The sequence below is a fragment of the Aquarana catesbeiana genome, linkage group LG01, assembly GCF_042186555.1.
Source record: "Aquarana catesbeiana isolate 2022-GZ linkage group LG01, ASM4218655v1, whole genome shotgun sequence".
In the NCBI taxonomy this organism is placed as follows: Eukaryota; Metazoa; Chordata; class Amphibia; order Anura; family Ranidae; genus Aquarana; species Aquarana catesbeiana.
In genome coordinates, this window is record NC_133324.1 from 926,778,488 (window position 1) to 926,850,576 (window position 72,089).

The 72,089-nt window shown below is 44.9% G+C and overlaps 1 protein-coding gene across 1 annotated transcript; it reads right to left on the reverse strand.

Annotated features, from left to right (window-relative positions):
* Positions 1-13,621: 13,621 nt before the first annotated feature.
* Positions 13,622-59,118, reverse strand: LOC141128093 (vomeronasal type-2 receptor 26-like). The gene is made up of 5 exons (XM_073615171.1): positions 59,017-59,118; positions 49,577-49,949; positions 49,149-49,366; positions 23,310-23,433; positions 13,622-14,526 (listed from the first exon to the last, which is right to left on the reverse strand). Exons 1-5 carry the CDS (start codon positions 59,116-59,118, stop codon positions 13,622-13,624), a joined length of 1,722 nt encoding a protein of 573 aa, XP_073471272.1.
* Between the last annotated feature and the right edge of the window lie 12,971 nt (positions 59,119-72,089).

The following is a 72,089-nucleotide window of genomic DNA, read 5'->3' on the forward strand; positions in this document are numbered from 1 at the left end:
AAAGAAGAAGAGAAGAAGATGATGAAGAAGATGAAGAGAAGAGCGGGAGCCTCCCCCCATGCCATGGGTGCGGAGCGGCCCGAGGAGAAGAAGATAGAAGATGCCCCGGAGGAGATGCTGGACGAGAACGCCGGAGGAAGAACCAGAAGAGCCAGAAGAACCAGAAGAAGAAGATGAAGGAAGATAGAAGAAAGAAGCATTTAAATAAAGGAATTGTCAAAAACTGTCTCTTGTCATTTTTAACATTTTTGACAGTTTTTTAGTGAAATGGTAGAGGTACTGTCAGGTTCCACACTTACCAGACAGATGAGTCCACGTGGGCAGAGGGTAGGCTCCCTTACGTGTCCGATTCGGGGCCCCTGGTAGAGCAGACAGGAGGCCCGCGAGTGCGGAGTGGTATGGGAGCCTGAAGTAAAGTCCTGGAGCACAGTGGTCTGGCAAGCAACCGGTAGAGCTTGAGACTTGATGGAGCAGATGCTGAGCAGGAGTTAATCAGACTTGGTCATACACAGGCAGAGGTCGGCAACGTGCTGGCGGCAACGGTACAAGGGAGAAGGCAGAAGCGAAGTCAGACAAGCCGGGGTCGGGTTCAGGCAGCAGTCAAGGAAGGTCCAAAGGTAGCCGGGTCACAACGGGAAAACACTACGGAGATACAGGAACACAGGATGATCACGGGACAAGACACAGAGCTGTTTGATCAGGCAGCACCAGTTCAGTGCAGAGGCAGGCTTCAAATAGGCTGATTGGCGGCAAAATGCCGCGCACGTGCGCGCGCCGATTCGCCAAGGCGCGCCGCGGAACCCGCGCGCGCCCGAGCGCGCCCCCGACACCAGCACGCACGCCCACACTACCGGGCACGACAAAGGAAGCGACCACAGGCGGACGCGCGCTAACGCGAATGCGCGCTAGCGCGAACGCGCGTACGCACAAACGCCCGGACGCCACCCCGCACGCCACGGCCGGTCAGCCCAGGCGCGCCGATGCCCACAGGGACACGCGCCCCAGCACGCACAGGAACACGAACGCCAACGAACGCCAACAGTGCCCCCTCCTTAAGGGCAGACTCCGGATGCCCAGTTGGGCCATCTTCGAGGCATGAGAGGTTTTAAAGGACTGCAAGAGTTCTCTGGCGTGTAAATTGCTTTCCGGCTCCCACGAATTATCTTCGGGTCCATAGCCCTTCCATTTTACCAGATATTGTACCTGATTGTGCCTTCTTCTACAATCTAGAGTTGCTTCCACTTCGAATTCCTCTTCGCCATTAACCACAATAGGTTTGGGTGGACCAATACTGCGACCAGAAAAGAAGTTAGGAGTGACTGGCTTCAGAAGAGACACGTGGAACACTGGATGTATCCTTAGAGAATTAGGAAGGTCCAGTTCGTAGGCCACATTGTTGATTTTCCTCTTGATCCGGAAGGGACCCAGATATTTGGGGCCCAGTTTCTTGGATGGGCAGGCCAACTTGAGATTAGTGGTAGACAGCCAGACAGAATTGCCGGGTTTGAGGACAAGTTCCCCCCGTCTCTTCCTGTCAAAGATTTTTTTGTAATCTTCCTGAGCCTTGGTCATGGTCTCCTGCAGCAATTTATTGTTGTTAGAGAAGAAGTCCAAAGTTTGGGATACTGCAGGAACAGGACATTCGGGGAATGATCCGGGCAAGAAGGATGGGTGGAAACCGTAATTGGCAAAAAACGGGGACTGGTTCGTAGCTGAATGTAGAGAATTATTATAGGAGAATTCTGCGATGGGAAGCAGGGAGGCCCAGTCATCCTGAGAAAAAGCAGAAAAACAGCGGATGTATTGTTCCAAAGTCTGGTTCGTCCTCTCGGTTTGCCCATTTGACTGAGGGTGGTAAGCTGAAGAGAAAGACAACTCGATCTCAAGCGCGCCACAAAGGGCCTTCCAGAATCTGGAGGTGAACTGGACGCCCCTGTCCGAGACTATGTTGGTCGGGACTCCATGCAGCCTGACGATCTCCTTAATGAAGATGGAAGCGGTCTCCTTGGCAGAAGGGGTGCCCTTCATGGGGAGGAAGTGGGCCATTTTAGACAGCCTGTCAACCACAACGAAAATGGACGAAAAACCTTCTGATGGTGGAAGCTCAACAATAAAGTCCATTGATATCATGGTCCAAGGTCTCTCAGGGACTGGCAATGGTCTCAAAAGGCCCCATGCTCTTGTTCGGTTAGTCTTGTTTCTGGCACACGTGTTACAGGACTCCACATAGTCCTTGCAATCCTTAGTAAGACACGGCCACCAAAAGGTGCGTTGGACGAGATCGATTGTTTTCCGAGTGCCGAAGTGGCCAGCCAGTTTGTGGTCATGACATAAACTTAACACCTGTACCTTTAACTCCTCAGGGACCACAATCTTATTCTTGAACCAGAATAGTCCATCCTTGGTACAGGACTCAACAGGTGGAGACATCCCCATAGAGGCGCGTCTGATTCGGGAAACTAGATCCTCCTGAAGGACTAAGAAATTTCCAGAGGGAAGGATGGTATCTGGGGACACGATTCTTTCAGAATCGAGAAACATCCGGGAGAGGGCATCAGGTTTAACATTCTTGGATCCGGGTCTGAACGTAATATGAAAAATAAATCGGGAAAAAAAAAGTGCCCATCTGGCCTGCCGGGGTCTCAATCTCTTGGCTGTCCTTAAATATTCCAAGTTCTTATGGTCTGTGTAGATCAAAATGGGGTGTGCTGCGCCTTCCAGAAGGTAACGCCATTCCTCCAGAGCCGTTTTGATGGCTAAAAGCTCCCGATCTCCCACGTCGTAGTTTTTCTCGGAGGGAGAAAGTTTGCGTGAGAAGAATCCCACAGGGTACAGAAGTGCTTTGGCACCCTGTCTCTGTGAAAGTACAGCTCCGACTGCAACCTCAGACACATCTACCTCTAGGACGAAAGGCAAGGCAGGGTTGGGGTGCTTGAGGATAGTGGCTGAGGTGAACAGCGCCTTAAGTTTTTCAAAGGCCTCCTGAGCCGCAGGGGTCCAATGGAAACGACATCCTTGTTTAGTAAGCTCTGTGAGGGGAGTTATAATTGAAGAAAATCCTTTAATAAATTTTCTATAGAAATTGGCAAAGCCAATAAAGCGTTGTACTCCTTTTTTGTCAGTCGGTGCAGGCCAATCCAGAATAGCGGATACTTTCTGTGGATCCATTTTGATGCCATCGGGGGAAATAATCAAGCCCAGGAACTGGATAGATTGGAGCTCGAATTCACATTTTTCCAGTTTAGCGTACAGTCCGTGTTGTCTGAGCCGGGAGAGTACATTTTGTACATGCTTACGATGTTCCATCAGGGAGGCCGAGAAAACCAAGATGTCGTCTAAGTAAACGATGACATATAAATCCAGTAAGTCATGGAAGACATCGTTGATGAAATGCTGGAACGTTGCCGGTGCATTGCACAGACCAAAAGGCATGACAAGATATTCGTAATGTCCAAATCGAGTACGAAAGGCCGTCTTCCACTCGTCTCCTTCTCTTATGCGGATCAAGTTATAGGCTCCACGGAGGTCTAACTTGGTAAAGACGGTAGCCGATCCCAATCTCTGAAATAGCTCGGGAACCAGGGGTAGCGGGTATCTGTTTTTAATAGTAATTTTATTGAGCTCCCGATAGTCAATACAAGGACGTAAGGAGTGATCCTTTTTTTCCACGAAGAAGATACCTGCCCCAGCTGGAGACGTGGAAGGACGGATGAACCCTTTCTTTAGGTTCTCGTCTATATAAGTTTTCAGGGTGCCCAACTCCTACTCAGTTAGAGGGAAGATCCTTCCAAAGGGGACTTCGGTGCCTGGTAAGAGTTCTATTGGGCAATCATAGGGTCTATGTACTGGAAGGGTTTCTGCTCCTTTTTTGCTAAACACATCCAGGAAATCCCGGTAAGGTTAGGGAAGATCTTGGCAGGGCTTGGCTTCAGAGTCTATGCGCAGGCATTGGGAGGAAGTTAATGGGGTCCCCCGTAAGCAGTGTTGTCTGCAATATTCTGAGGAAAACTGAATCTTGCCTGTGGACCAGTTGATACTGGGATTGTGGGCCTGTAGCCAAGGTATTCCTAGGATGACTGGGAAGAGAGGAGAGGAAATGACATCTAGGCGTAAAAGTTCCTGGTGTTCCGGGCCAATGGTGGCCAACAGAGGAACCGTTTCTTGAGTGACGGGTCCGGAGCGGAGGGTGGAGCCATCCGCTAGAAAAACTGCCAGTCCTTGAGCTTTAGTCTGAGTGGGAATATGATGGGTTTCGATGAAGGTCCGGTCAATGAAACCACTACAAGCTCCGGAGTCAATGATGACCGGTACTGGGATGCTCCTTCCAGGTAACTGTAATACAATGGAGAAAGTTAAATGGTTACCAGCACTAGGTAGGACAGGTGCACACAATGAAGAAGACGGCAGACACTTACGTCTTTTGTTTGGGCATGCTCTTGCAAAATGACCAGACTCCCCGCAGTACAGGCACAGATTGAGTGTGCGCCTACGTGTCTTCTCCTCAGGAGTCAGAGAGGGACGGAGCAATCCCAACTGCATGGGCTCCGGGGCCTCCGGGCCAGGGGTAGAAGAGACCAGTGGAGCTTGGTTTGAGGCACTAGGGGCCCTGGGCAACATCCAGGTAAGGCGTGGGTGACTGACAGACTTCTCAGAGCGTCTCTCCCTGAGACGGCGGTCAATCTGGATGGACAGATTAATTAACTCTTCCAGTGTCTGAGGTATTCCCACTCGTGCCAATTCGTCCTTTAGAGGATCTGACAACCCCAGCCGATATTGGTGACGCAAGGCTGCGTCATTCCAATCCGTATCCGAGCTCCAACGCCTAAACTCCACGGCGTAGTCTTCAGCAGCTCTGCGACCTTGTTGAAGGGCATGTAAAGCAGCCTCTGCCGTGGCTGTTAGCTGGGGGTCCTCATACAACTGAGCCATAGCTAGGAAGAAGGCATCTAGGGAATCAAGAGATTGAGCCTTTTGCTCCAATAAGTGGTGGGCCCAGGTTTGAGGTTCTCCGGTCAACAGGGATATGACGAACCCCACTTTAGTAACTTCCAGGGAGAATGTTCGGGGCTGCAAAGCGAAGTAGAGCTCGCATGCGTTGGGAAACGCTCGGAACTTACTGCGTTCTCCGGAGAATTTTTCGGGTGTAGGCACCCTGGGCTCTGGAGGGAGCATCACTACAGCGGGTGCTGAAGCAGGGTTGGCAGGAACTGCCCCAGGAGGAGAGGCTGAGAGGGCCTGAACCTGTCCTTCCAATCTGGTGTAGCCTTCCTGTAGGCTTTTAACGGCTTGAGTAAGGCCCGCTAGATGCCTGCATAGTTCATCCATGGGGGAGGCCCCCTGCCCGGACTCAGTCATGGCTGCCTGATACTGTCAGGTTCCACACTTACCAGACAGATGAGTCCACGTGGGCAGAGGGTAGGCTCCCTTACGTGTCCGATTCGGGGCCCCTGGTAGAGCAGACAGGAGGCCCGCGAGTGCGGAGTGGTATGGGAGCCTGAAGTAAAGTCCTGGAGCACAGTGGTCTGGCAAGCAACCGGTAGAGCTTGAGACTTGATGGAGCAGATGCTGAGCAGGAGTTAATCAGACTTGGTCATACACAGGCAGAGGTCGGCAACGTGCTGGCGGCAACGGTACAAGGGAGAAGGCAGAAGCGAAGTCAGACAAGCCGGGGTCGGGTTCAGGCAGCAGTCAAGGAAGGTCCAAAGGTAGCCAGGTCACAACGGGAAAACACTACGGAGATACAGGAACACAGGATGATCACGGGACAAGACACAGAGCTGTTTGATCAGGCAGCACCAGTTCAGTGCAGAGGCAGGCTTCAAATAGGCTGATTGGCGCCAAAACGCCGCGCACGTGCGCGCGCCGATTCGCCAAGGCGCGCCGCGCACCCGCGCGCGCCCGAGCGCGCCCCCGACACCAGCACGCACGCCCACACTACCGGGCACGACAAAGGAAGCGACCACAGGCGTACGCGCCCTAACGCGAACGCGCGCTAGCGCGAACGCGCGTACGCACAAACGCCCGGACGCCACCCCGCACGCCACGGCCGGTCAGCCCAGGCGCGCCGATGCCCACAGGGACACGCGCCCCAGCACGCACAGGAACACGAACGCCAACGCGCCCCGGCGCGCACCGGCGCCCAACCAGGTAACCTCTCTGACAGGTACTTTTGTACCCCCTTACCATTTCACACAGGGGGGGGCCGGGATCTGGGGGTCCCCTTGTTAAAGAGGGCTTCCAGATTCCGATAAGCCCCCCGCCCGCAGACCCCCACAACCACCGGCCAGGGTTGTGGGGATGAGGCCCTTGTCCTCATCAACATGGGGACAAGGTGTTTTGGGGGGCTACCCCAAAGCACCCTCCCAATGTTGAGGGCATGTGGCCTGGTACGGTTCAGGAGGGGCGGGGGGCCGCACTCTCGCCCCCGCCTGCCAGGTTGCGTGCTCGGATAAGGGTCTGGTATGGATTTTTGGGGGGACCTCACGCCGTTTTTTTTTTTTTGGGCGCGGGGTTCCCCTTCAGGTCTGGTATGTAATTTAGGGGGACCCCCACGTCATTTTTTTTTAAATGTTGGCCGGGGTACCCCTTAATATCCATACCAGACCTGAAGGGCCTGGTATGGAGTTTAGGGGGACCCCCACGGCATTTTTTTTTTAAATTTTGGTTCGGGGTTCCCCTGTGGGGAATTCCCATGCCGTTTTTATCAATGAACTTCTATGTGTATTGTCGGCAATGCAATAGCCGCGAGTAGTTTTAAATGGGTTTTTTCCTTCGAAATGTCATTTTGCTGTCAGACTGTTCTAAACACAGGAAACATGCGCCCCTTTACAGGCATACTATAGACACCCCCCCGCTATGAAATTTAAAGAGATATTACACTTTTATTGTTTGACTTTAAGCATTATTAAAATCACTGCTCCTGAAAAAACGTCCGTTTTTAAAACTTTTTTTTGCATTGATCCATGTCCCCTGGGGCAGGACCCAGGTCCCCAAACACTTTTTATGACAATAACTTGCATATAAGCCTTTAAAATTAGCACTTTTGATTTCTCTCATAGACTTTTAAAGGGTGTTCCGCGGCATTCGAATTTGCCGCGAACACCCCAAATTGTTCGCTGTTCGGCGAACTTGCGAACAGCCAATGTTCGAGTCGAACATGAGTTCGACTCGAACTCGAAGCTCATCCCTATTCAGGAGTAAAGACAGAGCGGGTCTGTTCAGATTTGTCCCCTGCTCTCCCCACACTGCTGTTACTTCTGCTGTCAGAGTGGGTAGTGGAGAAATCCCTCACTCCTGCTCTGCCCACTCCCTCCTGGCAGAGGTGATTGGGTCCAATCCGCAGCAGGGGGAGGATGCATAAAGGACACTGGGACTTGTAGTTTCTAAAGGGGCACATTACAGGAGCATACTTTTCCCAGGCAAAATTGAAAGACTGGGGGTCTTTTGGGAAGGGACGCCCTCAGGTGGTACTCTTCAACACTCGCAGTGCAGTTGGAGAGAAAGTTAAGAGGAACACAGTTACTCTTTGGTTTCCTGGGTCATTGGGAAAGCATCTGATTGGATGCTGCCACCCCATATGACTAGAGCTCTGGCTCCCAGGTTTGGCACACATTCACAAGCTGCAGGTACACCGCCTGGTAGGGACAGTACTTACGGCAGGGAAAGGTTCCTGACGGGGAGGGATGGCATAGGTATTGCAACTTTTATGAACACCTGCCAGGCCGCATTCTTCCCCATTCTACAGATGCTGGCAGCTCAGCTGAATTCTGCTCTCTACACACTGTTGGAACTGTGAGTGTTCCCAGTTGGGCTGCCTTCTTACTGGGTTAGCTGACTGTTAGTTGACTGACGAGTTAGTGAACTGTTTCTGCATTATTTCAATACAAGTTTTTTAATTGCACTGAGACTGAGTGTGTTATTCCGCTGCACCCCACCGCAAGCTGATCAGAGAGGACCTGTTGTGGGACGTGCCACAGCTGTGAGAATATCAAATGGAGGGGACTTGCTGTTTGAGCCAGTCTTCCTACATCAGAGGGAGGGCCAACTGAGCTTAGGTCAGGTAAAACATGACTTAACATTGCCACAGTTCCATTACTTCATCCTCTTATAGGCCAGCATTCATTTACCATGTTCTGCAACTTTAAAGTGTTATATTGTTTTATGCTAATTAGGGATGGTCCTGATGTTCATTTGTTCACAAACGAACCAAACATATGCGGCGTTCGCGGCAAATTAGAGCGCAGCGCAGTGCCTCATAATGCACTGAGAGATCGCGGTACATTGACGGCTGCTAATTGGCCAAAACATGCACCTGACCTGCATGCTTTGGGCAATCACAGCGCGATCTGCTGTGAGAGCCTTGATTGGCCAAAGGCAGGGTGCCTTTGGCCAATCATGGCTCAGGGTGCTAAGTCCACGCCCCACACTATGTAAGGCTGCTTACATAGCGGCCGTACATAGTGTAATGAATGAGAGCAGCAAAATTACATTTCAAAAGGAAAAAATGTAAATTAAAACTGCTCGCAGCTGTAATGTGCTGTCGGATCCCGGCAATATATATAAAAATAATTTTTTAAAAATGGCGTGAGTCCCTCCCCAGTCCATTACCATGTCCTTCAGGTCTGGTATGGATATTAAGGGGAACTTTGGACCAATTTTTTTTGAAGAAATGGTGTAGGGGTCCCCTCCAAAATCCATACCAGGCTCTTCAGGTCTGGTATAGATTTTAAGGGAAACCCCACGCCAAAATAAAAAAAATGACGTGAGGGTCCCCCCCAAAATCCATACCAGACCCTTATCCGAGCACGCAACCTGGCAGGCCCAGGAAAAGGCCGCCCCCCCCTCCTGAACCATACCAGGCCACATGCCCTCAACATGGGGAGGGTGATTTGGGGTCCCCCCCAAACCACCTTGTCCCTATGTTGATGGGGACAAGGGCCTCTTCCCCACAACTCTTGCCCAGTGGTTGTGGGGGTCTGTGGGCGGGGGGCTTATCGGAATCTGGAAGTCCCCTTTAACAAGAGGGCCTCCAGATCCCAGCCCCCCCTATTGTGAATGGGTATCGGGTACATTGTACCCCTACACATTCACCAAAAAAAGTGTCAAAAAGGTAAAATTGACAGGAGACAGTTTTGGACAATTCTGAACCAAACCAGGGGGTGTTTGGCTCATCCTTACTCCTTGAATGCAGCATTTCAGAGCAGATCTCAGCAGACTGCATGGGTGATTAAGGTGTGCCCAGGCACACCCGGAACAATCCATGCGCACACCTATGCTTTGGACGACATTTGAGGATCCTTGGTGTGCTGGCAAATATGTGCATTTATCTGAGACATAACAAGATCTTGCTGGAGAGGAGTTACTAATAGTACATTGTAGCAAAGTGTCATTTCTTCAGTGTTGTCACATGAAAAGATATAATAAAAAATATTTACAAAAATGTGAGGGGTGTACTCACTTTTGTGAGATACTGTATGTTTTTTATTTGTTCATGTTCTGAGCGCCACATTCTTGTTTTCTATGTTTTTTGCACTATATGTCTAGTGGAGGGTTGGCAGTTTAATAGTCTCTAAGCGCAGTTTTTTATTCCTTGTACCGCCTGCATTTCTGTACCTTGCATGTAGCCTGATTTCTGTACCTTCCATGCAGCCTGCATTTCTATACCTTCCATGTAACATGCATTTCTGTACCCTCCATGCAGCCTGATTTCTGTACCTTACATGTAACATGCATTTTATGTACTTTCATGTAGCTTGATATCTGTACCATCCATGTAGAGTGCATTTCTATAATGTCCATGTAGCCTGAGTTCTGCACCATTCATTTAACCTGCGTTCCTGTACCTTCCATGTATTCTGCATTTCTGTACCTTCCATGTAACATGCATTTCAGTACCTTCCAGGTAGTCTGTATTTCTGTACCTTCCATCTAACAAGCATTTATGATCCATTTCCTTTTGCCTGATTTCTGTATCTTCTATGTAGCCGGATTTCTGTACAATCCATGTGGAGTTTATTTCTGTACCTTCCATGTAATATACATTTTTCTACCTTCCGTGTAGCCTGATTTCTATACCTTCCATGTAGACTCATTTCTGTACCTTCCATATAACATGCATTTCTGTACCTTCCATGTAGCCTGATTTCTGTGCCTTCTATGTAGACTAAATTTTGTACTTTGCATGTAACATGCATTTCTTTTTGATTTTTGATTTTGAATTTAAATTTTTTTTTGGAGTTTCGGGGAGCACTAGAAAATATGTATGTAAAAAACAAAAAAAGATGCTGGTTTCAAGCATTGATCATCTGCAATTGAATTCCATGCTTTTCGTACTGTAAAGCTGCGTACACACGAGCGGAATGTCCGACAGAAAAAGTCAGACGGAAGCTTTTCATCGTCTATTCCGATCGCATGTATGCCTCATCAGACTTTTTTTTTTCAAAAATTCTGACGGACCTAGAAATGGAACATGTTCTAAATATTTCCGACGGAACCAATTCCTATCGGGAAAACCGCTCGTCTGTATGCTGTTCCGACGGACCAAAAACGACGCATAATCTGAAGCAAGTACGAGACGGAAGCTATTGGCTACTGGCTATTGAACTTCCTTTTTCTAGTCCCATTGTGCGTGTTGTCGGACTTTGGTGTGACCGTGTGTATGCAAGACCTCTTGAGCGGAGTTCCGTCGGAGTCCCGTCAGAGAAACCTTCGGAGTTTATTCCGGTCGTGTGTATGCGGCATTAGTAATCAAAGGGTTACCTGGAGGTCTAGAACCAGACTCACATTACTCAGAAACACTACTGTCTTTTGTACTTTTTAAACTGAAAGAGAGATTCTTTTTAGGCTGTTTTCAGTGAATTGAAATTCCTTGTTCAAGGAATTTTAAATCTGTTACTTCTGCTTGAAATGGCAAAAAAAGGTATGCACAAAACCAACATTCTGTAGATTTAAAGGAAGGGCTTACCATTTTCTAGTGAATAAGGCAATTACAGTTTTGACAGTGCTTCACTTTTTCCACATTTTGTTATGTTACAGCCTTATTGCAAAATAGAATGAATTATTTCTTCAAATTCTACAAACAATACCCCATAATGACAATGTGAAAGAAGTTTGTTTGAAATCTTTGCAAATGTTTTAAAAATAAAAAACGAAAAATTCACATGTACATAAGTATTCACAGCCTTTGCCATGACACTCAAAATTTAGCTCATAGAACAAAAAGTATCCCCCAGTACTATTGGGACTTTTGAGGCAAACAATGAACAGAGGATTTATAAAAAATATCAATTTTTATTATAAAAAAACAGATAAAAAACGGTGTGCAACATCACCAATAGAAGTGAAAAGAACATGTAAGTATGACTGTGGTAGATTCCGTGCAGTGGTCCAAAAAGCCCAATGCATTTCGGGACAGAGTATGTCCCTTCATCAGGGAAACTGTTACATATGGATAAGAGTATTCTAGAAAAAAAGGGCATATTGGTCATAGCATGTGGCAAGGAATATATACAGAACAAAAGATCATTATTGACAAAATAGGAATGGCAGGTATAGTGGAAATCACCTACCAAGAATCACAGTAAGCAAAAAGATCCAGCCATGCAGTGAGAGAGCACCCTATGCCATAAACTGGACAAACTAGTAGTAGTGGGCCCCCACTGTTCCACACAAGTATCCTGGCAGTGGCAACCGCGGATGGAAGTGTACTAATGGTGGTAGCCAAGTAGGTGCACCACACTGAAGGCACTGTAGAAAGGGATAAAAGGGAGACCCAAATAAACCCATTGTAACAGTTATAGAAGGGATGTGATAACAGCCCCCCATTTGCCACCAAGTGGCAGTAATGTCAAAAATGGGAAACATCTGGAAACAAACCAAGCCATAAATGTCTAAGGAATTGTCTGTAGACCTCTGAGACAGGATTGTATGGAGGCACAGATCTGGGGAAGGGTACAGAAAATTTCTGCAGCATTGAAGGTCCCAATGAGCACAGTGGCTTCCATCATGCGTAAATGGAAGAAGTTTGGAAACACCAGGACTCCTTCTAGAGCAGGTCAAACTAATTGATCGGGGGAGAAGTGCCTTAGTCAGGGAGGTGACCGAGGTCCCGATGGTCACACTGACAGAGCTGTGGAGAGAGGAGAACCTTCCAGAAGAACAACCATCTCTGCAGCACTCCATCAATCAGGACTGTATGGTAGGCTGGCCAGATGGAAGCCAATCCTCTGTAAAAGACATTTGACATCCTTGCTGGAGTTTGCCAAAAGGCACCTGAAGGACTCTCTGACCATGAAAAACAAAATTCTCTGGTCAAATGAAACAAAGATTGAACTCTTTGGCCTGAATGGCAAGTGTCATGTCTGGAGGAAACTAGGCACCGCTCATCACCTGGCCAATAGCATCCCTACAGTGAAGCATGGTGGTGGTAGCATGATGCTGTGGGGATGTTTTTCAGTGGCAGGAACTGGGAGACTAGTCAGGATCAAGGGAAAGATGAATGCAGCAATGTATAGAGACATCCTTGCTGAAAACCTGCTCCTGATCGCTCTGGACCTCAGACTGGGGCAAAGGTTCATCTTTCAACAGGACAACGACCCTAAGCACACAGCCAAGATAACACAGGAGTGGTTGCGGGACAACTCTGTGAATGTCCTTGAGTGGCCCATCCAGAGTCCAGACTTGAACCTAATTGAACATCTCTGGAGAGATCTGAAAATGGCTGTGCACCGATGCTCCCCATCCAACCTGATGGTATTTGAGAGGTCCTGCAAAGAAGAATGGGAGAAAGTACCCAAAAATAGGTGTGCCAACTTGTAGCATCATACTCAAAAAGATTAGAGGCTGTAATTGGTGCCAAAGGTGCTTCAACAAAGTATTGAGCAAAGGCTGCGAATACTTAAGTACATGTGTTTTTTTTACTTTATTTTTTTAAATAAATTTACAAAGAATTCAAACAAACTTCTTTCACGTTGTCATTATGGAGTATTATTTGTAGAATTTTGAGGGAAATAATGACTTTAATACATTTTGGAATAAGACTGTAACATAACAAAATGTGGAAAAAGTGAAGCGCTGTGAATACCTTCTGGATGCACTGTATTTAGTATATATATATATATATATATATATATATATATATATATATATATATATATAAATATAAATATATATATATATATATAATAAAAGACTCTTAATTTACAGCAAGAGTGAGATATTTCGAGACAAGTACAAACTGTCTCAGCAATGGATGCCATTCTGTAATTGTTTAAAAGATGTATAAAGTGTATATGATGTCATCGAGAAAATGTTACCATTTTAACTGGATTCAATTACAATTTTCTCCAATAAATATATATTGCTTTTTATATCTTATTGGTTTGTTTAATGTAACTTTCAGTATTGCATATTTATTGTCTGTTAAATAAAGAAAGCAAAGTAACGGTTTTAGTAATTTTATTGCATAAAAAAATAATAAACTTTTGTGACAACTATTTTTTGTAGAACCATTTCTGCCTACTCTATCCTGAAAACTCTGCTCGCATATTCTATGCATAATAGGAATGATTTCCATTTAAATTAAATGTAATTGCAAACAAAAATTCAATAAGAATATTTATTGTCAGGTTTTGGTTAGTTTTACTAGTTGACCTTTTGAATTTAAATCTGGTCTCACCAGAATAATATAGCATTTGGGAATAAATATGCAACCCAAAATTCCCAAGCTGGAAGCTATTATAGCAAATATCTCTACAAGAACAGTGTTCTTCCCTGTAACACTCATATAAGCTGGGATAAAAGCGATCCAGACACTGCAGAATACCAGCATGCTGAAGGTGATGTATTTGGCCTCATTGTAACTGTGTGGTAAATTTCTGGCCAGAAAAGCCACAAAAAAACTCACAGCTGCTAGAAGTCCCATGTAACCAAGGAGTATTGAAAATGCCAGCATAGATCCTTCATTACATTGAATAATGATTTTATCAGCATATAGGTCAGTGTTAGTTTCTGGAAATGGGCAGGCAGTCAATAACCAAATGATGCTAATTAAAACCTGGATAAAGGAACAAAGAAAAACCAAACAGTTGGGTATTTTTACTCCAATATGTTTTCTCCAGAAACTTCCAGGCTTGGTGGCCTTGAAGGCCATGTAGACCATAATAGTTTTGGCTAGGATGGAAGATACAGCCACTGAAAAGATGATTCCAAAGGATGTCTGACGAAACATGCAGCTGATAGGTCCAGGCCGACCCAAAAACAAAAACACACAGAGGAAGCTCAACATGATGGAAACCAGGAGAATGAAGCTCAAGTTTTTATTATTAGCTTTGACCACTGGAGTCTCTCGAAATACAATAAAGACACAAAAAATAGCAGATGTTTTAACAAACAGTAAAACAGAAATAACTGAGACTGCGAGAGGAGCTGGGTCATTCCCGTAAGACAGAAATTCAACAGGTTTTGGTACACACTGATTGTTATCATTTGGCCACTCATCTTCTGAACACTTTTGACATGAACCTTTATCTAAAAGAAAATGTCTACAGTGTGAAAAACTATTGCAATATCTTTATTTAAACAATATGTTTACTAACATTTGGAAGATAAGACCATACTCTTTTCCAAAGCCTATATTTGGACCATTCCCAAGGGTCAGGTGCCAGATGGAAAGGGAATCATCCTTGCTTCTAATAGATCACAGAAAAATTACACAGTTGTGACATCCTGAGTAATCACCCATCTAAGGTCTTCTTACTGACGCATTTCACCCATATGGGCTTAATTGTAGCCATGCATCCTTAGTCTGGGACTGTCGGTTTGGTTTGGTGAAATAAAGTTGTGAATACTCATGATGTTATCAGACGAGAAAAAAAAAAGAGAAAAGAAAGAAAAGCTGGGTGTTAGGTCACCTGAGTCCAGGTGACAGATGCACACTGTTGGAGTCAGGAGTGCACCGCTAAGATAGTGGACCCTACGGCTGACTGCTGCGGATGGAACTCTGGGTGGTTCAGGAAGGCAGGTCCACTGGAGCACCAACAAGGATCCCACTGGGAGCTAGAGCTTAAGATTCCCCAGGGCGCGGAGTCTAAGAGCCAGCAGGTGTTCACCAGAGCCTCTAGTGGTGAGGATGGACTGCGCTGCAACTGTTTCCAGGTCCCGGCCCCCAGGGTCTCCCAGGTCATGCTCACAGTAGGCTACAGGAGGATAGAGAGGAAGCAGCCCAGGACAACAAGGGATAGTAAGGAGATAAGCTAAAGGTCGGGCAGACTAGCAGACAAGGATAGACAGAGAACACGCCAAAAGTCAGGGTCACAAGCAAGCAGGGATAGTCAAGAACAAGCCAAGATCGGTAGCAGAGACAGACATAGAGCACACGGTAAGTAGGAAACAGGATACCAAACACACAATATTGCTCGGCAAGGCAGGCTTGGTTTGGAGAACATGGTGTTAAATAGTGGCTCCTGTTGAGGCTAGGGTGGAGCCACACTGAGGGAAGATTACTTAACCATGCAGGTGTGAGAGTGCAACCCCTAAGGCTGATACCAGGTAAGAGACAGACAGGGCATGAAAGTATTACTGCAGAGTCATGACACTGGGAACCTAAAGGATAAATGGGTGGTGCAGCACAAAATGCGGGCAGGGTGTGTAACACTGCAAATGGCCATAGAAACGAAAAAACAAAAAATTGTATACACCCAAAGGGCTACCTCCTCAAGTTTACTAATCATATGCAAAAATAGTAAATATAAAACAGCACAGACGACATGACAAACATTTCCCACTCCTATCCCTCCGCACCACCCCCCTAAAAAAATACAAACCCCACCAATTCCCCCACTGCCTAGACCTATAAACTACCTCGCTGGGATCTCCCAGAGGGACTGAAACTGTGTGGCTATGCCGCTGACCTCTCATAGAGATGAAACAAACCCATGGTGACTACACCTGCAAAAGTAATTATTTGAGGAATGGGGGCATCCACCCAAGCAACTGGAAGGAGAGCACTGCATCTTAAAGCCACTATGGGCAAATGCAGTGCAATCTAACAAACAGCTACACCTGGGGGATGAATTTAAAGTGGATGTAAACCCGAAATTTTTTATTTTTTTTTTTTATCATACTGTAGAGTATAAGATTTCCTAACATTTGAGCCCAGTCTTGCCACACGGAGTTAATCCATCTCTGAGCAATCCTCTTTTATTGCTCAGTGAGAAAAATCTTGACAAACTGAGAAAAACTTTGGCAAATTCTCCCGCTTGCTGTGAGTGACAGGTGATTTACATCTCATGCACTAGCCTAAGACACAGGCATTATTTTTTAATTCCCTCCCCCACTCCTTTCTTCAGCAGCTCTGCAAGGATTGGCTGTTCCACACCACAGCATGATTTGGCATGCTGAAGTCATGTGGTTACTTTCCTGTCTTTTCACTGGATGTTAGAGATCATAGCAGAAGTTCAGTGTTAGAAATACAAGGAGTGTAGAGGTGGGCGGGGATTGTACTGACATCATGACTCCACCCACCGAGCTCCAGACAACAGACCCGCCCACAGAATCTGCAGTTTTTCGGGTCTCATAACAGACAGAGGGGAGACATTTGACAGGTAAAGATACATGCAGGAGGCATATAAATCCTTATAGATAACCCCTATGGCAGTAGTTTAGAACGGATGACATTGGGTTTACATCCACTTTAAAGTCTGATGAATAAAATGATGATGAAGTTCCAGGGGCAGAACGAAACATGTAGATCCATTTGGAGCAGCACCCCTCACACCCCCTGATGTACTGCATCCTGCATTGCCTTTTTGCATGGTACCACTTACCTGATGGACATTATCAGAGGTTTCTGGTGTGATGTTATATGGGATCATCCCATTTCATCACAGCCTGCTGCCCTGCACCTGTCTTGTGCTCTATGGGAAGTCAGTGGCTTGAATTTTTTACAGGGGATACTGAACACCCGCACTATCCACACAGGACACCTGTAAGGACTTCCACTGCATTTTCTTGTTGAATGAAGGAGCTGTGAGGCTTCTTGGCTATCTCCACTAAGGACCATGGATCATATGAACAACATATAATAGCTGCTGGAAAATCAGGGAACAGTGAGTAATCTATACACAGACTGACCGATCATATCAGCAGTATTCATGAAGTACCTAGAGGCTCTGGGACACAGTGGTTTAGTACTGGCCGGATCGGATGTCTACTGTGCTGCCAGATATGTTTTGGGCTTACGTCCTTTGAAGCTATGTCGTAGTGGTGACTATTTCTTATAGATGGAATTGCCCTATTCACATTTGAAACCAAGCAGAGCAAGCAGTGGATATTACTCTCATCCTCTATGTGGTGTTCAATAACGATGTATACCGTAGCAAACTGTTGGACATCATCAAAGCACCTGTTGCCTCTGTGTTTAGGACCCACAGGCGCTTACCATTATCTGAGGCTCGGGATTGGATGAGGATTTATTGTGGTTTTCTGTTTTGTACACAGGACTAGCTCAATTTTATTCATCAGACTTTACATTCATCCCCCAGGTGTAGCTAGAGTTGCCACCTCATCCCTTTAAACCCAAACACATATGAATTACACAGGTTCTGTGGCTGATTAAGGTGGTAATTAAACTTGGTGCCTTACCTGCATTAAATTAGCCTTTAGAACCTGTGTAATTCATATATGTTTATGTTTAAAGGGATAGGGTGGCAACCCTAGGTGTAGCTGTTTGTTAGATTGAATTGCATTCGCCCATAGTGACTTTAAGGTGCAGTGCTCTCCTTCCAGTTGCTTGGGTGGATGCCTGAGCCCCCATTGTTCAAATAATTAATTTTGCAGGTGTAGTTACCAGGGGTTTGTTTGTTGCTTAGCCGCACAGTTTCAGCTCCTTGTGGAGGTCCCGGCGAGGTAGTTCATAGGTCTAAGGGGTGGAGGAATTGGTGGGATTTGTAGTTTTTTAGGGGAGAGGTGGGTTGGGATAGGACTGGGAAGTGTTCCTCATGTGGTATGTGCTGTTTTATATTTACTATTTTTGCATATGATTAATACATTTGAGAAGGTAGCCCTTTGGGTGTATACAAGTTTTTGTTTTTTCGTTTCTATGATGTAATCAGAATGCTACAACATCTTTTTTCCTACAAAATAGTTTTTCACTAAGTTAATAATTCTAATAAGACCTGCGGTTTATCTAGTTATATGCATTTTGAAAAAAAATATGATACTCAAGCAGAAGTTCATGTTTTTTTTACTGGGAATCATTTGAAATAATCTCTAATGCCGCGTACACACGGACTTTCCGACAACAAATGTTGGATGTGAGCTTTTTGTCGGAATGTCCGACCGCGTGTATGCTCCATCAGAAATTTGCTGTCAGAATTTCCGACAACAAATGTTTGAGAGCAGGTTCTCAAATTTTCCGACAAAAAACGTTGTTGACGGAAATTCTGAGCGTGTGTACACAAGTCCGACACACAAAAGTCCATGCATGCTCTGAATCAAGCAGAAGAGCCGCACTGGCTCTTCTGCCTGATTCAGAAAAAAATGTCTGCTCAAAAAAGGTTGTTGTCGGAAATTCTGAGCGTGTGTACACAAGTCCGACGCACAAAAGTCCACACATGCTCGGAATCAAGCAGAAGAGCCGCACGGGCTATTGAATTTCATTTTTCTCGGCTCATTGTACGTGTTGTACATCACTGTGTTCTTGACGTTTGGAATTTCCGACAACATTTGTGTGACCGTGTGTATCCAAGACAAGTTTGAGCCAACATCCTTTGGTAAAAAATCCACGGTTTTGTTGTCGGAATGTCTGATCGTGTGTACGGGGCATAACAGTTAAAGAGACAGCAGAATTTTTTTTATGTTATCAGGTTCTATTAATGTACTTGTCTCCAGGATTTTTTTATCCTGGATAGAATAGAGAATTTTAGAACCACTGTTGGTGGAAATTGCTATTTGTGACCTTTTTGACAAGAATTTCACATTTTTCTTTTTCCAGTCATAATTGACTCTGGGATAGGAAGCTTAGAGAAATTTCCCCAGCAGGGGCACTGCAATATAAACTTGACAGCAGTCCTATTCTATCAATTGTTTTTCTAGGTTGGATAGATCTCTCCTGAACCCCTGTCCTGGGTGATATCTGCTAACAGAGCAGGAAGTAAGAGAAAATCATTTCAACAATGACAAAAATAGCACCTGCTGCTTCCTTAAGCACTTCAGCCCTGGAAGGATTTATCCCCTTCCTTACCAGGCCATTTTTTGCGATACGGCATTGCATCGCTTTATCTGACAATTGCGTGGTCGTGCAACGTTGTACCCAAACAAAATTTATGTCCTTTTTCCCCCACATGTAGTGCTTTCTTTTGGTGGTATTTGATCACCTCTGCGGTTTTTATTTTTTGCGCTATAAACAAAAAGACAGCGTCAATTTTGAAAAAAACACAATATTTTGTACTTTTCGCTATATTAAATATCCAAAAAAACAAATTTCTTCATCAGTTTAGACCGATATATATTCTTCTCCATATTTTTGGTAAGAAAATCGCAATAAGCCTATATATTGATTCGTTTGTGCAAAAGTTATAGCGTCTACAAAATAGGGGATATATTTATGTCATTTTTATTATTATTTTTTTTTTTACTAGTAATGGCGACGATCAGCGATTTTTTTTATCAGGACTGCGACATTGCGGTGGACAGATCAGACATTTTTGACACTATTTTGGGACCAGTGACATTTATACAGCGATCAGAGCTAAAAAATAGTCGCTGATTACTGTATAAATGTCACTGGCAGGAAAGGGGTTAACACTAGGGGGCGATCAAGGGGTTAACTGTGTTCCCTAGGTGTGTTCTAAATGTAGGGGGGGTGGGACTGCCTGGGGGAGGAGACTGATCGGTGTTCCTTAGTAGGAACATGCAATCTGTCTCCTCTCCCCTGAGAGAACCGGGATTTGTGTGTTTACACACACACACACATCCCTGTTCTCGTTCTGTCACGAACAATCGCAGGTGCCCGGCGGTCATCACACGCCTGCTATGAAATCTTAAAGGAGCGACGTATAGCTACAGCGATTTGCGCAGCCATGCCAACCTGCCTCAGTATAACAGGCTGGTCGGTTAGCGGTTAGGAACCAGTGACAGCAGGAAGCTGTCATATATAGAAGTGGTGGAAATACGTCTTCCATGTATGATGTTTGAGTTCTGCTGAACAGGGCCAGATGGCAAAAGTTCAGGCTTTCATTCAAATGCCCAGATAGCCAGAGTTCAGTCCGAACCTAGGTTCAGACCAAACAGATGACTTATTACTGGCTCTGACATGAGAGGGCAAAACCGTGGCTCTACCAAGATGGCTACAGACACTGAGACACAATAAGACATTGTGGGGTTTATTTACTAAAGACAAATAGGTTGTTCACTTTGCAAGTGAAGCTGCACTTGATATAGACATTTTCCCCAGAGTTTAGTGAATGAGATGAAGTTTCCCATTGCAAGGAATCCTGAATTATGTGGAAAGAAAATGTAAAAAAAAAGCATTAATGAATGATGAAAGTCAGCAAAACTTCCCATTTGGCTCTATTTGCCTTTAGTAGATCGCCTCCTATAAGTCAGCAATGGGTAAATATTATTTTTTTATTCCAGAGTTAAATTTCTTTTTAATTTACTTGGCCTATTACACAACAGGGCAAGCACTTCCCATCCTTCTTTAAGGACAAAATAGAGTCTGAAAGCTTTGTATTTTTTTTATAGAACACAAAGCTTCCTGTGAATGGCTGAGAAGCACTCAGACTCTATTTTGTTCTTGAAGTACGATGGAAAGTGCTCATCCCACTGCAAAAACACAGTGCTGTATGCTGTATGTAGCTGAGGCTCCATATAGTTTATACAACACTCAAAGCCACTGCAACTGTAAGTAAAATAAATTGTTATCCAAGGTTTGAAAAATTAGAAAATTTTGAAGATAGTAGTTACTGGAAACAGAAAAAAATAAAAACTATTGGCCAGTTGTATAATAACAATGTAATAGTGACATATGAGAATATGTGTAAACAATATAACCTCCAGAGTAAACAATTTTATAGATACCTACAGCTAAAAATAAATAAAGAACTGCGCTAGGTAAATAAACAATGTGAAAATACAAAAAACATTAGTGAAAAATGTGATGTGAGTCCTGCTGCTAGACACTATAACCCCGGTATAAGGCAACAAATGTGTAGATAAATCAGTGTAGCGCTGGACATAAGTCTAAGTGAATAAACATCAAAATCAATCTATAAATCAATAGTGAAATAAACTTTCATCAGATAAAACTAATAAATTATTATGTGCTCAAAAAATCAAGGCACTGAACATAAATCAAAGTGAATGAACAATAATAATTAGCATCTAAAAATTATTGTAAGCAATCGATGTGTCACCAGTGAATAGACTATCATCAGAAAAAGATTATTCAAAATTAATAAGTGCTCTAAAAGTCCAAGCCATAATGGCCAAAATTAATCCAGAAAGATGTAGTGCAGAGGAATGTCCCATAGACCACTCAATAGTACTGCCCACCACCGGAGAGAATGAAGGCTTACCAGAAAGCCTGTGACCGCCCTTACTCAGGGGGGTCTAAACAGGCATAGCAGGTCAATGTAGGGATCCCAGAGCCGCAATTGATGTCCCTCTTGTCCCCTACGAGCTCAGCCTCTCAACGATAGCAGAAGACACTCCTGGGCAAATCCTCAGATGAAAAGGAGCTCCAATGGCCAGTGCATCAGCATGAAGGAACCAAAAAGAAAAGGAGAGGGGGACTCCAGTAGTGTAGAGGACCAAAAACCGTTTTATTTAAAAAAGCTGATGCTTCCTAATGTGTTCACAAACACTGCATAGGTTGCATATAGATGAAGAAAGCAAATAACAATAAAAATCCGTCTGTAGACGGCGAAATTGACACTGCCGCCGTTTGTTTTAAAATCGCGCATGCGCAGTGCGAAGTCCTCGTTGTGATACCTACAGCTAAGACACTTATTACGAGAGCAGTTTGAAAGGAAGGAACTAAAAATCTCTAGATATTCCCTCATAGGAATATTAATATCTCAAGGACCAAAGGGTCTGACATCTAAGTTGTACTCACACTTGCTACAGAGTAAAATAAATGGGGAGCCGGTGGGAGTGAGGGAAAAATGGCAGGAAGTTATCCCGGGAATGAGTGTGCAGGACTGGGATGAAATCTGCTCCTTGCACTTGAGAGTATCGCCGGCAATAAACAATAGAATAATTCAGTTAAATATAATACATCAGACATATTTGGCACCAAATAGATTATATAAGATGGGGAGGATGCAGGCGTCAGACTGTACAAGATGTGGAGAGGGAGGAGCGGATTTCATCCACGTCATGTGGCAGTGTGGATGCATAGGAAGGTATTGGCAACAAGTAGTTAAAAAACGAGGAAAAGTCATAAATAAATCTATGACGGCTACGGTGGAGTTGTGTGTGCTGGGGGTGGTAAAAGATAGGGTGTGCGGTTACACTAAGATATTTTTGCAAAAAGTATTATTCCTGGCCCGAAAACAAATAGTTGAAAAATGGATTCAGCCAAGCCCACCTACAATAAATCAGTGGGTAAGGGTGGTAAACCAGGTGGTCCCATGTGAGAAAATAATGTATGAACAAAGAGGAAACATACAGAAATATGATAAGATTTGGGAAAAATGGAATAAATCAAATTTGACAACAGATATAGGAAGACCAGAAATTACAGTATAAAATGAGTAAAAAGAGAAAGAATTAGTGACCATAAGAGGAATGAGAGGGAAGGGTGTGTGTAAGAGTGAGAATGATATTTATGTAAAATGTATAGAAGAATAAAATATAGAAATGACAAATGTAAGTTGTGTTAAATAACTTGTAAAGTAAAATTTAGCAATAAAGAGTTTTGAAAAAAAAAAGTAAAATAAATTGTTTATTTAGACCAGCTTGGTCCAAACAAACTATTTTAAAGTTATATGAAATCTCAAGATCATCTTTAAGGAAATGAAGAAGATAATATTATAGATGTAGCACCCTCCTAGACAGGTGCTAGGTTAAGTAAATTTAGCTCTTTAATCCATCTGTTCTCAGTGGAGCTGCTTGTGATTACTCTGGTCTACTCTGAGTTTTACTGGTTGTGGGTTTGACTCGTTCCCTCTGCCTTCTGGATTGTTCTGGAAAGTAGTGGGCTGGGAGAGTCAACTCTATAGTCTGAATATGTATGTGACCCCAGCCAATTGGGACCAAATCAGCAGGCCCTTCACTACATAACTATGAAAAATGGCATTTTTTTTCACCTGTCTCATTGGATATCTCCCCCTCTGGACACTGAATACACTCAAAGCAACAGCGATAAATCCCCCTCTTCATCACTGTTCTCGAACCCAATGGACAGTCTTCAGAGCACATAGACACTGGAATCTAGAAGAAAATTATTTTAAGAAAAAACAAAAGAAAACATTGTAATTAATGTTAGGCAGTTCGAGCTGAGCAAAAGTTCGGCCCGAACCATTGGCTGTTCGCCCGTTTGGCGAAAACCCAAATTGGCTGGGCGGTCAACGGTTTGTTCAGCCTGCCAAATGCTCCACAATGCACTGCATGCTGCACTGCGTTGCTGCACAGTACATTATAAGCCCTGATTGGCTGAAGCAATGAAGGCTTTGCACAATCAGGGCACAGCGCACTGTCAGAGCCATGATTGTAGAAAGTCATGATGACTTTGCCCAATCATTGCTCATAGACCCACCCCACACTATAAAATGTTCCTTCCCAGAGCAGCCATTTGCAGTGTGATTTTGGAGTGGAGATAGATAGAACAGGGCTCTGTTCATTGCTACTAGCGAGTTAGTGTGCTATTGTGATTCCATTGTGGGTGTAGTGTCAGTGTAGCGTGAATATAGTAATAGTGCAGCATCAGTGTAGTGGGTCCATGCAGTTTTATTGCAGGGTCAGTGTAGTGTGTCAGGGTAGTTTTGCTGCAGTATATTGTATACAGTGCATCAGTGCAGTTTTACTGCAGTATATTGTAGTTTGTCAGTGCAGTTTTACTGCAGTATATTGTAGTGCCTCATCATACAGAGTGTGGCCTCATTATACAGGCTGGCTCCCAAAGCCGTTGTTTACAAATTAAAGAAAGCTTGTAGGGAAAATATAATTTTTTTTTTATAAATGTAATTTTTGCTGCAGCAGGTTCTATAAATGATAGAGATGCACCACTTTACAGGCAGACTAAGGGGACCCCAGGCACTATATTTAAAGGAATTGTATTAATTTTTATTGTTTCACTTTAAGCTAATTTATAAATGATTTAAAAAAAAAAACATTTTGTTGCATTGATCATGCCCCCCAGGACAGTTCCTGGACCCCTATACCCTTTGTATGCCCAATAACTTAAGCCTTCAAAATGGGCACATTTGACTTTTCAAGTTTGGGTCCCATAGACTTAAATGGGGTTCGTTGTTTGGCTCTGAACTTTTGTGATGTTCGAAAGTTCTGGCGCAAACCGAGCCGGGGAGTGTTCAGGCCAGGGGTAGCATTGGCTAAATATGCTCAAATACCATTACAGATCTGCACCGCTCCAAGCCTGCAGTATCAGTCTCCCAGGTTTATCTGCATTCAGATACTAGCAGAGACATAGCACCTCTTGCTTTAACAGTTGTGCAATATAGCATACAAGTACCACCGCACACTGTATGTAACTCCGTTGTCAAGTAAATTAAAAATGGGCTTCAGCTCCAATCCCAGATCACCGGTCCTCTACGATTAGGCCCAGTGTGGGTGAAACATGTAATGGTGGGCGTGACTGATGGTAGGGATTTGAGCTGAAGACTCTTTTATTTACTGGAGTTTAATACAGTGTGCAAGAACACTTGTATGCTATACTGGCTGGATAAGGTTATATAGGCTCATTTGTAAAATTCAAGGAAGATATTTATAAAGCAGTGAATAGAAACAGAGGAGTGCTGGCAGAAAAATATTACAGTTGTGCACATACGTTTACATACCCTGGCAGAAATTATGATCAGGCCAAAAACACCAGGGTATGTAAACTTTTGATGAGGATCATTTCTGTTGTCATTATGATTTAAAAAGAGTAAAACACAGTTGATTAATAATAAATGGTTTCAGCCAAACACTAACCATGAGTGAAAGAAAAGTTTTTGTCTTATCATTCATATCCTCTGAAAATGGCCAAAAAATCATAAATTCTGCCAGGGTATGTATACTTATGAGCACAACTGTGTATATATAAACTGTGTATATATATATATATATATATATACTTTTTTGTCTAAGTATAGATCACATGTGTCAGATACAAGACCTGTGGGCTAAATCTGTCCCATCAGGTCATATCATGTGACCTCTACACTTCTCCTGCAGCTACGGAACCCCTCTCGTTTCCACCTCTATCTTGTCTCAGCAGTCATCAGCAGAGAAAAGGACATAACTCCTCCACCAGATAATGCACTTCTCTGTGCAGCTGCGGAGTGGCATGTCTCTGCCAAACCTCCATCTCAGCAATCAGAACCAGAGACTCCTCCTACAGATTATGTGCCTCTCTATGCAGCCACAGCACATGCTCCATCTGTGCCTCCCCTGGTCTCAGCATTCAGCAGACTCCAGCAGCTGACTCCAGCCCTCCTCTGGTCCTCCTCTAGACACTGTATTTTCTGTTTCCTAGCTCCACCTCCAACTTCTTCCCAGCAGCAGCACAAAGTAAGTGGGGTGTACTGTGAAATAAGGGTGGGGTGGGGGAATCATGACTTCTAATGGTGGGAGGGCTCTTTACATGTGATATAACATGAGGTAGGGGTGTTCTGGACATCTAGTCTTACAGATACATCCTGCCCTTTGAGAGCAATCATAACGCTGATGCAGACTGTGAAAAAAATTGAGTTTGAGACCCCTGTTATAGATCTATGTTGGTCCCAAGCATGTATGGATCTACTTACTGTTGACTGACTCACAACGTCTGTTGGAAGTCTATTCCAAGCATCAACTACTCTTTCAGTAAAATAATACTTTTTATGATTAGTTTTGAACTTTCCTCCTGCTAGTTTGAGGTCATGTTCCTTTGTTCTTGATCTTAGCTTCATATTGAAAATACTTCCCTCTTGAACCACACCATGGATCTGTGGTGTGGTGGCACAAGTTATAAGTTGATACACATGATATTTGATACTCAGATGCTTGTGGAAAGTTTTAATATAATAAATACTACACTATGAGCTTTTAACTTTATTCACGGTGTATGAGCACATGAGTGGGTGACAGCCCTGTATGGAGGACTAAGTAGGGTGTTCCCAGACCGGTGGAGACCAGTGTGAGCAGTAGCAATCAGTGTGAGCAGTGGAGGCCTGTGTGAACAGTGGTGGATACCCTATTGGAATGATCTAAGCTTTTGTGCTGCTTATAATCTGGCAGCCTATCTGGTGAGTGCAACCTTTGCTCGCTTTGTGGAGGATATTCACAGTATTCCTGGGGGTTAAAATGGCTATAGTGGTGAAATGCAAGATGGACTACTTTTCCAGTGAACACCTATATATTTTTGGACACTAAAGTCATTATAAGCCCTTTTGGAACTTTACCACTATGGCACTTTTTTGGTTCATATGTAGCGCTGCAATGTTTGTATACATTTTTTTACTATATTACAGCTTACCAATCCTTAGATATAGTGGCTACATTAATTTTCTATTTCTAGGCTTCCTTTAACAGACCAAGCTGTCCAGAAAGGACATTTTTTTTATTGTAACGCCTAGTTTGTTAGTCAATTGTATTTATTCTTCTAGTGAATCTAACACTACACTCTTCTCAGGTTGGCTATACTGCTGTCTGAAGCTGTCTCTGTTGTTCATCCGTCCAGGGTGGAGACAGGAAGTGTGTTACTGACCAGATCACCAGATAAAAATAAAGGAATGAAAGCCTAAAGAAAGAAAATTAATGCAGCCACCACATCTATATGATTTAATACATTTTTGCTTTTGGGTTTAGTACTGCTTTAATCCAATCACTGTTTATTGCCAGGGCAGACGTTAATTGTCCATCCTGTTTTTGGACAGTCAACAATGATGGATGGACTAAGGTATCCGTGCCACCTGTGTGGATGTACAGTAAATGTTGGGATATTTTTCTAAAACTCATTAGAACTTTAGAAGTGGCTTGGAGAAGCTACAATCTTCATCATTACAGAACAAATTCTATTTGAATGTGACCAACTACAACAAGCTGTTTAATCATGTACAATAAGCAATCCTATTTTTTTTCCCTAACACATGATTAGGTATTTAACTACCCACACGGCCAATAGTAAAAAGATGGTCGGGCAGGAGCACTGCGATTCTGGGTGGACAACATATGATATCCTCTTAGTCACGCACCTTGCAAATGCCCTAGGGGCCACATAGCAGTGTGATTTGTTATCTGCTGTGTCCACCAGCCATAGCAGATGAGAGTACATTGTACGGGCCAGTCTTGGTACCATGGGATTGCTGTTATTGGTCACGTGTCAAATGTACACAATGAATGACTTTTATTGATAGCCATTCATTGTGTACTATTGTGATCTCTATGATTGGTCACAGTGATCACATGGTACAGACATGTCCAATCCCAGTGCACCTGTACCATGTGTCCAATCACAGCTATCACAATTATACAAAATGCAACATAAATGGATGCCATTCACAAAAATGATTGCTTACAACAGTGATCATCACTGTTATAAGCAATCATTGTGTTAGAAAAAAATCCTCATACACATTTCCAGAGTAGTAAATTGTCACCATAGTACCACTGCACTCCACTGCACTGCACTGCATTTAATTTTTTTTTAATTAAAACAATGTTTTTTTTGTTTTTTGTTTTGTTTTACATACTGTTACCAGTCAGTATCCCTGATCACCACTACATCAGTCATATGGTGATGCTGTGCTGCTCTGGTGACAGTATATAAACACATTGTGAAAAAAAATGTATTTAATTTCTTCTTTTTCAAAACAATTTGACAAAAGATTACAACTTTAATAAACTCAGCATGCCTCTTACTAAATATCTTGGGGTGTCTACTTTCCAAAAAGGGGGCCTTTGGGGGGTATATAAGGCCTCAATAAATGAGATAGACCATCAGTACATCAGGATTGATGAATTTTCAAATAGTGTATATCCAATGGGGGGTTGAATTACAAAAAATTGGAGAGTGCAAAATCTGGTGCATCTCTGCATAGAAACCAATCCGTTTCTAAGATTTTTTTCTGTCAAAGCTTATCCACTTGCTTACTGGCCACTTGAACCCCCTTCCTGCCCAGACCAATTTTCAGCACTATCACTCTTTGAATGACAATTGTGCAGTCGTGCTATAATGTACCCAAATGAAATTTGTATCATTTTTTTCACACAAATAAAGCTGTCTTTTGGTGGTATTTATTCACCACTGGGGTTTTTATTTTTTGCTAAACAAACAAAAAAGGCTGAAAATTTAGAAAAACAAAAAAACAGTTTCCATAGTTTGTTATAAAATTTTGCAAACAGGTATTTTTTCTCCTTCATTGATGCACCCTGATGAGGCTGCACTGATAGGCTGCACTGATGGGAACTGATAGGTGGCACTGATTGTCACTGACAGTGGCACTGAAGGGCACTAATAGGTGGCAATGATGGGCACTAATAGGCACTGGTAGGTGAAACTGATAGGTAGCACTGATAGGTGGCACTGATGATGAGGCACTGATTGGTAGCACTGATGGGCACTGATAGGTGGCACTAGTGGGCATTAATAGCTGGCACTGGTGGGCACTGCTTAGCAGCACTGCTTAGCAGGAACTGATAGGTGGCATTGATTGACACTGACAGTGGCCCTGAAGGGCACTAATAGGTGGCACTGATGGGCACTAATAGGCACTGGTAGGTGAAACTGATAGGCAGCACTGATAGGTGGAACTGATGATGAAGCACTGATTGGCACTGATAGGTGGCACTAGTGGGCATTAATAGCTGGCACTGGTGGGCACTGCTTAGCAGCACTGCTTAGCAGGAACTGATAGGTGGCATTGATCGGCACTGACAGTGGCCCTGAAGGGCACTAATAGGTGGCACTGATGGGCACTAATAGGCACTGGTAGGTGAAACTGATAGGTAGCACTGATAGGTGGAACTGATGATGAAGCACTGATTGGCACTGATAGGTGGCACTAGTGGGCATTAATAGCTGGCACTGGTGGGCACTGCTTAGCAGCACTGCTTAGCAGGAACTGATAGGTGGCATTGATCGGCACTGACAGTGGCCCTGAAGGGCACTAATAGGTGGCACTGATGGGCACTAATAGGCACTGGTAGGTGAAACTGATAGGTAGCACTGATAGGTGGCACTGATGATGAAGCACTGATTGGCAGCACTGATGGGCACTGATAGGTGGCACTGGTGGGCATTAATAGGTTGCACTGGTGGGCACTGCTTAGCAGCAGTGGGTGTGGAGTGTGCAGGATCGATGTCCCATTTACACAAGCCGGTAATCGGCTTATTTTTTTTCTCCTCACGCTATCAGTGAAAAAAAAAAAGATCGGCGGCTTCTGTTTAAACATTGGCTAACAGCTGATCACGTGGTAAGGAGCAGGGATTGGCCCCTTACTCCGATCTGTGATCAACGAGTCTCATAGACTCGCTGATCACAGAGTGTGCCGCCCACACCCCACAGGGGGCGCACAGGCAGCTCATGCATGGGAGGATGTACATGGACGCCCTCCCGGCAATTTAGGCCTACGCTGCAGCCGTCTTTCGGCTATAGCATGGGTGGGAAGAGGTTAAATGGCAACTTCACTTTCGTGGGGGAAATAAATAGCAAATAAAGTAAAAGTAATATAATTTTATATGTAATATGTAAGTGAATGTTATTAAAAAATACCTTTCCTTTTCAATCTGCAGCCGCTGTAATTTTCAGAAAATGCAATGCAATATGGCTACCTGGAGATGTTCTGTACACAGAATGTGTACAGATCGCCCCCCAAGAAACATAATTTCCTGCTTGTGTGATTGGCTCACCAATTTTCCCAGAAGTCTGCCCTAAGATACAAATTGGATTTAAGGCAACCCCTGCAACAAAAATATCCTTTTTGGTGAGATACTCCCAATAGGAACATGTCTAAAGGGATGCAGGCCCAGCAGCTTTCCTCATTAGTTCTCTGCAGCTGATTGATAATTATGAAACCATTCCCATTATACTCACTCAGAACAGGGGCTCAGAGGAACAAACAGTGATTTCTTCAGAACAACAATCTGCAACAAAGTTTGTTAAAACCCCTGCAATGTATATAGATCACCCAGAGGGAATTTTTTTTTCTCAACAAAAGTGAAGTTACGCTTTAAAGTGACTGTAAAGGCTCAGTTTTTTCCTATTAAAATAACAAACATGTAATAGTTACCTAGTCTGTGCAGAGCAGACTGGATCCTCCTCTTCTCAGGTCCCTGGCTGGATCTCCTGACCCCTCCCTCCTGTTGAGTGGCCCCACAGCAAGCAGCTTGCTGTGGAGGCACCCGAGCCGAGCTGCAGCTCAGTGTATGCATTCAGACACGGGGGCTGTGGTTTGGCCCCGCCCCCTCTCTCTGATTGTCTTACTGATTTTGATTGACAGCAGTTGGAGCCAATGGCGCTGTCTCAGCCAAAGAGGAGGGGCGTCCCAGGCAACCGAGACAATCCTATAACATTGCTGGATATAAATGGGGCTCAGGTAAGTTTTAGGGGGTGCTGGGGGGGGTGGGGGGCTGCTGCACACAGAAGGCTTTTTATCTTAATGCATAGAATGCATTAGGATAAAAATCCCTCTGCCTTTACAACCACTTTAAAGTGGTTGTAAACTCTCCCCCCATGACTTTATCCCATGTAAATCAGCATAAAAAACCCTAATGAACACTGCTTGTAGATATCTCCTTACTTGCTTAGTATTGTTGTAATCCGTTTTGTTCTTTAGAATGATGTCACTGGAGCATGCCCATATCTCCCCTGATTTACGGCACGCTCTGTGTGCTTGTCTGTCTATTATCAGGACTCCCTGCGCCACAACACTCAAATTCCACGAGACTGCAGAATCATTCAGAGCTTCCGCCTACACGCCATGTGACCATGTGATATCACATGGAGTGTAAACCTGGGCATTGGACTGAATTACTGCAGTCTTATCAGCTGAAGCTGATAAGACTGACATAGGCAAACACTAGATAAATGGCACAAGTAAATACTATGAAATAAAACGGCTTTGAGCAGGGAAGCAGGGTTGCCATAGAAAGGTTGGATTGAGAAGGCGACTTGAATAACAGTACAGGAAGGGCTCCATGTAAGGGCGGAAGTACACTCTACTGTGGACTCAGAAAACAATACTTAAGATGGCATTGCCTTACCCCTGGAAACAAGTTTTTTTAAAGTTTCTTTAACCACTTGCTGACTGTCACACGCCGATATACGCCAGCACAATGGCAGCGGTGGGCAAATAGGCATACCTGTACGTCCCCTTTAATTGGCGGGGCTAGCGAGCCCGCGCCTGCCGTGTACAGCGTGACCTTGCCAGCGGTGTCCCAGCGATCATTTCACGGAGCCGCAGAATGGGGAAGTGCCTATGTAAACAAGGCATTTCCGCATTCTGCCTAGTGACATGACAGAGATCACTGCTCCCTGTCATCGGGAGCAGTGATCGCTGTCATATGAGTGGAAGCCCATCCCCCCGACAGTTATAATCATTCCCTAGGACACACTTAACCCCTTGATCGCCCGCTAGTGTTTAACCCCTTCGCTGCCCATGTCATTTACACAGTAATCAGTACATTTTTCTAGCACTGATCGCTGTATAAATGACAATGGTCCCAAAATAGTGTCAAAAGTGACCGATGTGTCTGCCATAATGTCGCAGTCAGGATAAAAATCGAAGATCGCCGCCATTACTAATAAAAAGACATTAATAATAAAAATGCCATAAGACTATCCCCTATTTTGTAGACGCTATAACTTTTGCGCAAACCAATCAATATACGCTTATTGCGTTTTTTTTACCAAAAAATATGTAGAAGAATACATATTGGCCTAAACTGAGAAAGAAATTAGTTTTCTTATATATGGGGGATATTTATTATAGCAAAAAGTAAAAAATATTGCTTTTTTTCCAAAATTGTCGCTTTTTTTGTTTATAGCGCAAGAGGCGATCAAATACCACCAAAAGAAAGCTCTACATGTGGGAAAAAAAGGACGTCAATTTTGTTTGGGTGCAACGTCGCACAACTGCGCAATTGTCAGTTAAATCGTCGCAGTGCCGAATCGCAAAAAAAGTGCTCTGGTCAGGAAGGGGTTAATCCTTCTGGGGCTGAAGCAGTTAATGGTGATTGCAATGTGATGAAGGTGAGTTGGAGAGTTTACAACCACTTTAAATATCCTGCAGTTGGGTGCAGGTGACATGCAAACTCCAATACTCTCTCAAAGCATTAAAGCTTGCCCCATCTCTTCCTACCTCCTGCACGTTCCTTTTTTCCCCAATAATGCAGCCCATATTGGCGATAGGTCAATAGGAATGTTGAAGGGAATTGGCACTGCTTAACACATGCAGGAATTAGTAGTCAAGTGAAAACACAAACCTCACCATGTTTCCATATTGGTGGTAATTCATCAAACACAAGTTCCTCTCCATCAGGAGATGATGTATTGTAACTTCCAATAAGTACAACAACAAATGCAGAATCTAAATGTAATCCAAAACTGTTAATATGATACAATGTGCACATATCTCCTCTCTCATTAAAATATACTTCTTCTCCAGTGGGATCCTGGAAATGGACTCTTCTTAAAAACTACAAAAAAAAAAAAAGAAATTGAACAAGACTATACCAAGTCTCTACCACCATTCAATCTTTTAACTTAAATGACATACATATTTATTATTATTTCCTTCTCCAATACATGCAACAATCAGCCTGCTTTGGGGTTAGAGTGGATACGTTTAGGGCTTAAATTAGCTTGAAAACACCACATACAAAGCAGTTGAAAAAATAGCAGATTATGTGATATATACGATTGTAATATATGGATCCAGTACACACACACGTAACACTTGTATACCAAAATATAGTTCTATAGTAAACACACAGATATATATACAGTATCTCCAGAGGCATATCTAGTGAAAATGGCGCCTATGGCAAGCCCTGAAACTGCGCCCCTGTCAAAACAATTTTTATATCACTGTTTCCCTTTACATCAGTGACCCCCTGCAGATTATTTTCAGCAGATAGCAGTGCAGGGCAGTCTGTCTGTGGCATGAAGCATGCACTGACCTAAGGTTTCTGGTGTAATCCAGGGCTGGGCAGGAATGGATATTCTCCTCCCCCTCCTTGCAGTATGTTTAAAATTTGTGGAAAAGGCACCTTTATGTCTCCATCGCCGAACGTTGTGCATGAGGTCAGCCGACTGCCCTGCCCCACCCCAAAACCCGAGCCAAACCATGCCAAGCTGTCAGCGGACCGCCCCACCCTCTGCCTGAGCCATGCCGAGCCTAGCTGAGTAATTAGCGGACTGCCCCGCCCTCCACCCGAGCCAATCGGTCAGAGGACTGCACCACCCTCTACCCGAGCCGATCTGTCAGCGGACCGCCCCACCCTCCACCTGAGTCGAACTGTCAGCCCCCCCCCCAAGCCATGCCGAGCCATCCCCTCCATCCGAGCTGATCTGTCAGCGGACCTCCCCGCCCCCCTCCCGAGCTGAGATTTAGGCAATTTAAGCGGCCTGGAGAGAGGAGGGGGGAGCGGGGACTCAGCAGCATGACAGAAGATCAACACAGGAGCTCGCCTCCCGTCCATTGACAATTCGGACGGGAACGAGAGCAAAGCTCCATTTTTTTTGATGCACAAACATAACTTTGCACTCATGAGCGCCCCCTTTATATGGCGCCCATGGCACTTACCATATGTGCCATAACCTGGATATGCCACTGAGTATCTCACAAAAGTGAGTACACCCCTTACATTTTTGTAAATATTTTATTCTATCTTTTCATGTGACAACACTGAAGAAATGACACTTTGCTACAATGTAAAGTAGTGAGTGTACAGCTTGTATAACAGTGTAAATTTGCTGTCCCCTCAAAATAACTCAACACACAGCCATTAATGTCTAAACCACTGGCAACAAAAGTAAATACACCCCTAAGTGAAAATGTCCAAATTGGACCCAATTAGCCATTTTCCATCCCTGGTGTCATTTGACTCATTAGTGTTACAACGTCTCAGGTGTGAATGGGGAGCAGGTGTGTTAAATTTGGTGTTATCGCTTTCACTCTCTCATACTGGTCACTGGAAGTTCAACATGGCACCTAATGGCAAAGAACTCTCTGAGGATCTGAAAAAAAGAATTGTTGCTCTACACAAAGATGGCCTAGGCTATAAGAAGATTGCCAAGACCCTAAAACTGAGCTGCTGCACGATGGCCAAGACCATACAATTGTTTAACAGGACAGGTTCCACTCAGAACAGGCCTCATCATGGTCACCCAAAGAAGTTGAGTGCTCGTGCTAAGAGTCATATCCAGAGGTTGTCTTTGGGAAATAGACGTATGAGTGCTGCCAGCATTGCTGCAGAGGTTGATGGGGTGGTGGGTCAGCCTGTCAGTGCTCAGACCATACACCGCGCACTGCATCAAATTGGTGTGCATGGCTGTCATCCCAGAAGAACAGTTTTCTGAAGACAAGCAGACTAAGGACATGGATTACTGGAACCATGTCCTGTGGTTTGATGAGACTAAGATAAACGTATTTGGTTCAGATAGTGTCAAGCGTGTGTGGCGGCAACCAGGTGAGAAGTACAAAGACAAGTGTGTCTTGCCTACAGTCAAGCATGGTGGTGTGAGTGTCATGGTCTGGGGCTTCATGAGTGAACCATGAATGCCAACATGTACTGTCACATACTGAAGCAGAGCATGATCCCCTTACTTCGGAAAATGGACTGCAGGGCAGTATTCCAACATGATAACGACCCCAAACACACCTCCAAGACGACCACTGCCTTGCTAAAGTAGCTGAGGGTAAAGGTGATGGACTGGCCAAGCATGTCTCCAGACCTAAACCCTATTGAGCATCTGTGGGGCATCCTCAAACAAAAAGTGGAGGAGCACATCTCTAACATTCACCAGCTCTGTGATGTCATCATGGAGGAGTGGAAGAGGACTCTAGTGACAACCTGTGAATCTCTGGTGAACTCCATGCCCAAGAGGGTTAAGGCAGTCCTGGAAAATAATGGTGGCTACACAAAATATTGACACTTTGGTCCCAATTTGGACATTTTCACTTAGGGGTGTACTCACTTTTGTTGCCAGTGGTTTAGACATTAATGGCTGTGTGTTGAGTTATTTTGAGGGGACAGCAAATTTACACTGTTATACAAGCTGTACACTCACTACTTTACATTGTCTAACGGCTCTTTAACTATTCCCCTGTCGCTCGCTCTAATTGTTGGGTGCACACAAACATAATAGCAGCACAGGGAAAGCACTGAAAACTCGAGAGGACGAATGATTTACCTCATATTGCACATTGAAATACTTGGATATAAGAGTAGCGTCTCCTCCTTATCTTAAAGGATCCATTATCTTACACTACACACTCTAATATTCAGATACAGGAGTAGCCTCAACACGAGCGCCACACACTATACCTAATACGATCTCAATATTTATATTTAATCGTTCATATATACTTAATAGAATATAGACAAATACATATATATATATAAGCACATGTTATTTAAAAAAATATAATATACATACAGTAGCTCGCAAAAGTGAGTACACCCCTCACATTTTTGTAAATATTTTATTATATCTTTTCATGTGACAACACTGAAGAAATGACACTTTGCTACAATGTAAAGTAGTGAGTGTACAGCTTGTATAACAGTGTAAATTTGCCGTCCCCTCAAAATATCTCAACACACAGCCATTAATGTCTAAACCGCTGGCAACAAAAGTGAGTACACCCCTATGTGAAAATGTCCAAATTGGGCCAAATTAGCCATTTTCCCTCCCCGGTTTTTTGTATTGTCATGTGACTCGTTAATGTTACAGGGTCTCAGGTGTGAATGGGTAGCAGGTGTGTTAAATTTGGTGTTATCGCTCTCATTCTCTCATACTGGTCACTGGAAGTTCAACATGGCACCTCATGGCAAAGAGCTGTCTGAGGATCTGAAAAAAAGAATTGTTGCTCTACACAAAGATGGCCTAGGCTATAAGAAGTGTGCCAAGACCCTGAAACTGAGTGGCAGCACGGTGGCCAAGACCATACAGTGGCTTAACAGGACAGGTTCTACTCAGAACAGGCCTCGCCATTCTCGACCAAAGAAGTTGAGTGCACGTGCTCAGCGTCATATCCAGAGGTTGTCTTTAGGAAATAAACGTATGAGTGCTGCCAGCATTTATGCAGAGGTTAAAGATGTGGGGGGGTCAGCCTATTAGTGCTCAGGCCATACGCCGTACACTGCATCAAATTGGTCTGTATGGCTGTCGTTCCAGAAGGAAGCCTCTTCTAAAGATGATGCACAAGAAAGCCCGCAAACAGTTTGCTGAAGACAATCAGACTAAGGACATGGATTACTGGAACTATGTTCTGTGGTCTGATGAGACCAAGATAAACTTATTTGGTTCAGATGGTGTCAAGCGTGTGTGGGGGCAACTAGTTGAGGAGTACAAAGAGAAGTGTGTCTTGCCTACAGTCAAGCATGGTGGTGGGAGTATCATTGCCTGGTGCTGCATGAGTGCTGCTGGCACTGGGGAGCTACAGTTCATTGAGGGAACCATGAATGCCAACATGTACTGTGACATACTGAAGCAGAGCATGATCCCCTACCTTCAGAGACTGGGCCGCAGGGCAGTATTCCAACAGGATAATGACCACAAACACACCTCAAATACAACCACTGCCTTGCTAAAGAAGCTGAGGGTAAAGGGGATGGACTGGCCAAGCATGTCTCCAGACCTAAACCCTATTGAGCGTCTGTGGGGTATCCTCAAACAGTAGGTGGAGGAGTGCAAGATCTCTAACATCCACCAGCTCTGTGATGTCGTCATGGAGGAGTGGAAGAGGACTCCAGTGGCAACCTGTGAAGCTCTGGTGAATTTCATGTCAAAGAGGGTTAAGGCAGTGCTGGAAAATAATGGTGGCCACACAAAATATTGACACTTTGGGCCCAATTTGGACATTTTCACGGAGGGGTGTACTCACTTTTGTTGCCAGCGGTTTAGACATTAATGGCTGTGTGTTGAGTTATTTTGAGGGGACAGCAAATTTACACTGTTATACAAGCTGTACACTCACAAACAGGCATCGGCTGATGACCTGGACTACTGGACCGAAGTGGGTTTGACCAGAGACCCTACGGGTCTATGGACAAACAAGGAGGGAATCATAGGCATACCTAGAGCAGGAGCACCCCTATTATTGTCTTACCTCCATGGTCCAGGACACATAGGACCCAAACCACTCTTAAAGAAGTACCAAGACTGTTTCAGTACACGCAAGGCACGCGACTTAGTACAACAGCTTGTCTCCTCTTGTCTGACTTGTGCTCAGAACAATGTTCAGGGCCCTCAACATGGGAAACATGGACATTTGCCACCATCATTAAGCCCGTTACAAGACTTACAGATAGACTTCACACACATGCCCAGACAGAGAGGTAATCTCAAATATTTGTGTGTAATGGTGGACAAATTTTCAACTTGGCCAGAGGCCATACCCGTTATAGGGGAAACCGCAGGCATTGCAGCCCGGTGTCTGATCAATCATTGGATCAGTCGATACGGACTTCCTGCTACCATATACTCTGACCAAGGCCCAGCATTTACTTCAAGAATTGAAGAGGGTATTAGGGATACAGTGGAAGCTACACATCCCATATCACCCACAGAGTTCAGGCTCCTTATCTAAAGTATACAGTGAACCAAAGTGCAGCCATTTTCCTTACAGTTTCTAAGATTTTATCCCAATTTATAGGTTTGTAGTTTAGGGAAGTTGGTTATTTTGAAATTCAGTGTCTTTGTATTTCCCTTATGTTTCCTATTTGTGTGATTTATACTGAAGCCAATTGATTTGTGATCGCTGTTTCCTAAATTGCCCTGTATTTACACATCCGTGATCAGGTCTGTGTTATTGGTAATCAGTAGATCTAGTAACGCTTTATTTCTAGTTGTTGGGTCTACCATCTGACCCATGAAATTGTCCTGCAAGACATTTAGGAACTGGCGAGCCTTATGCCGCGTACACACGGTCGGACTTTCCGGCATACTTAGTCCGGCGGACCAGAGTGTGCCGGACAATCCGCCCGTGTGTAGGCGCCGGCGGACTTTTCCGGCGGACTTTTTCCCAAAAGCCCGCCGGACCTAGATTTGAAGAAAGTTTTAAATCTTTCCGCCGGACTCAGTTTCGGGCGGAAAGTCCGCTCGTGTGTGTGCTGGTCCGACGGAAAGCCCGCTCGTGTGTATGCTGGTCCGACGGACCAGATACGACACGAGGGCAGGGTATTGCATCTCGCGCTCGCTGCAATAGGAAAAACACATTTTCCTATTGCGGCGAGCGCGGGGCATACCAGGCCCTTAGGTCTGGTATGGATTATAAAGGGAACCCCCTACGCCGAAAAAACGGCGTGGGGTCCCCCCTAAAATCCATACCAGACCCCGATCCGAGCACGCAGCCTGGCCGGTCAGGAAAGGGGGTGGGGACGAGCGAGCGCCCCCCCTCCTGAACCGTACCAGGCCGCATGCCCTCAACATGGGGGGTGGGTGCTTTGGGGGAGGGGGGCGCCCTGCGGGGCCCCCCACCCCAAAGCACCTTGTCCCCATGTTGATGAGAAGAAGGGCCTCTTCCCGACAACCCTGGCCGTTGGTTGTCGGGGTCTGCGGGCGGGGGCTTATCGGAATCTGGGAGCCCCTTTAATAAGGGGGCCCCCAGATCCCGGCCCCCCACCCTATGTGAATGAGTATGGGGTACATGGTACCCCTACCCATTCACCTAGGGAAAAAGTGTAAGTAATAAAACACACTACACAGGTTTTTAAAATAGTTTATTAAACAGCTCCGGGGGGGGATCTTCCTCCGGCTTCGGGGGTCCCTCCGCTTCATCTTCTCCCGGCGTCCGGTTGGTTCTTCTCCCGGTGTTCCAGTTCTTCGGCCGGCTCCTCTGCTGTCTTCAGGTAGCTCTCTTGCCAGCAGAGGTCCGGACTCCTGGGCTTCTGGGCTTCTGGGCTTCTTCTCTTCTCTTCTCCAGATGTTGACACGACGCTCTCTCCGGCTGGACTGCTCTCCGAGGGCTGCGTTGTGACTTATATAGGCGGAGACCCCACCCCTTTTGATGTCACAGTCCCTGGGCATGCTGGGACTGTGACGTTTTAGGGGGCGTGGTCACTGGGTTATGGGTTACGGCCAGGGTTGTCGGGAAGAGGCCCTTGTCCTCATCAACAAGGTGCTTTGGGGTGGGGGGCCCCGCAGGGCGCCCCCCTCCCCCAAAGCACCCACCCCCCATGTTGAGGGCATGCGGCCTGGTACGGTTCAGGAGGGGGGGGGGCGCTCGCTCGTCCCCACCCCCTTTCCTGACCGGCCAGGCTGCGTGCTCGGATCGGGGTCTGGTATGGATTTTAGGGGGGACCCCACGCTGTTTTTTCGGCGTAGGGGGTTCCCTTTATAATCCATACCAGACCTAAGGGCCTGGTATGCCCCGCGACGGGGCTCGCAAGGTGTCAATCTCGCCGATAAAAGCGGCAAGATTGACTTCCTTTTCTAGTCCCGTCACACCTGAGTCACGTTCAAAATGAACGGACTTGTCCGTGTGTGGGCAAGTCCGTTCATTCTGAAAGTCCGCCGTAACTCCGGCGAAAGTCCGTCGGAAAGACGGGCGGACTTAGCCCGCCGGAAAGTCCGGTCGTGTGTGGGCAAGTCCGTCCGTTTTAAAGTCCGGCGCACCTGGCGGACAAAGTCCGTCGGAAAGTGTGCCGGACCAAGTAGGATAGAAAGTCCGACCGTGTGTACGCGGCATTAGACGATTGCGTCTAACGCCATATAGTTCTGTGCATTACTGCAAGACTAATGCTGTATATTTCATTGCGTTACTGTAAGTTTAATGCCATATATTTATTTCATTGCATTACTGCAAGTTTAACGCCATATATTTCATTGCGTTACTGCAAGTTTAATGCCATATATTTCATTGTGTTACTGCAAGTTTAACGCCATATATTTAACTGTGTTACTGCTAATTTAATGCCATATAGTTCTGTGCGTTACTGCAGGTTTAACGCCATATATTTCATTGCATTACTGCAAGTTTAATGCCATATATTTATTTCATTGCATTACTGCAAGTTTAATGCCATATATTTCATTGCGTTACTGCAAGTTTAACGCCATATATTTCATTGTGTTACTGCAAGTTTAATGCCATATAGTTATGTGCTTTACTGCAAGTTTAACACTGTATATTTCATTGCGTTAGTGCGAGTTTAACACATATAGTTTTGTGCGTTACTTCGAGTTTAACGCTGTATATTTCTGTGTGTTACTGCAATACTATAGTGTATCTGTGGAGTGTGTCTGTGTTGTGAATACTTAAATTAAAGTGCACCAAACACCACTTTCCATTGATTAAAGTGCATCCACGTACACATTTACAAATCTTTATTACATTTTGTTAATAAGCACCCCCACTCCCCCCATCATGTCTGGGAGGACAGCAAGGAAAGGCAGATGTTCCCATAGCACTGTAAGTGGGCCAGCAGCGTATGTGTCCACAGGCAAAGGTCGACGTGGCCAGTACTCAGGCAGAGCATCATTCCCTCTGTTTAGTGATGTTGCCCGTCCTATCCTGCCACAACATGCAGAGGAGGTGGTGGACTGGCTTACTAAACGGTCCTCATCCTCCTCATCCTCCATTACCTAGGCAGAGACTAGTGCACAGTCCCCTGCAGCTGCCAGAGTAGCAAAACCTGCATCCTTGTCCACAGCTATTCCTGCCATAGCATCAGGCATGGAGGAGTCAGCGGAGTTAATTGAACACGGTGTCAGCCACTTTCTCCTTGACGATGCACAGCCATTATTCGATTCAGATGTTGGTTCTGAATCTGAGGTTGAGGAAGGCAGAAACATGAGCCTACAGAGAGGGGAGATCACTGGTACACAAATTGGCACTCATGTTCCCCGTGCCGCAGCATATTGCCAAGTTGTCTCCAGTGGTAATGAGGATGGAGGAGATGATGATGATTATGAGGTCACTGACTCGATTTGGGTGCCAGATAGAGCAGAGGAGGAAAGTGAGGGTGAGGTACAGCCCCAATGAGGCAGCCATCATGGAAAGGTAGAGAGCAGCCATCCTAATCCATCACATTGTGGAGCTTTTATCTCCTGGCCCACTTCCCACAGCTCATCTGTCTGTGCCTTTTTTAGTACATGTGCAGCCGATCGCACTGTTGCTATTTGCAAACTTTGTCTCAAGCGCATCAAGCGTGGCAAAAACACCAACCATTTGGGTATCACATGTTTGACACCACCTCCCACCACTCAACCCATTGGCAAGAGCGCCTAAAAGCCACACAAAAGGGGCACAAATCTGTCCCTCCTCCTTACTTATCTCAGTCTGTCCCTGCTATGCCTCATGACCTCTCAGCAGCCTCCACAGACAGGGATAATGGTATAGCACAGGGTGTCCCAGGTTCTTACAGCACATCAGCCAGCAGCACACCACCAGCTGTAGACTATAGCAGGCACATTTCTCTGCACCATTTGCTGTAGCGGAAAAAAAAAATACAGTCCCTGCCACCCACATGCCTAGCATCTAAATTCAAGCTTGCCAAAGCTTGTTGTGCCCCCTTGTTTCCATACAGCTGGTGATGATGCCAGATTCGTCAGCTCTACCCCCTCTTCCTCCTCTATGCCCTCCTCTGCTGAATTGTCCTATGAACCTCAAATACCCTCTAAACATTCAAAGGGCTATTCAATGAGTCAGGCTAAAAGGTGCCATGCAGTGCTTCAGCTGGTGTGTCTAGGGGACAGGAACCACACCTGAGCAGAGATTTTAGCAGCTCTGCAGGGACAGGCCCAGAGGTGGTTCACTTCACGCCAGCTGAAGCCAGGAATGGTGGTGTGTGATAATGGCACAAACTTCCTGTCCGCCCTTAGACAGGGAAAGTCAGTCAGTTAGCTGACATTTAGCGGGAATTCCACCTGCCCATAAACCGCCTGATTTATGACATGCCCACCAGTAGGGATGGGCTTCGAGTTCAAGTCAAACTCATGTTCGACTCAAACATCGGCTGTTCGCCAGTTCGCTGAACAGTGAACAATTTGGGGTGTTCGCGGCAAATTCGTAAGCCGCAGAACACCCTTTAAAAGTCTATGGGAGAAATCAAAAGTGCTAATTTTAAAGGCTTATATGCATGGTATTGTCATTAAAAGTGTTTAGGAACCTGGGTCCTGCCCCAGGGGACATGGATCAATGCAAAAAAAAGTTTTAAAAACGGCCGTTTTTTCTGGAGCACTGATTTTAATAATGCTTAAAGTGAAACAATAAAAGTGTAATATTCCTTTAAATTTCCTACCTGGGGGGTGTCTATAGTATGCCTGTAAAGGGGCGCATGTTTTCCGTGTTTAGAACAATCTGACAGCAAAATGACATTTCAAAGGAAAAAAAGTCATTTAAAACTACTCGCGGCTATTAATGAATTGCTGGTCCGACAATACACATACAAGTTCATTGATAAAAACGGCATGGGAATTCCCCACAGGGGAACCCCGAACCAAAATTAAAAAAAAAAATGATGTGGCGGGTCCCCCTAAATTCCATACCAGGCCCTTCAGGTCTTGTATGGATATTAAGGGGAACCCCGGCCAAAATTTTAAAAAAAAATGGCGTAGGGTCCCCCTCAAAATCTATACCAGACCCTTCAGGTCTGGTATGGATTTTAAGGGGAACCCCATACCAAAATGAAAAAAAAAAAATTGGCGTGGGGTTCCCCCAAAAATCCATACCAGACGCTTATCCGAGCACACAACCTGGCAGGCCGCAGGAAAAGGGGGGGGCGAGAGAGCGGTGTTCTCGTCCGGCATCTCCTCCGCGGCATCTTCTTCTCTTCATCTTCTTCTCCGGGCTGCTCCGCATCCATGATGGCATGGAGGGAGGCTCCCACTGTGTAACGCTTCTCCTCTTCTGACGGTTCTTAAATAATGGAGGGCAGGGCCACCCGGTGACCCCGCCCCCCTCTGACGCACGGGGAATGCCACAGGGAAGTCCCCGTCAAGTCCCCTTTTCCTGCAGCCTGCCAGGTTGCGTGCTCGGATAAGGGTCTGGTATGGATTTTTGGGGGGACCCCACGCCAATTTTTTTTTTAATTTTGGCGCGGGGTTCCCCTTAAAATCCATACCAGACCTGAAGGGTCTGGTATAGATTTTGAGGGGGACCCCACGCCATTTTTTAAAAAAAAATTTGGCCGGGGTTCCCCTTAATATCCATACCAGACCTGAAGGGCCTGGTATGGAATTTAGGGGGACCCCCCACATCATTTTTTTAAAAATTTTGGTTCAGGGTTCCCCTGTGGGGAATTCCCATGCCGTTTTTTATCAATGAACTTTTATGTGTATTGTCGGTTCGGCAATTCATTAATAGCCGCAAGTAGTTTTAAATGACTTTTTTTCCTTTGAAATGTCATTTTGCTGTCAGACTGTTCAAAACACGGGAAACATGCGCCCCTTTACAGGCATACTATAGACACCCCCCAGGTACGAAATTTAAAGGAATATTGCACTTTTATTATTTCACTTTAAGCATTATTAAAATCACTGCTCCCGAAAAAACGGACGTTTTTAAAACTTTTTTTTGCATTGATCCATGTCCCCTGGGGCAGGACCCAGGTCCCCAAACACTTTTTATGACAATAACTTGCATATAAGCCTTTAAAATGAGCACTTTTGATTATTTATGTTCGTGTCCTATAGACTTTAACGGTGTTTGCGTGTTCAAGCAAATTTTTTGCCTGTTCGCAAGTTCTGGTACGAACTGAAAAGGGGGGTGTTTGGCTCATCCCTACCCACCAGGTGGAACTCGACTTTGGCAATGCTGCAGCAGCTGCACATGCAGTAGAGGGCCGCCAATGAGTACCCGTGTGAGTATGGCACAGTGACAGGCTCTGACCAGCTCGTTTTTTTTCTCCACGCCAATGGCTGCTCATAAAGGATGCATGCACAGTACTGTCACCATTTGAGGAGGCCACAAAGATGGTGAGCTGTGACAATGCATGCATCAGTGACACAATCCCTGTTGTGCTCCTGCTGGAGCAGACTCCACATGGCATTATGGACAGGGCACTCGGGGCAGAGCAGCGGGAGAAAGAGGAGGACTTAATTTCCTCTCAAGGCCCACTTTATGCAGACACCATTGATCCTATGCCACAGAACACACAAGAAGAGAGAGGAGGAGGAGGATTCTGGCAGTTTCATAGCATTAAAGCAGAGGAAGACATACAAACAGTAAGAGATGGCTTTCCATCCACAGAACCCTTGGGAGTAGTACGTGGCTGGGAGGAGGCAGTTCCAGATACTCTAATCCTCAGTGACCCCAAGGAGTCTGCTTCTTAGGCCTCGCGAATTTGCAGTGCGTGAGCTCCTTCATGCTTCAAAGCCTGTAAAAGGACCCAAGAATACGTGCCGTAAAGGAGAAAGATCACTATTGATTGGCAACCCTCCTTGACCACCGTTATGAGGGGAAAGTCTCAGAACTCATCCCATCCCCACAGAGAGTGCAGAAGACAAAATCTCTTGAGGACACCTTAAAGAGAAGTTTATGGAATGCTTTTCCCATCTCTGGTAAGTTACAGTGTCATGGAAAACATAGTTTTGAGGCTTCTATTGGTCAAGAGAGGAGCGGTGTTAAAGGCGGCCGCCTAAGTGATGCATTTCTAAATTGTTTTAGTCCTCGCCACTCAGGGCTGTCAGCATCACATGGTGGACGATTATCTAGCAGTGAAAACAGAGATCCACTGGGTTACTGGGTCATGAGAATAGACCGCTAGCCACAACTTGCCCAGTATGCTATTGAGCTGCTGGGCTGCCCTGCATCCAGCGTGCTTTCCGAACGGGCATTCAATGCTGCTGGAGGTTTTGTTACTGATCATAGAACGCGTCTGTCCACAGACTCAGTTGACCGTCTGACTTTTATCAAAATAAATCAGTCCTGGATTACCAGCAGCTCTGAAGCCCCTGATGCCAATGTCGCACATTAAGTGTTTTTTGTGGAATCTCTGCAGGACTTCTAGGCAGCCTAGTGTTGTGGGTGTTGATTTCATCTGGAAGAATGTTTTTGGTGTAGGTTTCACAATTAACACCCAAAGACCAATTTTTCCACACCTATTTGAGGTGCATATCATTGCAATTTTTGACAGCAAGGCCTATTCTTGCTTTCATCAAGAGTACCTCTATAGGGTTACGGTGTGAAGGCGCCACCGACACCCAAAGAACAAATTTTCTGCACCCGTTACAGAAGTAGAAATCCAAAGTTTGTGGTAGAGACACCAGAATTTATAAAAAAAAAATCTCTAATCTTGTTCCCCGTGCACTACATTGTGGCCTCATTATACAGACTGGCTCCCCAAGCCATCGCTTCCAAAATATAGAAAGCTTGCAGGGAAAATGTAATTTTTTGGGCTTTATAAATGCAATTATTGCTGCATCAGCTTTTATACATGGTACAGATGTGCCACTTTACAGGTGGACTAAGGGAACCCCCCAGGCACTATAAAACGCATCAAGGCTTGATCGCGTCATCGCGACACACTTCCGCCCGAATCTACTTCGAATCGAGCAGAACTGCGGCCAGCGGTGTACCATCATGTGGGCCGATTTCTCCTAAAAATCACCTGCTATTCACACCGGGTGCCAGGGTTTCGGCACCCCTTCATGTGAGTGTAAATATGTTGTTTTAATGTTTTATAATACATTTTCTGCGCAATGAGGTCCTTTTCTTCATATCTACTTGCATGGGGCTTATCCACTTCAGGAATCGTCAGCACTAGGATATCTCCAGGGGTCTCCCCACACGCCTATTTGACCATACTAGCGGTAGTTGGTCCATAATGGGGGGGGGGGGGTTACATCCATGTGGGGGTACCTTGTCTGAGCACCAAGCAGCACAGATATAGTATTCCCCAACACGCTCACCGTTTATTACTTATTGGGATATTCACTAATGTGATTGAAGAACTATTATGCAATCTGTTTGAATTGATTTTTATTATTTTTGATTTTGTTAACATACTACTTAGCATGGTGTATTTATTTTTCACAAGTATATTTGCACAGCAAGTTTTTCACTGCAGCTGGTAACTGGATTATTGTCACTAATTATCTTTGGCAGTTTGGTCATTTACTAATGTTCTTTAATGTCACTTTCCACACTTTTCCTTGCTATGTTGTAATACTGTCAATCAGATAATTTTATTTTTCTTTGTTTGCTTGATCATTTTTCAAAAAAAAAGATTGGAAGTAAAGTTCATGTGCGTGAAAAGGCAGGTGTACCAATACTTTTGGCAATATAGTGTATATGCATTACTAGAGCCTGTAGGCACAACTTTTAATGCTGAAGGAACCCCTCTCCTCTAGTATATAACACACATACACAGATGGGGTGCCTACCCTTATAAGGGGCCTGTGTGCTTTTTGTATAGGTGATATACAGACAATGTTGCTGTAGCTGAAGCATACAGGTCTTGAAAGGAGTAAAGTGCTCAGCTAAGCAATTTATTTTGCTTCTGAAATATTGATGGGGTGCAGCCCACCTTTATCAATGCATTTTGTTGGACATCCCATTTGAAAACCATGGACATTAATATAGAATTCCCCACCCCGTTTCAACAATGACAACCTCCTCTCATCTGGGTAAGCTTTCCATAAAACTTTACAAAGAGTCTGTGGGAATTTGTACCCATCCATCCAAAAGAGTTCAGATCCTGATGTTGGATGAGAAGACCTGGTTCACAATCAGTGTCTTGACTTATCTCAAAGGCATTCATTAGGTCTGAAGTCAGGGCTCTGTGCAGGACGCTTGTGGTCCTTCACACCAAACTCATCAAACCATGTCTTTATGGCATTTTTTGGAGCCTGCTTTACCACAATTAAGCTGAAACAAAAAAATATATATAAATAACAGTTTCCATAAGGTTGGAAGCATATATGTACAATTGTTTAAAATGTCTTTGAATGGTAATGTTTTCCACTGGAGATTGCATGGTTATGTGCCTGATTTTATGGCCTTGGTTTTGGAATGAGATGTCCAACACGTTCATATCAATGTGATGATTAGATGTCCAGAGACGTTTGCTCAGATATACAGTATATTAGGGGTGGGATGGATTCAGTGAACATCAGAGCTAAGAAAGAAATCTGCTATTATTGTTTGGGATCAATTATTTCTTCAGCAGCCACTAGATCTAAGGAAAAGCAAGTTGCAATATATATTTTATATTTTATGATTGTATATTGCATTTTTAGGGGTTTTCTATTTTTGGATTTAGATATCCTTTAAGTAAATTAACCAAATTTTGTGGTAAAAATTAGAAAAAAAGAAAAGATACATAGCAGTAGTTGTGTGTACAACACAATAAAGAGAAAGTGAGTGTGAGAAAAAAAAATCTGTTATTGTTTGGGATCAAGCACTTTTTCTGCAGCCACCAGATCTAGGGAATGGCAAGATGCAATATACTGTGTGTATATATACAGTTGTGCTCATAAGTTTACATACCCCAGCAGAATTTATGATTTCTTGGCCATTTTTCAGCGAATATGAATGATAATACAAAAACTTTTCTTTCACTCACGGTTAGTGTTTGGCTGAAGCCATTTATTTACAATCAGCTGTGTTTACTCTTTTTAAATCATTTGGCAACAGAAACTACTCAAATGACCCTGATCAAAAGTTTACATACCCTGGTGATTTTGGCCTGATAACATGCACACAAGTTGACACAAAGGGGTTTGAATGGCTGTTAGGGCTTCTTTCACACTGGGGCGTCTCCGAGGTTGGCGGTAAAGTGCCGCTATTTTTAGCGGCACTTTACTGTCGTTTTTTCTGAGGTTTTCTGCCCTTTTAACCCCCGCAAGCGGCCGAAAAAGGGTTAAGACAACCTGCAAAGCGCAACTGATTCATTTCAATGGGCACGGGCGGTTTAGGAGCGGTGTGTACACCGCTCTTTCACTGCTCCAAAGATGCTGCTTGCAGAAGTTTTTTTTTAACATCCTGCCAGCGCATCGCATCAGTGTGAAAGCCCTTGGGCTTTCACACTGAGCCTGCAGGGGAGACATTTTTCAGGCGCTTTACAGGCTTTATTTTTAGCCCAAAAATACAATGCAATACATCCCGGGCACTTCTCGATAGTGGGCACTATCCGACAGAACACTGGCACTGGGGAGCTACACTTCATTGAGGGAACCTTGCCAACATGTACTGTTACATACTGAAGCAGAGCATGATCCCCTCCCTTCAGAGACTGGGCTGCAGGGCAGTATTCCAACGTGATAACGACCCCAAACACACCTCCAAGATGACCACTGCCTTGCTAAAGAAGCTGAGGGTAAAGGTGATAGACTGGCCAAGCATGTCTCTAGACCTAAACCCTATTGAGCATCCGTGGGGCTTCCTCAAACGGAAGTTGGAGGAGCGCAAGGTCTCTAACATCCACCAGCTCCATGATGTCGTCATGGAGGAGTGGAAGAGGACTCCAGTGGCAACCTGTGAAGCTCTGGTGAACTCCATGTCCAAGAGGGTTAAGGCAGTGCTGGAAAATAATGACAATATTGACAATTTGGGCCCAATTTGGACATTTTCACTTAGGGGGGTACTCACTTATGTTGCCAGCGGTTTAGACATTAATGACTGTGTGTTGAGTTATTTTAAGGGGACAGCAAATTTACACTGTTTTTCAAGCTGTACACTCACTACTTTACATTGTGGCAAAGTGTCATTTCTTCAGTGTTGTCACATGGAAAGATAGAATAAAATATTTACAAAAATGTGAGGGGTGTACTCACTTTTGTGAGATACTGTACATAGCAGTAGTTGTGTGTACAAGACTGTAATAAACAAATTACCTCTTTCATAAGCTTCTGTTTTTTCATGAAGGTGCCTCTGGCATTTCTGGACAAATAGAAATCTATATTGTGCAAAGAATGTGCCAAGGCATAGACCGCTTTATACACATGATATGTAGTTCCAAAATTTAAAATGTATTTCCCAAGGTCAGGAGTAGCATTGCATTTATGAAGTTTAACGTTAAAGTTTTCTTCATATTGTCTATTGAAATCTGAATCTGATGTTAAACAATGGTAGTAGTCTGTTAAAATACGTTCTAGTAAAAAGTCTTTAGTACAATCCGCAGTGGTAACATTTTCCATGTGTTCCTTTAAACGTGGTATACTTTTTTTAGGTGGTGTAAAAAATAGGCTTCCGTGGTATGGTATTTTATGTGATTGAAAATACCTGTGAAAAGTCCATGTTACTGGCATAATAAATGTCTTACTCTGAGCTTTGCATTCCACTTCTATAAAGTACATAATGAAATATGAAGATTTCCCACAAAGTACAACAACCTGCGAGGATGAATTGTTTAAAATCTTTGCTTTCTCATAAAAATTTCTGTCATCTAGATTAGTTGGTATTTTAATAATAAACTCAATGCAGATATCATGGCTGGCAGCACTCAACATCAACTCCTGAGTCTGACTATCTCCATAATCATCATCGGACGCGATGACACCGATCCATGTCCAGCCAAAGTGTTTGAGTAGCTTAACAACTGCCAGAAACTGAATGTGATCACTGGGCAGGGTATGGAAGAAGGATGGATAAAGCTGTCTGCTGGTCAGTGCAGCATATGGTGCTCCATAGCTGATCTAAATAGGGAATAGGAGAATTTTGTTATAATAACATTTCAGCATTAACTATACAGGACATTTAAAAAACGAAAGCAGAAGCTCTCTTTGCCCGACTGAGATGATACGTTCTGAATTGGCAAAGCTTTAACACTATCTGGCAGTGAAGTAGCTTTCCCTGCCCCATTTCAACTCCTACAATACAACCCAATGAGGCAACCTATACAATAATGATCAACTAATAGGAATGTGTGGTAGGCATAAAAGAGTGGGAAAGCTCTGACACTAAACAAAAGTGTTGAATAGGGATAGAGTGTGAGATCATCACTACAATGTAATCATGTGGGCTTGAGATTGAAAATCCTGGTGAAGTTTTAAGTGGTTTCACCGAGGAGAATTTTTAAAATCCATAATACGCTGCATAGTCTTTGAACTCTTCATAGAGATTCTACACCCCCCCCCCCCTCTTTCTTTCATTTGTTTCTTTTGTCCTTACATTATTTTCTTGTCATTTGTAGGGACAACCTAAATTGAAAACTTTATTTTTCATAGCTTCTTGGTAATCTCGTTTTATGTGCCTTTGAAGGGATATGTGGCACTTATGGCTTATCGTATAGTTCCAATGTGACCGAGTACTGCTTTTTTCAGATTAACTATACTGATACTAAATGCAATCTACCCCACTGGAACACATGTTTAGCCTCTTGCTTACTGGCCACTTTTACCCCCTTCCTGACCAAACCAATTTTCAGCTTTCATCGCTGTCGCATTTTGAATGACAGTTGCGCGGTCATGCAACACTATACCCAAACAAAATTTGTATTATTTTTTTTCTACACAAATAGAGCTTTATTTTGGTGGTATTTAATCACCACTAGGATTTTCATTTTTTTTGCTAAAGAAACAAAAATTAAGACTACATTTTGAAAAAACAAATCATAGTTTGTTATAAAATTTGGCAAACACAAAATTTTTCTCCTTCACTGATGTGCGCTTATGAGGCTGCACTGATAGGTAACACTGATGATGAGGCACTGATGGGCACTGATTGGCAGCACTGATGGACACTGATAAGTGGCACTGGTGGGTACTGATTAGCAGCACTGGTGGGCACTGATAGGTGGCACCGGTTGGTACTGATTAGGAGCACACATCAGGACCGATGTTCCTGTAACAGAAGCCGGTTGCTGGCTTTCTTCTTTTCTCCTCTTGCTGATTGTGAGGCGAAAAAAAGCCCATAACCAGATTCTGTTTACTTCTGTGATCAGATGTCATTGACTGACGGCTGATCAAGTGGTAAAGTGCCACTGAGATTGGCCCTTTACCCTGTTCTGTGATCAGCCGAGTCAGAAAGACTCTATAATCACAGAGCGCGTCACCTGCGTGAGCAGCGTGATCACAGGAGGACATCTATGGACACCCTCCCAGCATTTTAAGCCCACGCTGTAGCCGTATTTCAGCTATAGTGAAGGCGGGGAGGGGTTAAAGTGAAATTAAACCCCCAGTGCTTTGGTGTCAGCACTCTTATGCCGCGTACACACGAGCGGACTTTACGGCAGACTTTGCCCAGGGGACTTTTCAACGGACTTTATGACAGACTTTCTGAATGAACAGACTTGCCTACACACAGTCCACCAAAGTCCGTCGAATTCGTACGTGATGACGTACGACCGGACTAAAACAAGGAAGTTCATAGCCAGTAGCCAATAGCTGCCCTAGAGTGGCTTTTTGTCCGTCGAACTAGCATAGAGACGAGCTGACTTTTTGACCGGACTCGAGTTCGACGGATAGATTTAAAACATGTTTCAAATCTAAGTCCATCCAACTTTTGAGAAAACAAAGTCCGCTGGAGCCCACACACGATTGAATTGTCCGACGAAATCCCGTCCACCGGACAAAGTCTGCTGTAAAGTCCGCTCGTGTGTACGCGGCATTAGTTGTCATGAGCATTTCCATCATCTCTTTTACTTGGATTAAAAGTATATTTAGGGAATGATTAGGCCATCACCCCAAATTGAGATAAAAGATAAAAAGGAAAATAGACCAGATAAGTTGATTCTTCCCTGGGTGACCAGCTGCCTTGGGAGAATGGTATGTCTGGCGCAAAGTAGTGCAGAGATTCTCGGGGACAAAGCAAGAAGAATTCTCTCACCCAAAGGTGAAGTGAGATTAGTGCGAATCATGGCTAGAATGCGATCGGGAGGTATCACAGGAGTAGGAACCGACTCCATCTTGGAGGAGGAGGAACACTGTTGTGACAATGCATCAGCCCTTACATTCTCAGTACCGGGTAAGAGTGAGACTATCTAATTGAAGCTTGACAGAAAAAGACCCCAACGAGCCCTTCTGGGAGATAAGCGTTTTGCCTCAGACAAGAATGTGAGATTCTTATGGTCCATCAAAATGAGAACCAGTAAAGTGGTACCCTCAAAGAGATGCCTCCATTCTTTAGGAGCCAAAATGATAGCTAACAGTTCTCTGTCTTCAATCTTGTAATTGCATTCCGCAGGAGACACTTTCTTGGAAAAGTAGCCACAAGGATGCATAGTGCTCTCAGAGGTAGGACGTTGAGACAGGAGAGCGCCTACTCCAGTTTCAGATGCATCAACCTCAAGAATAAAGGGTAACGTAGGATCTGGATGTGCCAGTACAGGAGATGAAACAAAGGCAGCCTGTCAGGGCTGGGTCCAGGCCTACCTTCTCTGAGCTGGATGCTCAGCTGTTGGCTAATTGCCAGTTCCTATCTCTCCACAGTGACTCACCTGTTGATGATCCTGCTCGTCGGTCCTGCCTACTTAAGCCAGATGATCTCTGCCTTCGCCTTGGTCACATCTCTAGAGACGCTCTCCTGTGTTCCTGTTAAAAACTTGCTTGGCTGACATTCCTTCTGGCTCCAGATCCTGCTTGCTGTTCTACTACGCTGTTCTCTTGCTCCCTGATGTTTTGGCTTGTCTGACTATCTGTTCCAGTTCCTGAACTCTGGCTATGTTTTGACTATGTTTAGTAATAATAGAAAAAGGTAAACGGAGTAATCAAGTGTGATTTAACCGCACTTCTTTCTCAGTCTGATTCCTGGTTTCTCACAGTAGGCGAAGGCCATGAATTCAGAAGATGCAGTCAATCCACTTGTTGGTAATATTTTTTCCAGATTGGATGAGCAGAATCTCCGCATGGATCAGTTTTCCATGGCATTACAAATGCTCCTGAGTTGCGCAGCTCACCTGGAATCTCCCACTGTGGCTGCTCCGGTACAACCCGTGTTGGAGGCCATCGCTGCTGCTGCTCCAGTCTCTGTGCAAGCACCCGCCTCAAGTATTACTTCTATAAGAGGTATGTCTGGTTCCGCTCCGCTTCCCCAGCGATTTGGGGGCAATCCAGTCCAATGCAGAGGGTTTCTCAACCAGGTTGAGATATACTTTGAGATGCTGCCCCAGGCGTTTCCCACGGACAGAAGCAAAGTAGGTTTCATGATATCTTTGCTTTCTGAGAGAGCCTTGGCCTGGGCAAACCCTCTATGTGAGATGCAAAAACCTGTTTTCTTGAGTTACCCTGAGTTTGTGGCTTCTTAAACGGGTATTTGATGTTCCCGCACGCTCCGCTTCTGCTGCCAAGTGCCTCATGTCCATCAAACAGAATATGAAAACTGTTGCCGATTACGCCATTGAATTCCATACTCTGGCAGCAGAGGTTGCTTGGAACAATGAGGCCCTCATGGCTGCTTTTTCTCATGGTCTCCATCAAGGTTGAGATAGCAGCCCGAGATATACCCACTGAGCTGGAGAAGTTGATCACGTTTGCCATCCTCATTGTCTCCAGACTCAGAGAAAGACTCTTTTAAGGAAGCTCTTGTGGAAGCCTCCTGTACATTTGTCTCCAAGCTTTGCAGTCCCACCCTTGCCTCCCTCTCCTTCCATGCCTCCTGGTACCGAGTCGGTCAGTGAAGGTAAACCCATGCACTTGGGTTTCACGCGTCTCTCTGCGGAAGAGAGAACCTTTAGAAGGAGGGAGAGATTGTGCCTTTATTGTGGCCAGGCAGATCACTTTTTGAATTTTTGTCCTACCCATCTAGAGAATGCCCGAACCTTGAGGTCCTGTCACGTACAAACCTTAGGTGGCGTTGTTTCGTCCCCAGTTATCCAGAGGATAAGCCCCTGGTTTCGGTTACACTTTCTTGGGCTGAGTCGTCCATCGAGATACAGGCTCTAATTGACTCTGGGGCTGCAGGCCTCTTCATTGATGCTGCCTTTATATTGAAGCACTCGATTCCGCCGCAGCTGCGTGACCCTCCACTTGATGGGAGACCTCTACAGCCTGCCCATGTGACTCATGAGACTGTTCTATTGGCGTATGATTGCGCAATTGACCTTCAACCTGGTGCCATACCCCCTCGTGGCCGGGTTTACCCTTTGTCAGTCTTGGAGGATAAGGCCATGGAGGAGTATGTTGCAGATGCACTTTCTCAAGGTTTCATCTGCAAATCCTCGTCTCCTGCTGGTGCTGGTTTCTTCTTTGTGAAGAAGAAGAGTGGTGAACTGAGACCTTGTATTGATTATAGGGGTCTCAATCGATTCACGATTAAGAATGCCTATCCAATTTCGTTGACTACAGTTATTTGACCGCCTCAAGGGAGCAACGGTTTTCATGAGGCTTGATTTGAGAGGGGCATACAATCTTGTGAGGATTAAGAAGGGTGATGAGTGGAAAACTGCGTTTAATACCAAAACAGGCCATTATGAGTACCTCGTAATGCCTTTTGGCCTTTGTAACGTCCCGGCAGTTTTCCAGGAATTTATTAATGATGTCCTCCGAAATTTGTTGCAGTTATGTGTGGTGGTTTAACTCGTCTATATCCTCCAAGTCCCTGGAGAGGCACCACACAGATGTCTGTCGTGTGCTTCAGAAACTAAGAGAGAACAATCTCTATTGTAAATTGGAGAAGTGCGAATTCCATTGTGAACAGGTTAAATTCCTGGTTTACAATATTTCCACTGCTGGTTTTTCGATGGACCCAGAGAAACTTTCAGTCCTACAGTGGCCCCGACCCATGGGTTTACATCCATTGCAGCGTTTTCTTGGCTTTGCCAACTATTATCGGAAGTTTATTCGTAACTTCTCGTCTCTGGTCAAGCCCCTGACTGAAATGACCAGAAAGGATGGTAACCCACAGAGTTGGTCTCCGGAGTCCATTAAGGCCTTTGAGAGTCTCAAGGCTGCCTTTGTTTCTGCTCCGGTGTTGACACATCCTGATCCTACGTTATCTTTTATCCTTGAGGTCGATGCTTCTGAGACTGGTGTTGGAGCCCTTCTGTCTCAACGTCCTACCTCTGAGAGCACTATGCATCCTTGTGGCTACTTTTCCTAGAAATTGTCACCCGAGGAGTGCAATTACGAGATTGGTGACAGATAGCTGTTGGCAATCATTTTAGCCCTGAAAGAATTGAGACATCTCCTTGAAGTTACCACTGTGCCGGTTCTCATTCTTACTCATCATAAGAAACTCACATTCTTGTCTGAGGCTAAACGCCTCTCCCAGAAGGGCGCGATGGGCTCTTTTCTTGTCAGGTTTCAATTACATTATCTCATTCTTACCCGGTACTAAGAATGTAAGGGCTGATGCCTTGTCACGACAATTTTCCTCCATTTCCAAGATGGAGTCAGTTCTGTGATTCCTCCTGATCATATTCTGGCTACGGTTTGCACCAGTCTCACTTCTCCTTTGGGTGACAAAATTCTTGCTGCTCAGGTCCATGCTCCTCCTGAGAAACCTTGCGACCACTGCTTTGTCCCAGAGAGTCTCCGTACTGCCATGCTCTAGACTTACCATTCTCCCAAGGCTTCTGGGCACCCTGGGAAGAATCAACTCTTTTGGACCATTTCCCAACAATTCTGGTGGCCTAGTCTATGTGCTGATGTAACCGCCTTTGTAGCTGTCTGTTCTGTGTGTGCTCAGAGTAAGAATCCACGACACTTTCCATTGGGCTTCCTACAACCCATACCCAATGGAGAGAGGCCCTGGACCCACTTGTCTATGGATTTCATTGTGGAGTTACCCAACTCCCAGGGCAACACAGTTATCCTTATGGTGGTTGACCGATTCTCAAAAATGTCTCATTTTATTCCACTTAACAAGTTGCCCACTTCTAAGGAACTGGCTTCCATTTTTGCTCAGGAGATCTTTCGCTTACATGGGCTACCCAAGGTAATTGTCTCGCACAGGGGTAGTCAGTTTGTGCCCCAGTTCTGGCTAGCCTTTTGTGCACAGTTGGGAATTTAGCTTTCTTTCTCCTCTGCGTATCACCCGCAGTCTAATGGGGTCGCAGAACGAGCTAACCAGTCCTTGGAGCAATTCCTACGTTGCTATATTTCTGACCATTGTAACAATTGGTCAGACCCCTTACCGTGGGCAGAGTTTGCTCACAATAGTGCCTTGAATTCTGCTTCCCAGTTGTCCCCATTTATGGCGAACTATGGTTTCCAACCTTCCATGTTGCCTGACTCTTTTGTTCCACAGAGTATTCCTGCATTAGAGGAGCATCCCAGTTGTCTTCCTTCCACTTTAGCACAGGTCCAGGAGGCTTTGCAACATGCTAATGATAGGTACAGACTCCATGCTGACCGCAGACACCTTCCTGTGCCTTCCTACCAGGTTGGGGACAGGGTCTGGCTGTCATCTCACAACCTCCGACTTCGTGTTCCCTCTCTGAAGTTCGCACCTCAGTTTATTGGGCCTTTCCGTATTCTTTGCAGGATTAACCCAGTGGCTTACGCATTAGACCTTCTTTCTAACATTCATATCTCAAATGTATTTCATGTCTCCTTATTAATACTTTCGCTCTGCAACAGCTTTACCACCTCGGTGCCACGCCGTCACCGTGTTCAGGTTGAGAACCATGAGGAGTATGAAGTACAATCCATTGTTGACTCCCGTGGGTTTCTTGGGCGCATGTAGTATCTGGTGCATTGGAAAGGGTACGGTCCGGAGGAACGCTCTTGGGTCCCATCCTCGGACGTACATGCCCCTGTCCTCCTCCGTGTTTCCATAGACATTTTACCCTCAAGCCTGGTGGTCCTCCGAGGGGGAGGGGTCGTTGAGGAGGGGGTACTGTCAGGCTGGGCCCAGCCCTTCCTTCTCTGAGCTGGCCACTCAACTGTCGGCCAATTGCCAGCTCCTATCTCTCCACAGTGTCTCACCTGTTGATGATCCTGCTTGTCGGTCCTGCCTACTTAAGCCGTCCAGTCCAGATGGTCTCTGCCTTCGCCTTGGTCACATCTCTAGAGATGCTCTCCTGTGTACCTGTTAAAGACTTGCTTGGCTGACATTCCTTCTTGCTCCAGATCCTGCTTGCTGTTCTACTATGCTGTTCTCTGGCTCCCTGACGTTTTGGCTTGTCTGACTATCCGTTCCGGTTCCTGAACTCTGGCTATGTTTTGACTACATTTACTCTGTTTACCTTTTTTTATTATTATTAAACAAGTGTGATTTAACTGTACTTCTGTCTGATTCATGGTTTCTGACACAGCCTTTGAGAGACTCAAAGGCTTTAATGGAATCCAGAGACCAATTCTGTGGGTTGCCATCCTTCCTAGTCATATCAGTCAGGGGTTTGACCAGAAAAGAGAAATTACAAATTAATTTCCAATGATAATTGGCAAAGCCAAAAAAACGTTGTAGCTGATGGAGACCTACGGCTACTCTAGAACTGCAGATAGTTTCTCAGGATCCATTGAAAAACCGGCAGTAGAAATGACATTACCCAGAAATTTAACCTGTTCACGATGGAACTCGCACTTTTCCAACTTACAATACAGGTTATTATCTCTCAACCTCTGTAGTACATGGGAGACATCTGTGTGGTGGCTCTCTAGGGATTTTGAATATATGAGAATATCGTTGAGATAAACCACCACACATGGCTGCAAAATATATCGGAGGACATCATTGATGAATTCCTGAAAAACTGCAGGAGCGTTGCAGAGACCAAACGGCATTATGAGGTATTCGTAATGTCCGGTCCTAGTATTAAATGCATTTTCCATTCGACGCCCTCCTTGATTCTCACGAGATTGTATGCCCCTCTCAAATCGAACTTTGTGAAAACTGTTGCTCCTTTGAGGCGGTCAAATAATTCCATAATCATTGGAATTGGATAAGCGTCCTTAATCATGATGCGATTGAGACTCCTATAATTAATATAGGGTCTCAGTTCACCACTCTTCTTTTTCACAAAAAAGAAGCCAGTACCGGCAGGAGACGAGAATTTGTGGATCAAGCTTTGAGAAAGTGAATCGGCAACATAGTCCTCCATGGCTTTATCCTCTGAGACAGACAAAGGGTAGACCCAGCCACAAGGAGACATGGCACCAGGTTGAAGGTCAATTGCTCAATCATACCATGGTGTGGAAGCAAAATACCAGCTCGACCCTTGTCAAAGACATTGCTAAATTCACCGTCCTCCTCTGGCAAAGAGTGAAGAAGTGCACAGGACCTTAACCACTTTCTGAAAACATGTTTTGCTGCATTGTGGTGACCAGGAAAGAACATCAGCACAATGCCAATCAAAAGAGGGATTGTGCCTCTGTAACCAAGGATAACCAATGACCACTGGGTAATGAGGTGAGGAAATGATTTGAAATTGGATTATCTCATGGTGAAGAGCCCCTACGGCCATGGTCAACCGAGCAGTCTCATGAGTCACATGGGAAGTCTTTAAAGGTCTCCCATCAGTAGCCTCAATGGAGGGTGGAGTAGCATGAAGCTGCGGTAGAATCGAGTGCTTAGACACAAAGGCACTATCTATGAACAGGCCTGCAGCCCCAGAGCCGATTAGAGCCTGTGTATCGAAGGATGACTCAGACCAAGAAAGGGTAACTGAAACTAGAGGCTTATCCTTCAGGATAACTGGGGACGTAATAACGCCACCTAAGGTCTGTCCCCTACAGGACCTCAGTTACAAGCATTTCCTGGACAGATAGGACAAGACTTCCAAAAGTGACCTGCCTGGCCACAATTAGGGCACAATCTTTCCCTCCTCCTAGAGGCCCTCTTCTCCGCAGAGAGACGTGTGAAGCCCAACTGCATGGATTATACTTCATTGGTGGCCTCCGTACCAGGATCCAGATCCGTAGCTATGTCTTGGGCCGCTATATCATCTTTAATGTTTTCCAAGAGACTATAAGAAAAAGCAGCCATGAGTGCTTCATTGTTCCAAGCAACCTCTGCTACCTGAGTATGGAATTCAATGGCGTAATCGGCAACAGTTCTTGTACTCTGATGGATATGAGGCTCTTGGCAGCAGAAGTGGACTGAGCTGGAACATCAAATACCCTTTTAAACTCAGGGTAACTCAGGACAATGGGTTATTGCATCTCCCATAGAGGGTTCGCCCAGGCTAAGGCTCTATCAAAAAGTAAAGAGATAACGAAGCCTACTTTGCTTCTGTCCGTGGGGAACGCCTGAGGGAGCATCTCAAAGTATATCCCAAACTGTTTGAGAAACCCTCTGCATTGAACTGGATCACCCCCAAATCGCTGGGGAAGAGGAGCAGAACCAGACATACCTCTCGCAAAGTTAATATTCAGGGCGGGTGACTGCACAGAGACTGGAGCAGCAGCAGGGATGGCCTGCAACACTGATTGTACCGGAACAGTCACAGTGGGAGGATCCAGTTGAGCAGTGTGATTCAGGAGAGTCTGTAATGCTATGGCAAACTGATCCATGCAGTGGTCCTGCTCATTCAATCTGGAAAAAATATTACCACTAGGTGGGTTGCCTGCATCTTCTGAATTCATGGCCTTCGCCTACTATCAGGAACCATGAATCAGACTGAGACAGAAAATGTAGTAAAAATCACACCTTTTAATATAATGATAAAAATGGTACAGAACAGTAAATGTAGTTAAAATATAGCCAGGGATCGGAAGCCCAAAGCGGATAGTCAGGCAAGCCAGTAAATCAACAAACCAGAGATCAGAGTAGTCTGAGGCAGAAGAACAGGATCAGGAACCAGAAGGGACAGCAGCCAGGAAAAGGTCTTTAACAGGAACACAGCAGAGAATCTCCAGATATGTTTGACCAAGGAGAAGGCACGAAAGGAATGAACAAGGCAGTTTAAATAGCCAGAAGGGGCTGGCTGTAGGTGGGACTGATGAGCAGGAAATGATCACCAGTTGAGCCACTGTGGAATGATGATTTATGACAATTATCTGACAGGTGAGCAGCCTGAGCACAGAGAACGGAGCTGCTGAGAGCCCAGCCCTGACAGCATTCCAGCCAAGTCCCTCGGAAGAGCGGCACGCAGCGTTGCCCCTCACACATCTGGCATGATGACGTCACACATTGGATGTCCACCAGCATGCACAGGGGCATACGTCATAAGGAGGAACCATCCAATGACTATGGACGTACAGCCCAAAGGAGGGAGGAAAAGGAGCAGTCCATACCTCCATAGGGGCTATGTCCCATGCCATGGAATTCCATGCCATCTGCCCAATGGAAAGCAGACAGATGCCCTGTGTGCCAGGCTGATCCCTAAGGGCATGGATACATGTTGCCATGAATGAATATATAAAAAGAGAGTTTTTTTTAACTTGTTATTACTGTCCCTGGCGATAATGGATACCACTGCATTGAGAAAAACATAGTATATCTATTGATATACTATGTAATAAAGAATATTATAGAATGTTTTGAAGTAAGAATAACTACTGGTATTAATAACAAATGCATTGCATAGATCCTATCAATAATTATGTGATCCTAAAACATACTTGTAATATCTAAAAGTCACCAGCAGGTGGCTCCCATCCACAACAAACTGCATTCTCTGTGTATAACATCCACAGATTTTTTTGACCTCATGCAACCACATTGTAGTTTTTCTTACTTCAAAACATTCTTTAATATTCTTCATTATGCTCCTTACTGAATACTGTGTGATTTCTAAACACTAGATCGCATAGAACTTCTTGCATAGCATGCTGGGTATTGTAGTTTCCCACTCCTCTCCCCTTATTGGTAATGCCATAAATACTGCCATTCACCAATATGACCTCCCTGATTGGTTAGATTTGGACTTCCTCCTATATGGCACCACTGAGGGATATGCTATGATCCCTCCACAACATTATTGTTTGAAGAAAAAATCAGCTTTATATCCGTCACCTACCTTCAAGCGTTTGTTAACCTAAAAAAAAGAAAAAATTAATTCTGCTCCTTTAAAGCATGTTATACAGCACAGTGTTTATGCTGTGTAATTTGGCCCCCTGGAACACCTGAAATACCTGGCTGATCCTGCCAGTTTCTGCCCTGCCCCCATACTTTAACCACGATATATCAGGGCTGTTGAGCCCTGACACCGTAGTCAAAGTACGTGCCACCATCATCCACAGCCCTGCACTCCTGTGTCTGTGTCTCCTCTGTCCTCCTCCCCCCTCACCTCCTCTCCCTGCCTGTCAGCTCATGACAGTCCCCCCCTCCCCCGCTGCTGCAATAACTCTAACATTTATACACCATCCGCGCTGTCTCTTAATGCAGTGCCCCCCCTCTGTGTGTGATTTATAAAAAAACGCTGTATATACAGTATCTGACAAAAGTGAGTACACCCCTCACATTTTTGCAAATATTTTTTTATATCTTTTCATGTGACAACACTGACGAAATTACACTTTGCTACAATGTAAAGTAGTGAGTGTACGGCTTGTATAACGGTGTAAATTTGCTGTCACCTCAAAATAACTCAACACAGCCATTAATGTCTAAACCGCTGGCAACAAAAGTAAATACACCCCTAAGTGAAAATGTCCAAATTGGGCCCAAAGTGTCAATATTTTGTGTGGCCACTATTATTTTCCAGCACAGCCTTAACCCTCTTGGGCATGGAGTTCACCAGAGCTTCACAGGTTTCTATTGGAGTCCTCTTCCACTCCTCCATGATGACATCACAGAGCTGGTGGATGTTAGAGACCTTGCGTTCCTCCACCTTCTGTTTGAGGATGCCCCACAGATGCTTCATAGGGTTTAGGTCTGGAGACATGCTTGGCCAGTCCATCACCTTTACCCTCAGCTTCTTTGGCAAGGCAGTAGTCATCTTGGAGGTGTGTTTGGGGTCGTTATCATGTTGGAATACTGCCCTGTGGCAGGGTGGGGATCATGCTCTGCTTCAGTATGTCACAGTATGTTGGCATTCATGGTTCCCTCAATGAACTATCGCACCCCAGTACCAGCAGCATTCATGCAGCCGCAGTCCATAATACTCCCACCACCATGCTTGACTGTAAGCAAGACACACTTGTCTTTGTACTCCTCACCTGGTTGCCGCCACACATGCTTGACACCATCTGAACCAAATAAGTTTATCTTGGTCTCATCAGACCACAGGACATGGTTCCAGTAATCCATGTCCTTAGTCTGCTTGACTTCAGCAAACTGTTTGCGGGCTTTCTTGTACATCATCTTTAGAAGAGGCTTCCATCTGGGATGACAGCCATGCAGACCAATTTTATGCAGTGTGCAATGGTTTGAGCACTGACAGGCTGACCCCCCTCACCCTTGAACCTCTGCAGCACTGCTGGCAGCACTCATACGTCTATTTCCCAAAGACAACCTCTGGATATGACACTGAGCACGTACACTCAACTTCTTTGGTCAACCAAGGCTAGGCCTGTTCTAAGTGGAACCTGTCCTGTTAAACCACTGTATGGTCTTGACCACCATTCTCCAGCTCATTTTCAGGGTCTTGGCAATCTTCTTATAGCCTAGGCCAACTTTTATGTAGAGCAACAATTATTTTTTTCAGATCCTCAGAGAGTTCTTTGCCATGAGGTGCCATGTTGATCTTCCATTGACCAGAATGAGAGAGTGAGAGAGATAATACCAAATTTAACACACCTGCTTCCCATTCATACCTGAGACCTAGTAACACTAACGAGTCACATGACACCGGGGAGGGAAAATGGCTAATTGGGCCCAAATTTGGCCATTTTCACTTAAGGGGTTTACTCATTTTTGTTTCCAGCAGTTTAGACATTAATGGCTGTGTGTTGAGTTATTTTGAGCGGACAGCAAATTTACACTGTTATACAAGCTGTACACTCACTACTTTACATTGTAGCAAAGTGTCGTTTCTTCAGTGTTGTCACATGAAAAGATATAATATAATATTTACAAAAATGTGAGGGGTGTACTCACTTTTGTGAGATACTGTACCGTATTTTAGAGTGACGATCTGTAATCACATGGCTCTCTCCTCCTCCCCTTTTCCTCTCCTCCTGACTTCAGCGGGTCAAACTTGGCCCCGCCCACTGCATCTGTCAGGGGAGAAAAGAAAAGAGCTGTCATGTGTTTTTAATAAAGGAATTGTCAAAAACTGTCTTTTGGGGTTTTACTTTTTGACGCTTTTTTGGTGAATGGGTAGGGGTACAATGTACCCAATACCCATTCACATAGGGGGGGCGGGATCTGGGGTTCCCCCTTGTTAAAGGGGGCTTCCAGACTCCAATAAGCTCCCTACCCGCAGACCCCCACAACCACCAGGCAAGGGTTGTGGGGATGAGGCTCTTGTCCCCATCAACATGGGGATAAGGTGCTTTGGAGGGGACCCCAAAGCACCTTCCCCATGTTGAGGGCATGTGGCCTGGTATGGTTCAGGAGGGGGGGCGCTCCTTCGCCCCCCCCATCCTGTCCTCCAGGCTGCATGCTCGGATAAGGGTCTGGTATGGATTTTGTGGGGACCCCCACCCCAATTTTTTTTAAATTTTGGCGTGGAGTTCCCCTCAAAATCCATACCAGACCCGCAGGGTATTTTAGAGTGACGATCTGTGATCACATGACTGGCCGGCTCTCTCCTCCTCTACTCCTCCCCTTCTCCTCTCCTCCCGACCTCAGTGGGTCAAACTTGGCCCCACCCACTGCATCTGTCAGGGGAGAAAAGAAGAGAGCTTTTTCCAGGATCACCAGTCTGAAATAAGGTATATACAGCATTTTTTTATAAATCACATGCAGAGGGGGTACTGCATTAGGAGACAGCGTGGATGCTGTATAAATGGTAGTGTGGGTTTACATCCACCTTAAATTCTAATTTAGCTGCCTTCCTCAAACTTACTTGTAGGGATATCCAAGTTTTAAAAACCGGTTCCCAGCATGACAATTTGTCAGCCACAGAAGACATCAATAAGTGGTATCGATTTATTGATCAATATATTGATTGTGTGGGATGGCCCCGAAGAAACTTTACAACAATGTGTTTGTTAGGATTGAGTTCGCCTGCTGGTGGCACTGTGGTGCTCTGGGCTAATTCCTGCAGTTCCAGTGTCCACCAGTAGATATCTCCCAGCAATCAGGAGGTTCCAGCAATTAAGGATGGGCCGAACACCCCCCGGTTCGGTTCGCAAACAGAACATGCAAACAGGCAAAAAATTTGTGCAAACATGCGAACCCTATTAACCACTTCCCGACCGGCGCATGCCGATGTACGTCGGCAGAATGGCACGGCTGGGAAAATGGACATAAAGGTGGGCGCGCCGGCTGGGAGCTCAGTGAGTCGGGTCGCTGGTCCCGCGGATTTGATCGCCGTGGGGATACCCGTGATCGCCTCACGGAGAGGACGAACGGGGAGATGCTGATGTAAACAGCATCTCCCCGTTCTGCCTAGTGACAAGTGTCACTGATCACAGCTCACTGCTAGCCCATCCCCCCTACAGTTAGAATCACTCCCCTAAGACATACTTAACCCCTCCCCGCCCCCTAGTGGTTAACCCCTTCACTGCCAGTGTCATTTACACAGTAATCAGTGCATTTTTAATTGCACTTATTGCTGTATAAATGACAATGGTCCCAAAAATGTGTCAAAAATGTCTGACATGTCCCCCATAATGCCGCAGTCACAATAAAAATCGCTGATCACTGCCATTACTAGCAAAAAAAAATTATTAATAAAAATGCCATAAAACTATCCCCTATTTTGTAAACGCTATAACTTTTGCGCAAACCAATCAATAAAGGCTTATTACGATTTTTTTTTACCAAAAATATGTAGAAGAATACGATCGGCCTAAACTGAGGAAAAAAAAATGTTTTTTTATATATTTTTGGGGGATATTTATTATAGCAAAATGTAAAAAATAATGCTTTTTTTTCAAAATTGTCACTCTTATTTTGTTTATAGTGCAAAAAATAAAAATCGCAGAGGTGATCAAATACCACCAAAAGAAAGCTCTATTTGTGGGAAAAAAAGGACTTCAATTTTGTTTGAGAGCCACGTCGCACGACCACGCAATTGTCAGTTAAAGCGACGCAGTGCCGAATTGCAAAAAGTGCTCTGGTCAGGAAGGAGGTAAAATCTTCCGGGGCTGAAGCGGTTAAAGTCTGTGGGACACGAACATGAAAAATCAAAAGTGCTCATTTTAAAGGCTTATATGCAAGTTATTGCTATAAAAAGTGTATGGGGACCCGGGTACAGCCCCAGGGGATATGTATCAATGCAAATTTTTTTTTTTTTAAAACAACCATTTTTAGATTTTAAGGGGAACTCCACACCAAAATAAAAAAATTGGCGGGGGGAGTTCCCCCAAAATCCATACCAGACCCTTATCCGAGCATGCACCCTGGAGGACAGGACAGGGGAGGCGAGTAAGCTCCATCTTCTGAACCATACCAGGCTACATGCCCTCAACATGGGGAGGGTGCTTTGGGACCCCCCCAAAGCACCTTGTCCCCATGTTGATGAGGACAAAGGTCTCATCCGCACAACCCTGGCCATTGGTTGTGGGGGTCTGCGGGTGGGGGGCTTATCGGAATTTGAAAGCCCAACAAGGGGGGCTTTCAACCATACCAGGCATGTGGCCTGGTATGGTTCAGGAGGTGGAGCTCACTCGCCTCCCCTATCCTGTCCTCCAGGCTGCATGCTCGGATAAGGGTCTAGTATGGGGGGGGACTCCCCCGCCATTTTTTTTTTGGCGTGGAGTTCCCCTTAAAATCTATGCCAGACCCAAAGGGCCTGGTATGGACTAGGGGGGTGGGGGGGGGGGGAAACCAATGCCATTTTTTTTTTCTTAATTCTATCAAAGGGTTTCCCTTAACCACTTCAATACCCTATATTATATTCTCTGCACTGCACTATATACCCTGCACTGTCTTATACTTACTACACTGACTGCACTATATACTCTGAACTGCAGCATATATACTATACAGACTGCACTATATACTCTGCAGAAAAATTGGGCCTTAGGTGTTGGTGGTGCCAGAACACTGTAACCCCTCCCACTTACATTAGTCGGCGGGATGCCTCCCATCGAGGGGGAGCTTTTTTTTAATAATATTTTTAGGGTCCGTCGGTGCCGTAATTGAAGAAGGATGGACATCGCAGGACACTTTTTTCTTTTTTAATAAAGGAATTGTCAAAAACTGCCTTTTGGGTTTTTACTTTTTGACGCTTTTTTGGTGAATGGGTAGGGGTACAATGTACCCAATACCCATTCACATGGGGTGGGGGCAGGATCTGGGGGCCCCCTTGTTAAAGGGGGCTTCCAGATTCCAATAAGCTCCCTACTCGCAGACCCCCACAACCCCCGGGCAAGGGTTGTGGGGATGAGGCTCTTGTCCCCATCAACATGGGGATAAGGTGTTTTGGGGAGCACCCCAAAGCACCTTCCCCATGTTGAGGGCATGTGGCCTGGTATGGTTCAGGAGGTGGGGCGCTCCTTCGCTCCCCCCATCCTGTCCTCCAGGCTGTATGCTCGGATAAGTGTCTGGTATGAATTTTGGGGGGACCCCCCACACCAATTTTTAAAAAATTTTGGTGTGGAGTTCCCCTCAAAAACCATACCAGACCCGAAGGGCCTGGTATCGATTTTGGGGGGACCTCACGCTGTTTTTTTTTTATTTTGGCGTGGAGTTCCCCTTAATATCCATACCAGACCTGAAGGGCCTGGTATGGACTGGGGGGAAACCATGCCATTTTTTTCATTGATTTTTTTTTTTACCAGGATCTGCCAATACATTACAGCCGCGAGCAAGTTTAAATTAAATTTTTTCCTTTAGAAATGTCATTTTGCTGCGGGACTATAAAACATGTCAGACAGATGCACCACTTTACAGGCAGACTAAGGGGACCCCCCCCCCCCCCAGGCAGGATATTTAAAGGAATATTTCATTTTTATTGTTTCACTTTAAGCATTCTTAAAATCACTGCTCCTGAAATTTTTTTTTTTTTTACTCTTTTTGCATTGATACAAGGCCCCTAGGGCAGTACCCGGTTCCCTATACACTTTTTATGGCAATAACTTGCATATAACCTTTAAAATTACCACCTTTTCATGTTCGGCTCATGTTCGGCTCATCCCTACTCACAGTTACTCTTGTTGGGCGCAGGAACGGGCCCTGCTGTAAATAATTATTTTAAAAATTTAAATTACATGGCCCAGTCAAACAGGTGCAGAAAAATTGGGCCTTGGGTGTTGGTGGTGCCAGAACATTGTAACACCTCACAGTTGCTCTTGTTGGGCGCAGGTAGAGGCCCTGCTGCTAAAAATTAGTTCAAAAATAGTTTTTGCAAAATTTGAAAAACATATATTTTTATTTTTATTGAAATTACATGCCCCTGTTAAACGGGCAGAAAAATTCAGCCTTGGGTGTTGGTGGTGCCCTAAACCAAAAATATTGTTGGAAGCTAGCATCATCAAGATTCAGAAGGAATAGGATAGGCAGCATAGGCAGTCTTCAAGGGATCCCGAATCCCTAGCAAATTCAATCAGTTACATCAGCATCAGGGGCTTGATAGCTGCAGATCCATGACTGATTCATTTTTATAAATGCACTTTTTGATCCGTTACAAACCCTCCAGCAGCACTGAATGTCCATTCAGAAAGCACGCTGGATGCAGGACAGGCCAGTAGCTCGATTGCATGTTGAGCAAGTTCTTGCCAGTGGTCCATCCTCAAGACCCAGTAACCCAGTGGATGCTCTGTTGGAAAAGTCTCCAAGTCTGCTCTTGCCCCTAGATATTCCTGCACCATATAATGCATACGCTGGTGATGGTCACTTGAACCTATCAGCTCTTGGCGCTGAGGACTGAAAAAATGTTTAAAGTCATCGGTCAGCCGGCCGCCTTCTCCACCTCTCTTTCTCTCACTGAACAAAGCCTCAGAGACACATTGTCCAGCACCAGTAAATGGTAACCACCCAGGATCTGGAAAGGCGTTACACAAACTTCTTTTAAAGGCCTTATGAAGATGTTTCATCCTCTGCTCCCTCTGCAAAGGCAGGATGAGTTCTGCACTTTACCCTTGTAACGTGGATCAAGAAGGGTTGCCAGCCAGTAATGATCCCTCTCCTTAATACCACGAATCCTAGGGTTCTTTCACAGGCTTTGCAGAATCAGAAAGCCCATGCAGTGTATGTCTGCAGAGGCATGAGATTCTGAGTCCTCTGGGTCACTGAGGATGACGTTGTCAGGTACTACCTCCTCCCAGCCACGTACAACTCCTTGGGTTTCTGGGGACTGAAAACCATCCATTTGAAGATTGCTGCATGTTATCCTCCACATCCATGCTGACACAATCCTCCTCCTCTTCTTCCTGTGTGTTTGGTGGCTATCTGCATAAAGGGGGCCTTGAGAGGAAAGGAAGTCCTCCTCTTTCTCCCGCTGTTCTGCCTCAAGTGCCCTGTCCATGATTCCCAGAAGCGTGTGCTCCAGCAGGAAGACTAGAGGGACAGTGTCACTGATGCATGCATTGTCACTGCTCACCATCCTTGTGGCATCCTCAAATGGTGATAGGACAGTGCATACATCCTTAATCAGTAGCCAACGGCGTGGCGAAAAGAAGCCAAGCTCCCCTGAGCCTGTCCTGGTGCCATGCTCATACCGGTACTCATTTATGGCCCTCTGCTGTGTGTGCAGCCGCTGCAGAATTGCCAGTGTTGAGTTCCACCTATTGGGCATGTCACAAATGAGGCGGTTGGTGGGCAGGTTGAATTCCCTTTGAATGTCAGCCAGACGAGCACTGGCATTGTATGACCACTGGAAATGGCCACAGACTTTTCTGGCCTGCCTCAGAAGTTCCTGTAAGCCTGGGTACCTGGTCAAGAAATGCTGCACCAACAAATTCAGAACCTGTGCCAAGCATGGAACATGGGTCAAGTGTCCCTGTTGGAGGGTGGAGAGAAGGTTGGTACCATTGTCGCATACAAGCATTCCTGGCTCAAGCTGCTGTTGCGTTAACCACCTCTGAGCCTACCCCTGCAGAGCTGACAGAATCTCTGCCCCAGTGTGGCTCCTGTTCCCTAGGCAGACCAACTGAAGCACTGCATGGCATATTTAGCCTGGCTGCTTGCGTAGCCCCTTAAACGCTTAGGGAGCACTACTGGTTCAGAGGACAATTCTGCAGAAGAGGCCATAGAGGAAGAAGAGGAGGGGCTGGAGCAGAGAGATTTGATATAATCACCACCAGCTTTTTGGAGGCGTGGTGGTGGAACAAGCTCCAACACCACTGAATCCTGTCTTGCATACTTCCCAGCTGCCAGCATTTACCCAGTGTGCCGTGAAGGAAAGGTAATGTCCCTGACCATGCCTGCTGGACCATTTGTCAGCGGTAATATGAACCTTGCTGCTGACTGCTCTGTCTAATAAGGCCAAAACATTGCCTTCCACATGACAGTAGAGAGCTGGAATGGCCTTACATGAAAAGAAATGCAGTTTTGGAATCTGCCACTGTGGTACAGCGCATTCCATAAATTCACAAAAGGGGACAGAGTCTACCAGCTGAAAAAGCTGCAGTTGCAGTGCTAGCAATTTGGCGAAGCTAAGTCTAGCATTTAGACGCTGAGCATGTGGATGGCTGGGACAGTATTTTTTTTTACAGTTCAGCCACAGGGGTAGCGAAATTTGCCTGCTGATATCAGCTGATGGTGTACTGCTAGCAGATTGGCTGCAAGTACTTGTGGCACCTATTGTTACACCTTCATTCCAGTGCAGGTTTTTGAGAGGACTGGAGGTATGGTAGGGGTTGAGATCACAGATTAGGAGTAAGGAGAAGTCTGCTTTTTTATTATGTGGGTCTTTCAGGTGCTGTCTCCAACGGACTGGATGGCAGGTCGTCATATGTCTTGTCAAGCATGTGGTCCCTAAGCGGGTGCTGTTATGGCCACGCTTGATCTGCTTCAGGCATAGATTGCAAACAGCAGCGGTGTGATCTTACATATGTGTCGAAAAAAGCCCACACCAATGAAATTTTGGAAGTCAGCGGGGAGTCAGCAGCGCCCTGCACCTGTGGAGCTCTGTGGTGTGATGCAATAAGGTGGCTGGAACTCGGTCAGTCGGTCAACCTTAAACGGTCATTGGATGTTACCTGAAGGCTTCAGGAGTTTCAAGAAACGTGGAAACTTATTGTCACAGGAAGGGTATCATGTAATAGAGAAAGGGAGGTGACATAGCGTGATACCGTTTAAAAAAGTGGTGATTTATTAAAAATACAAATTCAACACTCACATTAGGTAGAAATGTATAAAGCATATAAAAGCATGAAGGCTATGTCAGCTCCCTTTCTCTATTACATGATACCCTTCCTTTCTTTGCAACCTTAGCGCTGCACTTATTATACTTTATATGGAGGGCCAAGATTGCCTATCCCTGTGCTAGACTGTATATATATATATATATATATATATATATATATACATATATATATACAATGGGGCACATGGCAATCACACACAGCCTCCGCCTCCATCACACACAGCCCTCCACGCACAGAGCATATACTTCTTCAGGGCTACACATGAGTCCATGAGTCCCGCTACACCCGCCCGCAGGTCCTGTTCTCCTGTACCAGCATTAAATGTGATGTGTCGGGCAGAGATGACTAAGCATGACAGGAGACTTTGACAGAGAATTGGGCAGCCTGTTGCACCGATCCCACTGCCTGTTCAGTGCAGACAGTGCTGTCCTGACTCCCGTGGTTGGCTGGGCATCAGACCCAGGGACAGCTGCCCATGCTACGCCAGTGCTCCCCTTCCTTCGGTAGGCAACTTAGGTGGCCACGAGGCTCCTGTGAGTGCAAGGCCTTAGGCAACCGCCTTATTTGCCCAATTAAAGAGCCACCTCTGGGTGGATCCATAGATTAGAAGCTACATCTCCTCTCAGTTTAAATTAAGTCACATATTTTAATCCATTTCCAGAGTGCTTTGTCTCTGGTTTTGAAAAAATGTGTGATTGGTTGCACATCTTTTTGTTACTATTGATATGACACTTTTACTAAATGTTTAGTTTATTTTACATATGTATTTTTTCATGGGTATTAATAGATATACATAGGTAGGCTATTGGGCAGATGGCATCGTATTCCATGGCATAGGATGCAGTCTCTGTGTACTGTAATGCTGTATACTGTAACCATGACTACATTTCTGCTTTTTTTTTTTTTTGCATTTTTGATTTTATAGAATCCCTAATATATTGCAACTTTTTTTTCTGTAAATGCATAGATTGGCACCTTTTACTTCATGGTGGGTTTGTTTGTAGAGGAACCCATTATGTAGTAGGATAAGTGTCTGTAGACATGGAACAAAATGTTAAAGTTTTGTCTAAGTATAAGTCCCCATAGTCAATGCTAACTGAGAGACAGCAGGTATTCCCTATATATATATTTTTATTGTGCATTTTTCCTACATCAAATACAATATTTGGGACCACTGGGCCCTTATGGCATGCTCCTTTGGCAGTCCTTGCTATGACTCTCTATATACTGTATGGGCGAGATTGATTTGCCATTCCCCTGGCTTTATGATGGATGCTACTTTCTGCTTTTAACTTTGTTGGCTTATGTATAAATATTCTACAGATCAGGCATTATGGGACGTGCAACAACAACAAAAACATGTCTCTAGATGGTATATGTGATATGATTATGTTATATTAATTGCAATATTATCTGTTATTTGTAGAAGCGATTTTGTTCTATCCTACACCTCTGAAGAAAGAATTCATCTTCTGAAATGCGTCTGATGACTCTGCTTGACTGGCTGCTGTTTGACCACCATGATTTCAGCAGAATTTTTTGTTCATTGTTCACATATACAGTGCCTTGAAAAAGTATTCATACCTCTTGACATTTTCCACATTTTGTCATGTTACAACCAAAAACGTAAATGTATTTTATTGGGATTTT

Coding starts and splice junctions, on each gene's coding strand:
- LOC141128093 (XM_073615171.1), bottom strand. CDS start 59,118: ATGGCTGCTTTTTCTTATAGTCTCTTGGAAAACATTAAAGATGATATA. Junction 49,367..49,576: donor AGTGGAATGCAAAGCTCAGA/GTAAGACATTTA, acceptor GTTTAACATCAG/ATTCAGATTTCAATAGACAA. Junction 14,527..23,309: donor GGAGATATCCAATGAGACAG/GTGAAAAAAAAT, acceptor ATTTTCTTTTAG/ATAAAGGTTCATGTCAAAAG.